Source organism: Episyrphus balteatus, chromosome 1, assembly GCF_945859705.1.
Source record: "Episyrphus balteatus chromosome 1, idEpiBalt1.1, whole genome shotgun sequence".
Classification (NCBI taxonomy): Eukaryota; Metazoa; Arthropoda; class Insecta; order Diptera; family Syrphidae; genus Episyrphus; species Episyrphus balteatus.
Genome location: NC_079134.1, coordinates 104,593,966 through 104,666,054, shown reverse-complemented (window position 1 = coordinate 104,666,054; position 72,089 = coordinate 104,593,966). Strand labels below are relative to the sequence as shown.

The following is a 72,089-nucleotide window of genomic DNA, read 5'->3' as shown; positions in this document are numbered from 1 at the left end:
ACTCAAACTACAAGTTACATATATTACTCATAAAATGTTGGTAGGTATTATGAATTTAAACCACAAACCATAAGACATGGATTTAGTCGTTTCTCCACCTTTTTTTGTTCTAAAAACACAAACATTTAAAATACCCTTGAATATATTTTTGAACATAAAATGCACCACTGCACCTTCAACGAGATAGAGTTTATTGTCTATTCAAAGAAATATCAGTAACTTTTATTTGATGTATGTAATTTTCAATGTGTTACATTTATCTTTGAACATAAAATGCACCAATGCACTTTTTCTGCACGAAGTATAGACTTTTGTCCATACAAAGAACAAATGCGCTCATTGAGATCTTCCATCTGATGTTTGTCTCAATGTGTTACACCAATGAGCCACGTCCCATACAAAAGTGCTCTAGAAACCGAAAAATGCATTGCGTCATGGGTGAAAACTGGTGATGGATTAGCCCAATTGAACTTCCAACACAGTTATGTTATGTTTTTGAATCAATTTAATCAAGCATCAAGTCAAAATGTATACTTTTCTGAATTTTATTACATACATTTTTGAGCATAAAATGCATCACTGCACTTTCCCTGCACGAGATACAGACTTTTGCCCATATAAACAAATAATACACTCATCGAGACCTTTCATTTGACGTATGTCACAATGTGTTACACCGATGGGCCACGTCCCATACAAAAGTGCCCAGTCTCCTTTACAAATTATAAAATTATAAGTACAAAAAATCCAACAAATATAATTTATTAAAAATTTGATTGACAATCACGATTGTGGAGCACTGGTTCTAAACAATGTTTTTAAACCCATTTTCGTCAAATGGTGGTTCATAAAAAATGTGTTTGCAATTTGGTTAGTAAGGTTAGTTTAGGTAAACAATTTTTCTGTGTTAAAAATTTCAATTAATTGTTCTCGAAACAAATAATTTCAAAATCTCAATTTGGGAAAAAAAAAGTCAAAAAACACATTAAATACTATTTTTACCAAACTGTTAATTTAAATATGAAAGGACAATGGTTATTTATGTATGGGAGCTGGCCCTGATACCAATAACGATGAGTCATATGTCATTAAAAAGGTATTTTAGAGTACATCAATTGGTTTTATTGCGACAAACTTCAATAGGCTGTGTGAGAAAAGTTATAGACATAAATGTAGAGTTGGGTAAGAAAAGGCAATAATCAGAGAAACGGCCGTAGAGTTACTAAGCTCACGAGGTTAGGGGTTGAAATTGGTGTCAAAAGAGAGAGAAAACGAAAAAATAGGGTTACCGCTTTTGAAATTCGAACTTCTAGGTGACAATCCTATTTTAGAAGAAAAATGGCATAAATAACAAATCTTTGTAGTATGATCAAATAAAATCTTTTTTGAAATGTCACAACCTCATTTAAATTTGTAATATTGCAACCCCCTGTTTGGGCTCACTATTATAGGATTTGGGGTGGGTTTGAGTCTGGGTGTAAGCAAATTTTCTTCAAAATTAAAAAGTTGTTTCGAATCTAAAAGAACCATTGTACATACCCAACCTTGACCCCACCCCAAATCCTATAGTGTGCCCATGTGCCCAAGCAGAGGGGCTCACTTTGATACGCCTTGAATTTTCATATCTTTACCATTTTTATTTTCTTTTAAGTATTCAGAGAAACCAAAAAAGGAGTTTAAGTCCTGAGAACCCGCGAAGCGAGCCAGGCATAATACTTTTAAGTTAAAAAGCTGTTAATATTTGGGAAAATAGCCAAGAAATTTTCTCGGAAACTAGAAGGCATAGAAGCATATGGTTTTCAGTATTTGATAAGAAATTGATTGAGGCAGTTAATTTCATCGACTTGGTATTTTAGGTATTTAATGTGTTTTTTTTTTTAACTTTTTTTTTCCCAAATTTTGACTTTGAAGTAAATAATTTCGAGAATAATAAATTTAAAAACTAGAATTAAGTGTACAATTCTGGTTTCTGAAAAAGGGATCATTCATAATTGTAAGTGTTGCCGGTTGGAGATAGATCCCGCCTCCCATAGTAAAAATGATTGTATTGAACTCCTCTATAAAATACCGTTATCAATTCTTGTCGCCTAAGTTATTGTACTTGTGCCCAATAATGTTTTTTTTTCTCCTACTGCTGTTTTCATATTTTTTGTTAAAAAAATTAAAATGAAAACAAAAATGTTATTAACAAAGGGCTAAAAATGTGATTTTTACTTAAATCCTAAAAATATTGCTTGGTTTTTTGTTTTGTGTTTTTTTTTCCTACCTTTATTAACCATTTTGTCGAACTGGTACCCCTGGCAGTATTTTTAAAAAAAACTTCCAGAACTCAGCATTTATTTTTTTAGAATCTTTTCAACACTTTAAAAAAATGGGAATTGAGTATATAGTACGAGAGCTAGTGGCACATTTGACTAAGGTAGCTCTTGTAAGGCTGAAAATTCGTACAGTGGTAGTTTTTAGCATTCTAAGTAAGAAAATCTTGGTCTGGCAGGCCTCAGCGGTGCACATCATATATATATATGACCTTGAAAGTTTAATTTTCAACTTTTTTTGCCCAAAATTTGACTTTGAAATCCATTATTTCAAAAAGTATTGATTAAAATAACTTGATTTAAAAACTAATATTAAGTGTAATATTCTGCCTTTTGAAAAATGTATCACTCATACCTGTAGGTGTTGCCGTCGTTTTTAAATATTTTTTTTTTTATTTTGAGTTACTTTTTTAGAAAATTGCCCCTCCCTCCTTAACGGGGGGAGATAGACCCCCCTTTCCATAGTAAAAAATGCTTGTATTTAACTCCTCTACAAGAATCCGTTACTAATTTTCCCCGCCTAAGTTATCGTAAATTCCTCAAAAAATATAAATTCAAAAATAAAAATCTAAACCAAAAATGGTTTTCAAAAACAACCCTCCATGAAGTCGTTCGAACAATTGAGAACTCGATACACTTTAAAGAATATACCCTAGCTACCTTCTTAGATGTAGAGGGAGCTTTTAACAATGTCCTAACCGAATCTATTCTCGAAGCCCTAGTGACTTTTGAAGTAGAAGACTAGAGCAGAAGTTGGATTATTTTAATGCTAAAAGAGAGAAGAATTCAAGCAAGTTTAGGAAATTCAAACTGTTATAAGTGCGTTAACAAGGGTACGCCTCAGGGTGGCGTTCTTTCCCCCTTTTATGGTTCCTGGTCATGAACAATATCCTCGTGACGCTTGAGAGAAGTGGAGTGAAGGCAGTGGCATATGCGGATGATCTGGTTGTACTTGTATCAGGAAAGTTTTTACCCGTGATCAGTGAATCACTGACGCGGCTTTGAGAAAAGTTAGCAACTGGGCCACGAGCTGTGGCCTAGGAGTTAATCAAAGTAAAACGGAACTGATGCTTTTTACAACTAAAACCAAAATCCCTGCCTTCCCTCTACCTCAGCTTAACGGCCAAATCTTATCACTTTCTTCTAGCACAAAATATTTAGGTGTAATTTTGGACACTAAACTGTGCTGGAAGCTAAGTATAGAAGAGCGGGTTAAGAAGGCGAGCATTGATTTCTATGCCTGCAGTAAAACCTCTGGGAAAAAATGGGGTCTTAAATCAAAAATGATTCTATCATTGAATAATTACAAACAGAAGTGGACACCCAGGGAAACTTCCGCTGTAAAATTGTCGTCGCTAGTATCGTGCGTTGAATTAAAAAAGCAAATCCAACAATCCAAAAGCAAATCCAATAATCCAAAAGCAAATCCAGCAACCCAAAATCAAATCCTAAACCGCTTATACATATAGATAAAAGTTTACCTATTTCAAAAAGTGGAGATAGCCTAGAGGATAAGGTAAATGTCTGGTAAGTTTACCTGCCTAGGTTCGAATCTGACGGGAAGTTAAAATTGTTTTTTTTTTTACATTACTAGAATAAAAATTAATTAAATTTGTCAAAAAAAAATCTCCACAAAAAAAAAAACAATTTCAATTTTTACCGGTATTCGAACCTAGGCCACTAGGAGTAAAAGGGATCGTCCCTGTTCTCTAGACTAATATGACTTTTCAATATACGACACTTATATCAATATAAGCTCTTTGAAATGTATAATAATAATTATTAATTTTTTTATGAAGGTTTAAAAAAAAATTATTAGTTAAGACTCAACTCGAAAATACATGATAGTTGAGGCGCAAACATGTAGTTCATCTATCTTCCGGTACGTTGTGGTCGCATGAGTAATCTGCGGTGTCACTTCTATTTGTAATTATTCAATGATTCTATCTTCTATGGACTTACACAGCGGTTGTACGATCCATTCTTACCTACGGCGCCATTGTTTGGTGGCCTGCACTTAGTAAAGCATATAACATCAACAAACTTAAGAAAATCCAGAGAACAGCAAGTGTAGGGACGACTGGAGCCCTCCGGTCGTGCCCCACTGAGGCTCTAAACGTTCTCTTGCACCTTTTACCCATCTCTTGTAGCGTTTTAAGGCTAAAAGAAACAGGTTGTTCGAAGGCAAAACCTTTTGGTCACAGTGACACAGCAAATTTAATACCATCGGATATGCTTCTGACACCTACGGACTACTGCACCCCTATTTTGAATACTGTAATGAATTGCAAGGTCAGCTTCCCGTCGAGATCAGGGTTTTATTTATTTAATATGTTAAATGCTAACATTACAAATAAGCTTAAAAATACTAACAATGGAATCATTAAACTTAAACTCAATATATGAGTAATAATTGTCAATTAATCAAAATAAAATATACATATGTGCCCATGATTATGAACGTGGACTAAGTCACTTACGTAATACTTTTCTTATAACGATTTAATTATATTTCTTTTATGAAATCACTAGAAGAGCAATAAAGAAGTTTATTTACTGCAATTTCGCTTTCAAATAAACTTTACTCCTTAAATAATTATTATTTTTAGGCTAGATTTCATGCCATTTTTAGGAGTGACTTAGTCCACTTTCATAATCAAGGGCACATAATATTAACATTGAAACTTAATGTATTAATATAAATAACAACAGAAGAAACAATAAATTAATTAAATTGATTAAAGAAGCTATTTTTGAATTTATGGGATTTAACATTATCATTAATAGAATCGATTATATGAAAGTTTTTGTTAAAAATATTAATTAGTTGATTCATAGAGCTATTGACGCCATAGTTAGATCTACTAAAAACTACACAAATTGGTAACCTATTTCTTAAACCAGCACACCCAACATTAAAATTCAGTCGATCCAACACTGAAGAAGATATTGAGCCTCTTATTATCCCAATTATAAAACATAATTGCAAATACTCTCTGTGAACTGAAAGTGATGGTAAATTAATAAGTTTAAGTCTATCCGAGTATGGAGGTAGAACAATTCTATCGGACCATGAAAGAAAACGCAACGAAAATCTCATGAACCTTCTCTGAACACTTTCAATTCTGTTTATATGAATCATATAGTAAGGTGCCCACACTATACATCCGTATTCAAGAATTGGCCTAACAAATGAAATATATAGAACCTTCAAAACATATGGATCCTCGAACTCCCCTGCAAATCTTTTGATGAAGCCAAGTGTTACATTGGCTCTTTTAATAATGTGGTTATAATGATCAGTAAAAGTTAGTTTCGGATCTAAATTGATTCCTAGGTCAGAAAAATTTGATAATTTACATAATTGCGACGAATTTATCTCATAAGCAATTAAATTTTGTTTTCGTGTAAAGCTCATTGATTTACACTTGTCAATATTTAATATAAGGCGATTTGTGCAACACCATTCCCAAAATCTTTTTAAGTCTTCTTGCAAGAGCTTACAATCGGATAGGGAATTTATTATTCGAAATATTTTCACGTCGTCAGCATAAAATAAAGTTTTTGAGTTTTGGAAAAAAGAAGGAAGGTCATTTATAAATAACACAAAGAACAATGGGCCTAGGTGACTTCCTTGAGGTACACCAGAATTTACTCTAAAGTTCTCAGAACAGTCGTTGTTAAACATTACGCAGTAATACCTGTCTACAAGGTATGAAGATATCCATGAAAGAAAGTTCTCATTTAGTCCAATTCTTGATAGCTTTTTCAAAAGTACTTCATGGCTTAGTTTGTCGAATGCCTTACTGAAATCAGTAAATATGCAATCAACTTGTTGCTTTTTCTCAAAAGCATCAACGCAAAATGTTGTGAACTCTAGTAAGTTTGTTATCGTCGATTTTTTCTTCACAAATCCATGTTGATTTTCACATAAAACAGAGGAACAATTAAAGGAAAGAGTGTCACATACTAAGGATTCAAAAAGTTTTGGAATAACGGACAGTTTGGCTATGGGACGATAAAGTGACCAAATTCTTAGGGCCCTTTTTATGAACCGGTCTGAGGTAAGCATATTTCCATAGAGCAGGATATTTTGAACACTTTAAGGATTCATTGAACAAGAGATATAATGGGTAAGACAAATAAGATGAACATTTTATTAACATAAAAACAGGTAAGCCATCTGGACCAGGACTTATATTATCTTCTAGTTTTAATATTTTATTTATGATTGAGTCTTCAGAGATTGAAAAATTAATTAAGGCCAGATGGGAATACTCTTCCGTTGAAGAATAATTATCTGTTGCATCAGACGACAAAGTATCGGCGAAGGCACTTTAAAAATAGTTGGCAAACATTTTAGATATAACTTCTGGAATATGACTGTTTGCATTTTCATAGCTCATATTTAATGGATAACCGTCGAATTTTCTTTTAGTATCAACATGTTTCCAGAAATTTCTTGGACTAGATTTAAGTTCACTTTGAGTTTTTTCAATAAATTCTGAATAGATAAAATTAGTGTAGTTTTCAAATTCATTTTTATGCTCCATATATACATTGTAATCTTCATCAGTCCTAGACTTACTAAACTTTACCCAGGCTTTGTTTCTCTTGTTTTTTAAAGTTTTTACATGCTTATCGAACCATGGCGGATTAGTTTGTTTTTCTCTTATTTTTCGTATAGGAATAGCTTCGATAAAACAATCAAATAAAACATTATAAAATTTTATAGTCATGTCGTCTGAGTTTGAGTTTAAAAATATGGTATTCCAATTTATACTATCAAGTAAGTTAAAAAGTTGATTGAAATTACATTCTTTAAAGTTAAATTCTAATTTATCATTACAATTACTAGGTAGATTATAAACACTGAAGCTCAGGGAAATTGATAATGCGGGGTGTTGTCGGTCCTCTTCAATAAGTTTTGAGCCACAAAGTTCAACATAGCTGTCCGATGTTAAACATCCAGAAAAGTAAACAAGGTCCAGAATTTTATTAAATTGATTGCTGACTCCATTCAATTGTTTTAAACCTAATGATGCCATATTATCCATTATGCTGAATTCGTTTGCAGTCGAAGCATTGACAGGAAGTAGCTCTTGGAATTCATCTATCCAAGACCAATGTAAACCTCCTAAGTTAAAATCTCCAATTACTATAATTTCATCATTTGACTCAGTTTTCTCTGAAATGCAATTGCATAGTCCTTCGTATGTCTCGGATTTGGAATTAGGTGGTACATAAATAGCCACTACATATAAGTAACCAGATGACATCTTTAATTTAGTGCAGAGAATTTCAATTGTAGATTCTAGGAAATCATCGACTAGAGTGCTAACGAGAGAGTTTTTGACAGCTATCAGCAATCCTCCACCAACTTTAGCAGATTCATTAAAAGAATGACGATCACGACGATAAATTTGAAAACTTGTGTCCAATAGCTCGGTATCAGCGATAGATGAGTTTAACCAGGTTTCAGTTAAGACAATAACTTCGTGCGAAACGTTATTTGCATTTTTGTAGACCTTATTGGTCTTTGTCCGTAATCCATTCACATTTTGATAGTATATTAGTACTTGTTGAAGTTGCTGCAGTTGGATGTTTGCATTGTCAGTTGTTTGTGAAAATGGTTTGGCTGCTTTTTCAATGTTCTATTTACAAACTCGTGCATAACAATTCCAGAAGGCCAAAAAGATTCATTATTTAAAAGATAAAAAACTGAATCTGAGCACCTTATTTTGAAAGATGAGTACTTCGAATAATTCCGTTGAAGCATTTTTTCTACAATAATGCTTTGCAGCGTACCAATCTTGTTTTTTATGAAATTTTTTATGTCTAAGGCATTAGTAGATGGGAAAAGAATTTTTTGTCCTTCAACAATTTTTAAACGTGATTCAAAAGGCATTTTTGAGTTGTTCTGCTCTTGAACATGACAAGCTTGAAGTGGAAAGTTACTTGTATCAATATTATTTACGCCCAAGAAGGGTCGGGGGGTTTGGTGCATCATAATTGAAGTTGAAGTTTTGTAGTGGACGAGAAGGTGTAACAGAATCAAATATTGATGTTGCTGTTTTTTTTAACTAATGGATTTTGAAGAGAGTTCTCTGCGTCGAGTTCATTGCTTTTGCGTTTAGATGAGCTTTTAGGTCTAGAGATAATATTTTTAACTTTTGTCTTACTTCTCGTTTGACGTTTGTCGGTATTGGGTGCAGTATCACATGAAGAAGGATTATTTTTATTTGAAATATGGGAGCGGCTAGAAGCGATATTATTTGTAACTTGCTTGTTAAATTGGAGCAATTGGTTATGTAGATTTTCGATATGCAGCTTATTTTGTAATACATCACGAACAATATTGTTGTAAGCAAATTGATCGCAATCGTCACAAAAGAAATAAAAAGATTTCCTTTCTTTAAAAAGTTTTATACTGCTGAACGGAGCATTAATACATCTATTATGTAATAATTGACGACAGTTACCATGACAAATAATTGCATCAATAAGGTAATCCGCAATATTATCACATACAGCGCACGCAGACATATTTTTGATTTTGGTTTAGTTTTTAAATTTTGGATTTATGAAAAAATCAATATTTTTAAATTTTACTTGCCAAAAAAAGTTTTGATACACCGTGTACCCATAAACCAAAAATACCAAGACTGGAAACTTTCGTACGTCTTTCCCCCCAAAACCCTTTTGTGAACAGTGCTGTCTGTGAATATATGTGAAAGCCACCACGTTGGTAAATGACGTTAGCACGCACACATTTATAGATTCACGACATTCACCACACTTCGGACACGAACACAACGATAATTTCACGGCATTCAACACACCTCGCAGCTTGTAGGCAAACGTCAGTTGACCGCCGAGTTTCCAGTCTTGGTATTTTTTGTTTATGCGTGTACCATTCAATTTATTTCCTATCTAGTTCATGCACGAACCATGAATTTGAGGTTGAAGTGTTGGTTATGGTATGAGATGATAGGTGGCAGTAAAAACAGATGCAGATATTATGAGTGATGACTGATGACAGATAACAGCTGATGAGTAGAGTATATTGTTAAATTGTTATTGTTGCTGATGAGTTGATCGATGAAAACAATTAATTCCAGCAGGCAGGCTGGTACTGTTATGCGAAATGCGATGCAGGATGTAGCCAGCAGCAGGTTATGTTCAAAGCTCAGTTGGTAGCAAGCAGCAACATGAAAATGTAGGCAAGAAGTTCGGATACAATGTAGTCTCAATAATGCTTCAATAGGCAGAACATATGCTAAAAATTTCACTCACCGGGAGAAAGAAACAAAAAATCATCAACGGGAGCAAAAAATGTTGAGAGCGGCAAAGTATATTTTCTTTTCACACAAGAAAATAAATGAAATCAGTTATATGCACATATATAACTATGGGTCAATTTAAGCATGAATTTGCTGTTTAATTTTGATTAATTTTTAGTATTTAACACTATTAACAAAAATGAATTGCCAGGTTATAGTGAAAAAAATTTACAAAATTGAATGGCAAATAAAAGACCACAACTTGAATTAAAAGTCTGGGTTAAAAATTGATTTAATAAATTAATAAAGCGGAGCGAACTAAAAACACTTCTGAATAGGCTGAAAATTACTCGGAGAGTGGGGGAAGAGGGCAAAACTAAAATTGAACCATGTTTAAAAAGTGTGTTCTTAATAATGAAGGCACTTATTGTACAAAAAAGGGAAACATACCTACAACATTTCCAAAAAACGTGGTTCCCCCTTTTGCATAATATTTCTTATCCCAATGTGTACATTTTTATTTTTTTTAGTTAATTCGTATTTACGTAATAAGATAAGTTAATAAAACTAAAAAAATTTAAGCTACTTCGATAAAAACCTCAAAAATCGAGCAAAATAAACTAAAAATATGTATTCTTTCGTATGTGAGTGCAATCTAGTCACCTTCTCTGCGCTCTACTCGCGAAACGGTTCATCTTACAAAAAAATGTGCTGGGCATATGATGTAAATAATTTCACGACCATCAATTTTTATATGACCTCTGATGACCTCCGATCAATAGGTCGCGAGATATTTGCGAAAAACTTTTCGTGACCTTTTGACCCCTATAACTCTTAACGCGGACACGATATCAATGTCGATTTTTCACATCTTCATAACAAAGCCGTCATTAAGCTGTATATCAAAATTCAGCCCAGTAGGAATTTTTCCGCAGATAAAACCTAAAATTACTGGACTAATAGTCAGGCAGCTATAAAAGCAATTGCTTCGGTCGAGACATCCTCCAAATTGGTTCAGCAGTGCAGAGAGGAACTCTCATTGCTAAGTGGAAGCCTCACAATCACTTTCATCTGGATCCCAGGTCACAGTGGTTTTTGAAGGCAATGAAAAGGCGGATGAACTGGCCAGGCAAGGATCGGCCCTTCATGAGTCACTAGCAGAAATAGTTAACATTCCGATAGGAGTCATGAAGGGCGATATCTTCTTAAAATACCTAACAAAAGCTAACAATAGGTGGCACAACTTGAGTAGCTGCGTCATATCCAGACCCAGAAAAGACATTAGCAGAATCGTTGCGGTGTGCACAGGACATTGGCCGATAGGGGAACATGCAGCAAAGTATACCGCACAATACTTACTGTCGCAGCTGCTAGGACCAGCAAGAAAAAGAAACGGTCTTCCATTTCCTATGCCAATGTCCCGCCCTTGCTAGGAATGCTAGGAATAGAGCACTCTCTTTGGGGAGTGAATTCTTCAATGTCATAGATAACATCTCAGAACCAAAAATCAAAGATTTGATCTCGTTCCTAAATGCAACAAAGTGGATTTAGGACCGCCTAACACTAGTTCTTTGTATATAAAATCTATAGTACCATCATGAAAAAAAAAACAGCGCCACCAAAATAGTAAGCTAGCGAACGAACTAAAAAATATGTAAAATTTCAAACAGAAATGTATATATCATCTCCTTACTTCCATTATTAATTCGATCTAAGCGCCCTCACGACCACTCAGGTAACGAACAAACTAAAAAAATTCACTTCATGGTAGTACTATAGATTTTATATACAAAGCACTTGTTTTTCCCTTTTTTTTAAACCAATTTAAAATTTATTTCAAATAAATCCAATTATCACTCACAGGTTTCATAAGTTTTGGTATCAAAATTTTGCTTTGACCGCCATCTCTACCTACCTACCTACCTACCAGAAATCAGTTATCAACACCTAAAACCAAAATTTCAAAAAAATTCAATGTCCGGTTTTTGAATTTTTATTTAAATCCAAAACTTAATTTTTTCAAAATTTTATTTCTGGCTTATATTAAAATTATATGAAAGCTTTTTGACAAAAAGTTTCGTTGAAGTCGAATAAGTAGATTCGGAACAAATTGGATTTAAAAAAAAATGGTTCTATGGCAGGTACCGTTAATAATGATTTAAAAAAAGGTATTTTTCATTAAAAATAGACCTTGTCTTAAAACTTACATTTGAATTTTTTTAACAAAATCGTTGGAGCCATTTTCGAGCAAACTCAACTTTACTAAAGTTGATATACAGGTACCGTTATTTTTGGTTCAAAGAAAATAATTTAAAAAAACCCCTCTGGAGAGTCGCCAAATAACGCTATGTACCAAGTTTGACATTAATCAGTCCATCCGTTTAGGCTGTAGCTTCGTAAACAGACTGACAACCCGGACTTCCGGGACCCACTTTTTTGGCATTCTCTATCATCGTAGTGTCATGTTATCTCAACTTTTTTTTTTGTTCGAATGCATAATGAATGATATATGTAACTATGTATCGCAAGTAAAAATAAGTTTTTGGAAAAAAAAAACCTGTTACAACTCTGAATTTTAAAGCAATATAAACAATATAAGAAATGTTAAGTATACATTTAACACTGATATTTTTAAGAAAAAATATAAGGCCATTAAGATTGTTCAAAATTAGGGTCACCCTAGCCTTTAAGTTTAGATACCCCTGGAAAAGTAGGTAAGCGCGACATTATTTAAAATTTTACGCACCCCTATTTTACTTCTACCAGATGATCTTGATGTGTTTTTGTATGTATGTAGGTAAGGTATGACTGTTCATAAACATAGTGAATGTATTGCCCCCTATCAAATGTTTTCCTTCCTTTTGAGTGAGGTGTATAGGTACATATATCCTTCTGAGTGTAAATAGAAATACATTTTTTTGAGTAGTTTGCATGCTTTATAGTATTGAAAACAAACATTATGGATTAAATCAATCCGTGTCGGTCGACAAGTAAGAGTTTTTAGCTCAATTTGAGTTTATTTTTAAGAAATTAACCTTACCGTTTTGTGTCTCAGTCAGTATTTTCTCGACATTTGTTTGGATGTGTTGTTTATATTTATTTTTTTTTTAACCTTCATTCAATTTAGTAGTAAGCGGTGTTGACATCTAAACAAATATTAAAAACAAGGAAGTGCTACTCATCGAAATTAAAAAATCTCATAATTCGATATAACTAATTGTAAGTGTCAGAATAAAATTAATTTATTTCAGCCTTATTCTACTTTTCATTGCTAGCAAAACCGTTCACTATTTTTACCAATATCATAAATAATTAATCTGGTGTACCAAACTAATAGAGTAGACGCCTAACAAAAGAAACTTATTTTTGATCTCAATCTATCAAATCACAAATTTCCCCTGTTTTTACATTCCATGATGCAAAATAATTTGATTTATTTTTAATTTACGATTAATCGGTCGATCTGGATTTTTTTTTGCAGATTTACAGTTCCTTGCACTAGTATTAATATAACTTCCTTCTGCAGCTTGACAGAAACAATTTTTTTTTCTAACGTTTGCTTGTTTTTTATGCTATTAATTTAATTTATTAATAAATTTTAATTTAATTTATTAATAAATTAATTTTACCAACTAATTTTATATGAAATGTAAGAATGTTTTTAAAATAACGAGAATATACCCTTTAAAAAATGAGTACCTTTGTCTTTTAATTTCTTGTACCTAAAAAAATGTGTGTAATTTTTTTTTCGAAAGTTGTAGGAACCGTTTAAAAAAAGTTTTTTTTTTAAATAAAAAATTTCAAAAATTTTTCAAAAAAAATTGGTATAATATTCTGAAGAAAAAATAATTACACTGTGCTTGAAAATGCAACTGTTTTTTACCGACAGATGGCACTCATATCTACTAAATATAATTCGAGTATGCTGAACACGATGGCGTCCTTAGTTTTTCACAGTTGGCTCAGTTAAGAAAGATTTTGGCCTTTGAAATTTTCTGTTTTAGGCCCAAAATCATCGAAAAGCCATATGTATTTGGCATTTATTGGTTTTTTATTGACGTTTATAGACCGAATATTGGATCTTTTAGTAGAATTACAGTTTGTAGAAGATATTTAATCAGTAAAATTACTATTTTGAAACATTTAAACATACATGTTTAACAAAAAACTCTTTTCTCTTTGTAAAACAAACTTCATATTTTACTCAGTTTTTTGCTTCAAATTTTATTATTTCACTTTTATATCTTATGGATGGCCAGTAAAATGACACTTTTTTGATGTTATTTCCTACAAAAAATCATTAAAATTTCATATACCTAATCTATATAAATTTGAGTGCATTATTTTTTTTTTTTTTTCATTTAATGGGGTTAGGCCATTCAAGGTGTTGAAAAAAATTCGCTTAATGCTGTCAGGCCAGGTATTTGAGTGTAACTACAAAAACTATATACACAAATATCACAAAATAATGTATCTACAGAGAATCTCTGTACGTGTGCATTGTACAAAACGGCACGTAGCATAATTTTTGAATATGATCACTTTAAATTTATGATTAATCTTTAAAAAACTAGATATCCCGCGCAGAAAAATGTAGGTACGAATTTTTTGATTCATTAAATAGATCAAACTTTATAAGCAATTGAAGGTTCCAATTTTTGGGAAAAAAAAGTACTTGTGAACTCAAACGCTTCCCAAATTCCCAAATTTGAATATTCCAAAAATCACGTACCTACGTATTTCAATGAGAAGTAATGTTTAAATATTTGTACTAATTTTTAAGTGAAAATGTTCAAAACCGCTTGTGCTGCGCTGTTTGCCGTTGAGCTAGATACTTTTTTTTTTACACAGAAGCTTACTCAGATTCAATGTAAAGACGCTATTTTGTTATTTTCTTATGATTCTTTAAAATTACACCCAATACCTGAATAACAATATATCATTATGCACTTCAGAACTTTTTTGCTACCACATTTCGTTTAATAAAAAAATGCCTATTTTTTTCAGCACTTTTAGTGTCCTAACCCCTTAAAAAAAGTTTTGGCAAGAAAATTGATATAGCTATGTATGTACATTAAATGAAATTTTAATGTTTTTTTTGTAGGAAATAACATCAAAATAGTGTCATTTTATTGGCCATAAGGAAATAATAAAATTTGAAGAAAAACTGAGTAAAATATGAAGTTTTTTTACAAAGAGTGAAGAGTTTTTTGTCAAACATGTATGTTTAAAAGTTTCAAAATAGTAATTTTACTGATTAAATATCTTCTACAAACTGTAATTCTACTAAAAGATCCAATATTCGGTCTATAAACGTCAAAAAAAAACCAATAAATGCAAAATACATATGGGGCTTTTCGATGATTTTGGGCTTAAAACAGAAAATTTCAAAGGCCAAAATCTTTCTTAACTGAGCCAACTTTGAAAAACTAAGGACGCCATCGTGTCCAGCATACTCGAATTATCTTTAGTAGATAGGAGCGCCATCTGTCGGGTTTTTGAACTAGCACATTGGTTTTGGACACATATGTATATAAAAACAAATTTTTAAAACAAATTATCGACCCGTTTTCAAAAAAATGATTAAAAAAATTCTAAAACCTAAAACTGAGGGTTTTGAAAATTTTAGGATATTAATATTTTGGCTTCTGTGTAAAAATTTTAGTTGAAATCGGTCTTTTGGTTTATGTGAAAGTCAGAAATCAAGAAAACAGTTCAGGTACCGTTAATAACGGTTCAATTTTTTTTTCATTTCAAAAGTAACTTAATTTGCCCTAGTACACGTATTTTTCAAATCAAAAAATTAACACGGCTGTTCTGATTTCGGTTCAAATTCTCTTTCCTCTTGTTTTCAAATTTTAGCTGTTCCGAATTCGGTATTCGAACACATTTTGCGAATTCATAGGTGTTTCGAAAAACGAACTAGCTTTCAATACGACAAATTTTTGCCGTTTTCAATCCGGATAGCAATTTGCTACCGGAAAATAATATTCTCCAACAAAAAATTCGAATGGAAATCAGACCAACCGTAAGAGCTGTTTTTGAGAAAAACAAGCTTTTCCATTATAGTCATGTGCAGGGCTGTCGAAGTACTACAATTGCAGTATTTGTACTTGTACATACTGCGTTTTAAAACTACGTACTGCTTAAACAGGCAAAGTACTGCTTTTTTTCAAACTACATATTTCAAAGAACTTCCATTTTCCTATAAGAGGTATATAATGATTGAAACTAAAATTTTCGCGTTCGCTAAAGCTCGCAATGTTATTAGATATTGTGACCTTTTACGTATAAATTCAAATGAGTTGTTTTTTACACTTTAATGAAAACAGTACCAAATTGTTTATTAAAAAAAACATATCGTCGGCGCACTGTTGTCCAAAAAGGGAAAAGTCGTGGCAATAATACAAAATCTGATGTTTTATTTTTATTGTTTTGTTTATTATTTCTAAGGGCCAATTTTTCAATACTCAGATAAACCTTAGTTAGAGCTTATTCATAGGAATAAAAGTTTTTTTATATTGACATTTGGCAGTTTTTATTCTTCTGATAGTCTAACTGACGATTGAAAAATCAGGGCTAAGAGAAATATAAACAGAGCTTCAAAAACAGCAAACAAAATAATTTTTTGATTACTAGTTTATTTTATAGACCCCTTCAAAGTTGGTTAATTTTTTCGAGAAAAAAAAAGAAAAAACAAAATTCTTTATTTTCATTTTTGCAATCATGGCATATTCAAAGAAAAATATTATTTTTTGTTAATAGTTCCTGGTAGCCCAGTAATTTTAGACATTTTTTACCCCAATCTGCGGAAAAATTCCTACTGGGCTCGATTTTGGTATAGACCTTCGTTACGGCGTTGTAATGAAGATGTGAAAAATCGACATTGATATCGAGGTCAAAAGGTCACGAAAATCATTTTTTCGCATATATCTCGTGACCTGTTGCTCGGTGGTCAATAGAGGGCTATAGAAAAACTGTTCGTCATAAAATTATCTACAAATACTGCCTTATGCATTTTTCTGTAAAACCAACCGTTTCCGGAATAGAGCGATTTCAAGCGTAGGCATAATACATGATACGTAATAATAGGTTTGTTTCATTTAAGAGTGAATAATTTTGTATTTGAATACTGAAAAATACATGTGTAAGCTTTTTTATTATATATATATGCGTTTTTATAAATTTCACTTGTAATTGACATTCAAACTAACTTACTAAACTTGCTAGCTAACATACTAACTAACTATGTAGTTAAATCTTAGCAGTACGTTTTGACCTTCTTCCAACCATCGCGTCGAACTGAAACTTTATATATTTATGCAGTTTGGATGACAACATATAATTTTGTTGGTTTGGTCTCAGGGTAGGGGCATTTGAGGGTCAAAACACCCCAAATCAATCTTAGACTACTTATAAGAAGAGTCATATCGAAACTTTGAAAAACGCATATATATAAAATAAAAAAGCTTACACATGTATTTTTCAGTATTCAAATACAAAATTATTCACTCTTAAATGAAACAAACCTATTATTACCTATCATGTATTATGCCTACGCTTGAAATCGCTCTATTCCGGAAACGGTTGGTTTTACAGAAAAATGCATAAGGCAGTATTTGTAGATAATTTTATGACGAACAGTTTTTCTACAGACCTCTATTGACCTCCGAGCAACAGGTCACGAGATATATGCGAAAAAATGATTTTCGTGACCTTTTGACCTCTATAACTTTAAACGCGGACGCGATATCAATGTCGATTTTTCACATCTTCATTACAACGCCGTAACGAAGGTCTGTACCAAAATTCAGCCCAGTAGGAGTTTTTCCGCAGATAAAACCTAAAATTACTGGACTATGGTTGTATTATTTATAAGTAAACTTTTATTTGAAATCTATAAAAACCGAATTTATTTTTAAAGTTTTAATAAATGAAACAAAAAAACACCATTTTTTTTTACAGTTTATGTAGAAGAAGATAACATTTATTGAAAATAAAGAGGTTTTTTAGAGAAAAGTAGTTTTGGTTTTTTGTTAATATCTTAATTAGTACTTAATTACATAAAATTTTGAAACAAATTAGTTTGAATTTTTGTTTCCAATTTTTTGTCAAAATTTTGATTAATTTTTCAAAAACTGTGCCATAAAATTTTTGTAAAAGACTAGGGTATTGGGTTTACAAAAAGGTATAGCACGTTATTGTAGGTGTAACCGTTGATTTTTAATAATTTTTTTTTAAATTGCCCCTCCCCGCTAAAAGAAGGGGAATATACCCCCCCCCCCTCCCATACGATTTTTTTCTTGTCTCGACGTAACCTACATGCTCTAGTTTTTTGGCACATTACTCCTAATATAGTTTCTGATAGAAGATAATTATACCTTTTCAAAAATTTATAAAACATGTGATTCAGTTAAACCACCTAGAATTTATAAGCTGTCAAAGTTCAAAAATTCCATTTTTTTGTCATTTTCCCAACTTCGACATCAGTTTAAAGTATATGTTTTCAAAACAACTGCTGTTTTAAAAATGTATTCTTAAAAAAATTCATTTCCAAATGAAACGAGGTATTTTTAATGAAAATCAGTTCAAAACTGGCTTAAAAAAAAAAATATACGATTTCAACCCGGGCACAGAAATTCGAACGTTTGAGCACCGAACAAAATTGTTATTTTGGCACGTAGTCAGGGAGTGTAAGGGACTTTTTAAATACCGTTTCGTAATCAGTGTGATTAGCTCGACAAAACGTGATAGGTCTCCGCCCGTGTGTTTTTTTTGCAATCTGATTTTTGTAAAACAGTGTAATCTGTAATTATTAATAATTATAGTTTAATAATTTCTTGAGTCAAAAAAATTCTCAAAAGAAAGTTACGAGCTTCTAAAAAAAGTGTGCACCGGTAAGCGATTTTGCTTGACGTTTTTTTTGGTTGGATTCCTTTTATTTAAAAAATTTCATTTGATTTTTCAGGTCTAGCAATTCCAACAAGAGTAAAGGATAGTGTCAGTGTGTTAAAAGTTTGTTTGAGTAGATTCGAAGATAAAACCGAAAACTAAATACAAGTCTTGTACAAAATCTTAACGTCTATAGCGACTTTAAGATGAAGAGCAGCAGTATGTTAATCAACATTTTCAACTTTAACTGCCCTCAATTAAAATAGGCCTCAGCCCTCAGGGAATGTCAATGGGACGTGAGAGAATGGATGGCTTTGTATTTCTGGCGTAAAAAAAATCGATGTTGCAATTAAAATTGCAGTTGAATCTTTTCTATTAAACCAATTTTAATTAAAAAGAAAATCCGATATTTTTCCTGAAGATTCTATCGTTTTTAAACCTCTTTTTCGAGACGGATTTAGGTAAACAGATTTTCACATATAACACAATTTTTACAAATGCAAAACTTCAAATAAAACTAAAAATTTTCTGAAAAAAAATTTGCAACCCAGCAAGTTTTTGTTTCTTCTGGAATTATAAAACATTTGGTGGGTACACAAACAAATTGTGTGATTTACAAAAAAAAAAAGTGTTTTGATCTTATGTCTATAATTCATCTAAGGTTTTGTTTTTCCAGTAGTTTTAAGAAATTCGATAAAAGTTCGTAGATCTCGAATGTTACATAAAATTAGCAATCGAAAAATTCAATTATTTTAAAGAATATTAGAAATATCTAGGTAATTGTATAAACTTTTTGTACGTTGTAAGGTTGTAAGTACCGAAAATTTATTTGGAGAAACCATAATACATTTATGTTTTGCACTTAACAATTTTGAATTTTTCCATTATCAGATAAAAAAAAAAACAATTTACCAATGCCCTTCCTGATATGACCATTGCCCTACCTCAAATTCAACTCTGGCTAGGGCTACGGGCCTGATACTGCATGATATTTACATGTCTTACTTTCTGAGCTGTAGAAATTGAGTTACTCAACAATAGAATCGACAGTAAAATAGAAAAATCTAACAAAAAACATTGGGCAAGAGAAACTAGACAACGTAACAAAAACAATGATTTTGCAAATAAAAAAAAAAAAACAAACACATACAATTCCCACCAGAACTGATATCTCGCGTCCCCTATTCGTTAGGTTAGGTATATATGCATGTTTTCGATTTGATTCAGCTCCAAAAGTCCAGGTATATATCCAGGTATATATAAAATCTAAATCTTGATTAAATTCGGATTCAGTGCGAAAAGGAAAACACTATATGATAGAGACAAGTGCAACCCCATTTTACAAAAGAACAAATCGTCGAAATTAATAAAACAATAAAAAAAATTATGTAAGCGAGTGGAAGCGAAAGTAATAATTCAAAGAAATTTTATATAAAAATATAAAAAAAACTATCATCTCATCTCTAAAAAAAAGAGCATACCATACTAATTTCAGCCGCCGTGGGACCCGTTTCGAAGTGGAGGTTGGACTCATGTCGGAGCCGATTCGGATCGAGGTTTGAAGGGATGGTAGAGTAAAAAATAAAAGATCATTTCGAAGGCTTGCTCCCATCAAGCAAACAAGTCCGACGTCGGTCCGAATCCGCTCCGCCTCAGACGGAGCTGAGTCCGACTTCGGCTCAGAAATGGGTCCGGAGGCGGCTCAAATTAGTATGGAAATTATAATCACCGCGGAGCCGTTTTTATATGTATTGGTTTTTTCACCACGATTTCTCCTTCGACATTGTGTTCACAATCACCCAATCACGACTTGGGTCGATATTTATTATTGGGAATTTTTTAAACGGTGCAATAATACTGACACTGAAATTACGGTTTGAAGTATCTTCTAATAAAATTGACTTAAATACATATTGCAGACAAAATTCTTCTGAAAATCAGAAACTTTTCAAAAATCCTAAATTTATTTGAAAAAAGTTCACGCTAAAGCGTGTAGGCTGGGTCAAGACAAGAAAAAAAATCGTATAGGAGTCTATTCCCCCTCGTTTAGCGGGGAGGGGAAATTAAAAAATAACGTGCTATACCTTTTTGTAAAACCAAAACCCCAGTCTTTTACAAAAATTTCAAACAAAGCCATTTTATGACACAGTTTTTGAAAAATCAATTTTTAAAATCAAAATTTTGAAATAAAATTGAAAAAAAAAATGCCAAACAATTTTTTTTTCAAAATTTTATGTAATTATGTATGTTCTAATTTAGTTTTCGATGCACAGAGAAAAATAGACCACATAAAATAGAACAAAAACAATAAGATTTCTCTATGGTTTTCATCCAAGAAGGAAACCTTATTAAAACAATCGGGTTTTCCTTATTGTTTTAAAATCTGCAAAAAAATAAAAAAAACGATGACCAGGCTGGGAATCGAACTGGAGACTTCAAATCATAAGTCGCCCACCTTACCACCTGAACCAAACTGCCATGAAAATATTGATCGCGATTTTTGTTCTAGTGCTAAGTTAGAAAAAAAAATCAACTTTTCAGTAAAATTTTAATAAGATTTTCTCTATAAAAATAATAAGAAATCTCCTTAAAAAAACCTTATTAATCGTTGATTTTAATAAGATTTCCTTATGAAATGTAGGGACGGTAAAACAATATGGCAATCTGTTAGTTTTTAGCGGGTCATATTTTTCTCTGTGTGCTCTTATTTATTTTTAAACAAAAACAGAAAACCGGATTCAAAAATATCTTGTCATTTTTGTGAAATAAACAAATCCAAAACTAAAAAACCTCTTTATTTTCTGTTTTTACGTGGCTAGACTTATTTATAAATTAATTTATGAAACTTTTACCATTCGTCAATTATTTTTTAAACATTCAGACTTAAATAAGGATACAACAAAGTGACACAGTATTGGATTAACCCTGAATTGATCAACTTTTTTCATTGATAACACCTGAAAACATACCTGAGAATTTTTCTAACTATGTCTGGGGTGCTTGCCAGACATAAATTCGCGCGCGCGAATTGATAAATATTTCATTTCAATGCGAGATTGTAAATTTCGGGATTTAAGTTTGCGAGATTTTAATGTTGCGATTGCGAGCTTCGGATAAACGAGATTTCGATATAAAAGATTTCATAATGCGAGATTTTATGTTGTGAGATTTTAAGAACGAGATTTTGAAATGCGGTTAATCGTACCCAACCCAAATTTTTGAATATTTTTAAGAAAAGTTTCTTAGATTTTAAGAAAAATTCATACAATTTAAGAATTATTTCTTAAATATTTTTTTTTTTTCTTCTACAATTTAGATCAAAGTTTAAGAAAAGTCTCTTACATTTTGAGATTATTTCTTAAATTTTATAATTTTTTTCTGAATTTCGTAAAAATTTAAATGAAATGTTGCTTACATTTTATTAAAAAAATCATAAAAACTATGAAAAATTTTCTTAACGTTTTATGATAATTTTCATAAAATATAATACACTTTTCATTAAAATCTATGCATTTATTTATACAGATGCATATATTACCATATTGCAAGCCTTTAATACGTTCCTGAAAAAATGTTTTCAAAACCAACAAACAAAAAAACAGCAAAAGAAAACATCCCAAAATCTAAAAAAAAAAACAAATGAAATAAAAGAAATGATTACTAACGCCATAAATTTCACTATAAATATAATTTTTAATTTAATTTTTCTTTTTTAATGGATAAGGGAAGTGGGGGCAATACCGCCCCTTTATTGTTTAATTAAAATAATGTCTTTATTCATTAAGTTAATTGTTTTTTGTAGAAACTTTCATTATTATAAGAAAATAAAAAATATTGAAAAAAAGATAATAAGTTTTGAAAAAACATCTAAAAAAAAACGGTCCTGCCCCCACATGGATGTTAGACCGTCCTATCAAGTTTTTTGGTAGAAAGACCGTTTCTACTTGCGATACTATCAAAATTATGCTATATTTTCATTAGTTTTCACTCTAGCACAAGCTTTGTGGGACCCTTTGGTACACAATTTGCACTTAATCCAACAATATTTTGGATTGCATCTAGAAAACAGTTGCAGGTACAAGGTACAAATACAGTCTTCAAAGTCCTCTTCTTCAGAATCATCCCTCATAGTATTATTTAGCGCCTGTCGCTTAGCTTTCTGGAAGATTTAACGGTGAACTTCTTTTTTAACTTTTGGTAAGCTACCAGAGCTTTAGATTTCGCCCATGGGCGGTCTTGCCCCAGTCATATCATATCTGATATTGTGGATTATTTTTTATTAATTTATCTTTATGACTCCTTCTTTCGCAGAAAATACTTTTGAATATTCACTTTCTATTAAAAAAAAAGAAACAATAACAAATTTTTTTTCAGTTTTAAAAATGCAACTGACTTTTCACATGAATGCCGATAACGATTTGAAGAAAAATCACAAAATTTACCGTAAAGGCCCCAGCCCATAGAATCCGTTGCGTCCGTTCCGTCAATCCATCCGTTGAAGTTGAAGTTTGGGACAGAAAGGGGTGACCCATAGAATACGTCGTACGACGGATTGCTTTTTGACAGCTCACTTCAAATTCCGAGGTGTGTTCGATATTTTATCGCTGAATGTGCACTAAGGAAGTTCTGATGCAAGAAATTTTTAACTATTATTGTTGTTCTTTTTTTTAATAAAATAAAATGCGCGACTAGATTTCATGTAGGTACTTGCTCTTCAGTTAAAAACAATTTTTAATAACAGATTATCATTTGTAGATGTGACTTTGGCATAGTAAAATTGAACTCTACAACAGAATTTTAGTATTTAATTGATATAATTTATTAGATATATCATTAAATGTTATTTTTATTACAATTAATTCACTAAAGAATACTGAAAGTTCACAACTCATAAAATCGGAGAAGAAAAGAACGCAGTTCATTTAGTTCTGAAATTCCCCGGTGTGCACTCTCAAACAGAAAAATGAACAGATCTATTGTTGACAACCAATGTCAAACCATACGACGGATGAAAAAGTAGAAAGTTGGGCAACTTCTTCCGTCGAAACCGTCCGTCTCCGTCCGATCCGTCGCTTATGGGTCGCTTCCCATAAGAACGTGTGTATTTTATCGAGCTGTCAGTCAAAAACTTCGACGGAACGGACGCAACGGATTCTATGGGCTGGGGCCTTAACTCTTCGGCGTCTCAACTGAACTTGCCTAAACTTACAGACGTGATCGATCATACCAAAAGCCACATATTTTATGTTGCAAGTGTTGCCAATTTTACTTTTTTTCGTACAAAAACAGTCTTGCCCTCATAGGTGGTCTTGGCCCCACTTCCCCTACATCCTCTGGAAATATATAAAAAGGTTTGTATTAGTTCAATGAATATGTTATGTTATATTTGGTTTAAAAAATCGAAATAGAAGGTAGAATTATCTTTTATCTACCTTATTGTTATCTTGTTGAAACAAGGTTTTCCTGTTAAATTTAAAGTCTATATTATTTGGCAATTCAAGCACCTTTCCTTTCAATTTTGAAATTGTCTTCTTTGTATACAATACCAGCTCTACTATTCCAGTGGCGGATCTAGGGGGGGGGGGTCGTGGGGGTCATGACCCCCCCCCCCCCCAAAACCTCAGATGAAAAATAGAAAATTATAAGGCAAAAAGGTGGAAACGAGCTTTTAAACTATAAGAAGGGTTTCTTTACTGTTATGACTATGCTTTAGGAAATGATTCATGGGCATATTAGCAAGAAGTGGTTTTTAGTTGTAAATATAATGAGACCATGAAAAAAAAATTTTTGATTACTTACACATTTTTTTAATGAAAACTTTTAAAACCTGAATAATCATATAATTTTCCATGATATAATAACTATTACATGATTACATGTATTCCGATCCACGAACGCTATATCATAACCAGGGCCCGGATTTTTATGCAAATGCATATTTTTTTTTGGACAGCCTTAAAAACAAATGAAACAGATAGTTTTTCGAATCAAGAGATTTGCTTTAAAGTGGCATTCAACTGCATATTTTTGCATATTTTGGTATAAATGTATATTCTGGCTTAGTGACCATATTTTCACAATAAATGCATATTTTTCGAGCATATTTTAAGAAAAATAAATTTTAAGGACCTTAAACTAATTTCTCCGATAAAACATTTCTATCTTCATCTGGAAATGAATACTGTTGAGAACTTGGCAGTACTAAACACAATTCCAGCTGACTTTCATAAGTTTAAACTATGGGTTTCTCAGTGAGGCTATAGTAAAACTAGAGGGTTGGAACTCGCTAAGTAACGTCTGTGGATTTGGAGAGGTCATTTTCCATGTATAAAAGTTTATTAAAACCAAATCCCAACGGTTTAGTTTTGAAAACTTCAGGAAGCATTTCATGATTCATGCTAACAAAACCTTTTTACGAAACTAATGTACTAAGATATTATATAAATGATATATATTTTTTATTAAACCTACCTGAATTTAATGTCAATTTTATTTACTATTTGCTGTGAAAACTTTCCATTAATAAAAGACTGAATTATTTTTTATTTTATTTAATTTTTTTTTTGTTTACTTTTGTATTGTACTGAGTATTTTTGCAGCATATTTTTGGATTTATTAAGGCATATTTTAGATTTTTGATGGCATATTAAGTAATTTCAAGCGCATATTTCGTGTTTTTTAGGGCATAAAAATGCGGGCCCTAATCATAACTAATCGCAATAACTTAATTTGATATTTTGGTTTAAGAAGATATACACTTTTCTTTGTAACAAATCTGTGTGGAGGAAATTTATTTCATCCTCAAAATACCTATGTAGTTTTCAATTTGTACATTTTTTTCTTTTTAAAGCTAACTTTTTCTTTCAGAGATCACATTTCTTAAAATGCGTATTAAACATAAAAATTATGTTATAATTATAATAATTATACTATTTTTACTCGGTACTTTTTCATAGAAAAAAAATATTTATGGTTTGATGTTTCCGCAAAAAAATAATGATGCTGAAAACATCGCTCTTTCAAACATCGATGTAATCGAAACTTCAGTTTTTTTTTTAAGTGAAGCGCACCAGGCGAGTTCTACCTAAAACACGAATGTGGAAGAAAAACATTTCTGAATTTTTTCGTACTTTTAGTATAGTTGAACCATAAATTAAGGTACCTTTCACTTAAGAATTTTGTAAAAATATAGGTAATTTTCTCCAAACCGGTCCCTGCGATTTTGATAAAAACATTCAACTGCAATCGCAATGTAAAATGTGGTATGGTCAACATTGATTCAATTTTGAAAAAACAAAAAATCATTCCGAAAAACAGTTTAATCAAAGTGGTTTAACTAGGTTCAAGATACACACAGTGTAGAACGGTAATTAACTTCTAAATTTGTTTAAAATGACAACCTCATTAACTTCAACAGATTTTTTTAAACAAAAGCTTTGATTGAACTAATTAAAAATTAAATATAGAAAAATTAATTTTTTGGATTAAGAAAAATATAAACATATATTTTTTAAATATCAATTTTTCGAAAACGGGACATATATTTCAAGTCTTAGTTTTAGGTAGTGTGTAACATCTATGTCTGTTGAATAAAGAATTTTCTTAGCTTTATTTAGTTGTGAGAATTGGGATACATTTTTGAAGTGGCTAAATACTCTCTTAGTTGCAAAACAAAAGAATTAATGGTGTATGAAACATTTATAAATATTAACAATTTACAAACAAGCGTTGACCTATGAATTTCATTTTTGCGTTTACATTACCTTAAAATTTTTTTTCATCATCAATAAAAGCTGTGTTTTATTTTTCTTGTGATACAGATCAGATCATTATATTTATTTGCGAAACAATAACAAAACAAAATCCAGCTTTTATTGTAATCTATCGTGCGGCTTAAATTGACTCGTGAAAAGTCGGAATTACTTTCCCAATTTTCTTTCTTTATTTTCAGTTTTTGATTATTTTTATTAAAAAAATACATCAATCCTTCTTCAAACAAGTTTTACTCTGAAGATAAAAGTTTAACCGGGTCCCAGAGCAAGGTACCTAAATGTTTGACAGCTGAAAACTTTTTTCTAAAAAAAATGTAGGTATTGTCAAAAATTTAGCTTAATTTAAGCTGCGAAACAAAATCCTTTCGAAAATGAATTTGATATAAGATTTTGGAAAGAATTTTTTATGTTAGCTAATATTTAGCATATATTTTGAGCACTTGACCATTTTTTAAAAATTATTTTGGAAGTAAGTTTTTTTAATCCTGTGACCCCCCCCAAACCAATTTTCTAGATCCGCGCCTGTACTATTCTACCAAGTTTTAAGATCCTATTAAAATCAAGAGTGATTTATAATATTTGATGAAAATTTAGCGAAAATGGACGGTTACCACGCCCCTTGGTTAAAGTTCTAAAATTTTGAATTTTTTCCTTTGTATAAACTACTACAGGAATCGTTCTATAATATTTGATGAAAATTCAGCGAAAATGGGCGGTTACGTATAAAATTCAAAAGTTTAAAATATTTTCCTTTGTATAAACTACTAGCTCTACCATTTTACTAAGTTTCAAGATTCTACGATAGTCAGAAGTGCTCTTCTATAACACTTGAAAAAATGGGAGTTGACACGCCCGTCCCCTGAATTGAAAAACTCAAATTTTCGATTTTTTTCTTTGTATACACTACAAGACCCAAATTACAAGTTTCTACGATAGCGGGAAGTTCTTCATAATTTTGATGATCTGTCAGTTACGGTGGTGTTTGCAATTTTCGAAGCTCTAAAATTATCGTAAGAAACTGATATTTTGTGAAAATTTTGGTTTTGATTAGTTCAACAAATGAAGCGATTTTTAAATTTCTGGCATCTTTCTTTAGTATAGCAGTTAAGAGGGGGTGAAATGGCCTGAGTTGTTTCCTGTGAATAAGTGTGTATAGTGCCAAACTTGCTAGAGAATGGCTGGGCACTACTGTGCACCTTGATTTATTTTTTTTTGTTAAACTTAGCTGAGTCTTATTTACTTTATGCTGTGGAAACTTTCTATTAATAGTTCAGTCAAGGCGAAAAAAAGGGTAAACCTCGTAATGAATGCTAATGAAATTTTGTTTTTTTGTTCAATATCTTCATTTTGCCTCTACATAAAACTTACCTACCTCAAAAGTCTAAAAAAAATTTCATGCCCGCAAGTCGCGATTTTCAAAATCAAACCGCGAAGTTTAGATTTTCGAAATAAGCAATAATAGACAATGGTATTATACAGAGATATTCAGGAGTAATGTGCCAAAAAGCTATCGTATGGTCTATTCCCCCTCGTTTAGCAGGGAGGGGCAATTTAAAAAAAATTTACTTAATTTTCTTTTTTCTTGTCTCGACCAAAACCACACACTCTAGCTTTTTGGCACATTACTCCTGAATCACCCTGTGTATACGTACACATATGATATACATGATTTCGAGGTATTTTTAAATGCTGATGCTGATTCCAAAATCAAGGCAATCTGTTGTCTCTGAAAGAAGTAATGCCTCTTTATCATCTGTCAGCCCATATTTTTATAGCAGTTGCAAACTTACTACCGAAAAGCCTTTAAAAGGTATAGTAGCGTAGCCAAATTTTGTATGAAGGTTTTTATCATTTTATGTCCATTTCATTATTCATTAGGAATGAGAAAGGGGGAAATTTTAGGATATGCACAAGAAACATCCTGGTGAAGTCTCGGAATCGCAGGTATACATGGAAGTGTGAAATATTATGCAGATTCCCAAAAGCAGAATGTTCTTAATAAAAAGAATATTTATAATAATATAAACAGGAACAATGTTTTTTAAGCAAAAGTATTTGATTGAATGAAAAATATTAATTACAAAATTAATAAAACATAATTATCAGAAACACTTAGGGATAAACAAAAATTTTTTATTTAATGGTTTACAGAGAAAATTTTTTTTTTAACTTATACATTTTTGACTCTTCAACATTGTGTCTGAGTTTTGCTTGGAAGATACCACAACACGACAACCGACTTAACAAGCTGTTACAAATATGTGTATCGTGTATGACTAAACGTTCAAATTCAAAATTCATATACATTAAGAGTAAGAGCTCATTTTTGATTAATTTCAACGAAGCCCTATTCCTCTCCTCTCGCCATTTCATATTCAAGACCGAAGATACTCTCTCAGTGAATGCTGAAGTGGCAAGAACAGATAGAATATGGCTTAGAATTTTTGCAGTTATCAATATAATTCATCGAAATAAAAATATATAAGAAGGTTAACTCAATTTTAGATACCTTGATATTTTACAAGAAAAAAATCTAATATTTTGAGGTCTTAAACAAAACAAAGTAAAATAGAGAACAAAATTAAAATTTTAGTAAAAAAATTAAATTTTAAGTTTGACTAAACACAAAACAAATAGGTCTTACTAAAACAACGAAAAAAAATTAAAGTGTTTTGTACTCTCTAAATTACAATTGTTAAAATTTGGAAATTATAAGGTCGAATATTTTAAGCCTCGTTTTTTTTCATTCAATTCTATCTTTAGAAATATGAAAGTTATCCATCCACCAATTTGTAAACGTTAAGATGCTTATGTTTATGTGGTGGTACACTATGCCTTAATTTAAAAAAAGAGTATTTTGACTTACTCTATCAGAGTTATAGATTATAGAGTACACATACGTGAAATAGAGTACAATACTCTTTTTTAGAGTACGGTTGGCAACCCTAGAAACACTATACATAAATTTAGTACAGTAAATATATCAAAGTAAATAATTATTGTAAACGTATTGTTAAAGACCAATATTTAACACGCCCTCTCAATACAAACGTTAACAATAATGAAATTAATTTAGTTTTCTTAACCCAAGTGCTTCAGTACATTTCGAGTGAACTTCACGACTCAACGGCTTGGTAAGAATATCTGCAGTCATCTGATCAGTTGGTATATGTTGCAGCACAAACATCCCAGCAACAACAGATTCTCGAACAAAGTGATGTTTAGTGCGTGCATGAAAAACATGATCATTTGCCAAACACAGTGCACCACGATTATCAACAAAAATTTTAGTTTTAGCAAAGTCCAAATATCCAAGCTCCAGCAATAAACTTCTCAAGTAAATTGCTTCCTTCAAAGCAAGAATATTTATAATAATATAAACAGGAACAATGTTTATTAAGCAAAAGTATTTGATTGAATGAAAAATATTAATTACAAAATTAGTAAAACATAATTATCAGAAACAGTATACATAAATTTAGTACAGTAAATATATCAAAGTAAATAATTATTATTGTAAACGTATATATTTTTAAAGACCAATATTTAACAGGAAGTTTATCTTTTAGTTCATTAATTTATTTTATCTTAATCCAATCACATCAAATAAAAAAAATTAACTTTCAAAAATAGTAACTATCTTAGGTATATTAAATTGATAAAAAAATATATACCTACCTCTAGGTAGGTACTAAAAATAGCGCTGAATAACTTTCAATTTAAAAAAAAAGTTTTAAATATTTTGTTGCCTTTAATTATTTCTGTTGTAGGTATACAAAACATTTTATGAATTACATACCAATATGAATATTTTTTTTATATCTTTATAGATGCTACCACTCACTTCAGAAAATCTGAAAACTGCATTTGATATGGGTGCAAATGAAATGAAAATTCTTTATTATCACCCTTATATAGAATCGAGTTTGTGTTCTCAACCGCAGCTGGCATGGAAAATTTACGACCGGCTGCGTCGCATTGGCAACAACAACAACAATAATGAAAAACAATATCTTTCCCTAGAGGATGACAAACTAGACAACAAACGAATGTGGCTGGCTGCATTTACAGGACCTAGTTTGTATTATAGTTCAGGAACGGCAGCAGGTGCAGCAGTACCTATTTAAAAACATATATGTATAACATTTGTATACTGTATAAGCCTAGTGAATAAAAGCATATAGTCCAGTGCATTTATGATGTTCAAGTTCATATATGGGCGATCCAGTAGTTTGTACCACCCCCAAATTTTTTTTGCCCATTCGATAGAGCATTGACTATAATATAGTTTTTGTTATTCCTTGTTACCACAGATATATCATTACCCTGATTTATCGCACTTGCGAAATTCACCTTTCGGCCCCCATCTTGGATTTTAGTTTTTGTTGAATATCTCGATTTCTATTTATCCTACATAAAAGTTGTGTATACAAAAAGGTAGGCAATCTTTTATGTTAAGAATACTTTTTCGATATTCTGAATATTAAAAAAGTTTTCTTAACATAAAAGACGCGATATTTAATTGCCTACGTTTTTTTTATATTTAACTTTTATGTAGGATAAATAGAAATCGAGATATTCAACAAAAACTAAAATCCAAGATGGCGGCCGAAAGGTGAATTTCCCGAGTGCGAAAAATCAGGGTAGTGATATTCAGCCAATGCTCTACCGAATGAGCAAAAAAAATTTGGGGGTGGTACATACTGCTGGGTCAAATTATAATTGCACTGGACTAATAAAAGTGCAGCGTAGGAAGAAAACAAAAATGCCTATACCTATTTGTTTTCAAAAATATATAAACCTATAATAATAATTGAAGCACTCAGTTTAAGTAGCAAATAACTTCATTGTATTGATATATTTCTAAAATTAAGACCCCTTTTTTCATTTGGTAGTGATAAAGTAAAAATAAATAGTTAAATTATTAAATCTATTTTAAGTTAAAATTGTAATCTTTCGTTTTTGACGTGGTCTAGTTCTTGCACCGTTTTTCATACAAATTGAAAAGACTCCAACGTAATTAGAGTTTCAAGTAGTTTTAAGGCATTACTGGGATACCAAATGGTTATTTCAATTCATATCTTTTAAAAAACAAAACTTTTATTTCAAAATAATGACATTATTAAATATCTTAAATTTTGGAGAATACTGTTTATGGTGCAAGAACCGGATAACCCCAATACAAAATTAATTGCGTTTTTCTAGAATGACTTATAAACCCAAAATGAAGTGGTTTTTATCTTGTAATTCCTGCTTAAAAAAAGTATATTTCGTCAAAAATTAGTACTACTAGGTACTGCTCTTATTTTAAATAAACCTGTTTCACCGATTTCTGATGAAATCACTTGAAAAAAAATTTATCAGAATAAACCAAAATAATATGTATTTTATTTTTAAAAATGCTAGTCAACTAAAATTGAACAGAGGATTATATTCTTTTTCAATTTTTTTTTTAGTTTTAATATCTTTGTACGCAATAAAAAATAATTAAAACAAATGTTTTGCACATCTAATCTTCATTTATTTGGTTTGTTAGCATTTTATTTACAGAAAAAACTTCTTAATCCACTTAATGTCTATGACTAGAATTTGTTTCAGAGACAAGGAAGGTGATCTCTTATTGAAGCCGTGTTTTATTGGTCACTGTGTACGCAGGTTAGTTAAAAAGAACAAACGATTGATTTTATTTAATTTTCTTGTTTTTTTTTTATAAGAAATGTAAAAATTTGTCAAGAAATATACTCAGCGAACCGCAACAAACGAATAGCTTAGTTTATCGTTTAATGTTGTTTATCGTGTAAAATTTAAGTAAACTTAGTTAGTATGCAGTTACCAATAAAAGAAGCCTTGTATTTTGTGTGCGTGTGTTTTTTTTTTTAAATGGAGACGCCGTTTGTGACATGCCCGAACAATTTATCCCGTAATGATCTGTACACCGGGCTGTCATGCGAGATACCTTCTTGTTGCAGAAACATTAACGCTTCACGTGTACAGACGGCAAATCCTATAGATTCTGCTTTATTCGATTGCCATTGTTTCTCGACTTCCTGGTGATGCTCATTTATGTATGAAAAACATTCAGAGTCTTCGATGTCATTTAATTTATGGTCCTCACTATAGTCGAAATCCTTTTCAAAATCATCAAGTTCTTTTTGGAGCTCTAAGATCTTTCTTAAGGCTTCTAAATCGATTTTATTTTTTGTTGAGACAGAGTGATGAGTTCCGATTTTGTTCCGTTTCCTTTTAATTGATGATGCTCTTTGCTGATTCTGATATGGCTTATCATTCCCTTCGCAATTTGTGTTCTTACATCTGGATAGTTGTTCCGCACGTTTTTTATATAAATTTAATTTAGAGTTCATTTTCATCGTTATTTTAATAATCTCGAAATTAAAAAAAAAAACTTTTAAAAATTTTAACTAGGAACAAATTCTCTACGATTCGACGATACTATCACGACGAATGCCGAAAAAGATGTGCTGAAACCAGTGGTGAACTTATACCTTGTACGTTACACCATCGAAACGACCCCGACCCTTTAAAATAAAACAGATTGACATGCATACATACCCAGTTTTGTTTGTTTTTTGATCGTGTGTGGCTGCTGCCACCTTTATATGTGCATTGCAACCACCATATCAGACCTAAGGCTAAGCCCGTAGCCCCGAATAAGAAAGTGTGCTTTCTATTTTCGATCAAGTGATTACAAAATTACAATACGCTTGCCTTAAACTTGAACATTAATGACATGAAGCAGGGAAACAATTTATATATAGGGGAACTGAAATATCACATCTGCCAGGGCTGAACCACAGACAAGAGATATAGTATGTATAATATTTCTCTTGTCTGTGGCTGATCTAACGAAACAAGAACAAATCAATGCTATGAACAGAAAGGCATTATTTTTAAGGAAACTGAAAAAAAAACGTGTGTCAGGCAAGGTGTGGAATAAATTTACACTTGGCTTCAGTGTAAAAAGTAGGGAAAGTATTATTTAATAATTTGATAGAATTATTGTTGGAATTTTTGTACGAGTTTTATAATTATTAAATGAAACAAATTGTTTTTTATCCTCGTACAACTGTTGTTTTTATTTTCACAAACGTTTTCGAAAAGATTACTTTTCATCTTCAGGTGATAAGAAATTATAATTTTTAAAAAAATTTGATAAGCTTACAAATAAATCAGTCTAGAAACCGAAAAATGCAGTGCGTCTTGTGTGAAAACTGGTGATGGATTAGCCCAATTGAACTTCCAACACAGTTATGTTATGTTTTTGAATCAATTTAATCGAGCATCAAGTCAAAATGTATACTTTTCTGAATTTTATTACATACATTTTTGAGCATAAAATGCATCACTGCACGTTCCCTGCACGAAATACAGACTTTTGCCCATATAAAAAAATAATACACTCATCGAGACCTTTCATTTGATGTATATCACAATGTGTTACACCGATGGGCCACGTCCCATACAAAAGTGCCCAGTCTCCTTTTAATAATTTTGTTATTTTAATAATGCCTAATAATGATAATTTTATTACAACAATAATCTTTTTTATCAAAAAACAAAACCGACTTCCATGGATCAAAACAGGGTTTTATGGTTTTTCTAATAGTTCCCATGGCTAAAACTGCACGAAATTTAAATGGGACCACACTGCAGCCACCAGCTTTCCACTACAAAAAGAATTATCGAAATTGGTTCACTCTGTCCAAAGTTATGCGGTAACAAACATAAAAAAAAAAAAAAAAAAAAATACAGACGAATTGAATACCTTCTCCTTTTTGGAAGTCGGTAAAAAAGAAAATGGAAAGTGAATAAATGCGTTTAAAATTTTAACTCAAATATTTACTTGGATGATAGTGATTTTAAGAATTAATGCAATGAAGATCGTTCAAAAGTTTTGTTTTTATTCATGTTTTTTGTACGATTTATGAACATTTCTTCATAAGCATTCAATAAATTTGGGTTGTTAATTTGTTTCAACAAACGAAAACCTGCTATTTTATGATTTTTATCAATCATATGATCTGCTGGTGTTGATTCGTGTAATGTTTTGGAGTGTATCGCATTATAGTGTTCTGCTGACCATCTAATTTTAGTTTTTCTTCTTGTTTGGCCTATATACATTTATGGGTGGTACATTTATTGTGGGATTAACTTAAGCGGCCCATATTCACCACACTTGAGTGCCCACCGGTCGGTCTCATGTAGGTTTGCCAACTTTTTTAAGAAGGAATAGAATATAATTGATTTCAGAGACGAAAAAAGAGTAAAAAAGAAATAAAAATTAAAAGAAAGGTAGGCCTAAAAACTCCTGGTACAAGCAAATGCAAGAACACCAGCATTCAGTTGGCCTTAGAAATGGAACAATACAAAACCGGGAGCATAAACAAAAAATACCAAGACTGGAAACTCGGCGGTCAACTGACGTTTGCCTACAAGCTACGAGGTGTGGTGAATGTCGTGAACCTATCGTTGTGTTCGTGTCAAATGTGTGGTGAATGTCGTGAATCTATAAATGTGTGCGTGTTAACGTCATTTACCAACGTGGTGGCTTTCACATATATTCACAGACAGCACTGTACACAAAAGGGTTTCGGGGGGAAAGACGTACGAAAGTTTCCAGTCTTGGTATTTTTTGTTTATGACCGGGAGGCTTGCCGCCGATTTCTGAGGTCAACCCGGCGAACCCCACAAGCGGATCACTAGTGTGAAGCAGTAACGTGGGATAGTTATGATCCCCTCGACATCGAGATCATAACAGCGCCGAGAAAAAGGAAGAAGAAGAAGAGACGAAAAAAGAGTAGGTACCTACATATGAGAAAAGAAGATTACAATTCATTTCAAGTCTTGAAAATGTATTTTTTGGTACTTCTTGCAGTATATAACAATATTTTTGTTATTTTTAAAATATGTGTATAACTCTAAACGGTCAAATTCAAAATTCATATAAACTAAGAGCTCATTTTTGATCAATTTCAATGCAGCCCTATTCCTTTCGTCTCACCACTTCATATTCATGACCCAAAATACTCTCTCAGTGAATGCTGAAGTTGTAAGAACAGATAGTATATAGCTCACAATTTTTGCAGTGCATAATTCATCGAAATAAAAAGAAATAAGAAGCTTAACTCGAACAAAAATACCTTAATTTTTTACAAGAAAAAATCTTATGTTTTGAGGTTAAACAAAACAAAGTAAAATAGAGAACAAAATTTGAATTAAAAATAAATTAAACTAATATTTCTGAAAAAGTAAAAAATCCTTTTTAAACATTTTTCTTTAATTAATATTTAAAACCATTTTTTGTTAAAAAAAAAATAAAGGTGTTAATATTCTATAAACTTTTTTATTTCGATGAATTATATTGAAAACGGCAAAAGTTACACCAGTTCAAACATTGAAAAATCAAGAAAAATAGCATCAGTTGCGTATTATATCAAACAAAGTTATATCATAACAAATTTTAATTTTTTGAAAAAAGCTTACTCCTTCCTTTGATTCCATTTCATTCCAAAACAGAATTAAAAAACTACATCATACTACAACAACGACCAAAATTATAGTGTTTTGTACTCTCTAAATCATAATTGTTCATATTTAGAAATTATGAGGTCGAATATTTTAAGCCTCTTTTTTTCATTCAATTATTTTTAGAAATTTAAAAGTTATCCACTAATTTGTAAACGTTAAAATGTTTATGTGGTGGTACACTTAGCCTTAAGTAAAAAAAGAGTATTTTGACGTACTCTATCAGAGTTATAGATTATAGAGTACAAACACGTGAAATAGAGTACAATACTCTTTTTTAGAGTACGGTTGGCAACCCTATCTCATGATCAGTGTGCCGTCTGTGGTGCGGTGTACACACAAATGTGCGCACAAGTGTGCACACAAGTGTCTTGTCTATGGGCCGCTTTACTCTTTAAAAAGAGTACTAAATGATTATTCAATAAAACTATCAACAAATAGCAATGGTAATAAAGTCAAACATCTAATTGGGACCATAAAAGATAAAACAGACATTCTTGAGAAATCCGGAATTTATTCCGTGATTTGTCAAGACTGTGATGAGGTGTATAAAGGCCAAACAAGAAGAATGGTTCTTAAAACCATTATCATCTCAGGACATACATATTTGAGTTAAAATTACGCATTTATTCACTTTCTATTATCTATTTGTTGTAATTAAATTATCATTATTAGGCATTATTAAAATAACTTTAAATTTAAATAAGTTAACAAAATTATTAAAATTTCAATATAAAAATTTTTTTGATTTATTTGTAAACTTATCAAATTTTTTTTTAAATTATAATTTCTTATCACTCATGGCAACTCGACTCATGTAAAATTTTTGAGGAGAGTAAAGAGTATATATACACGCCTACCTGAGTCGAGTTGCGATGAGTCGGGCTATCTTAAGTCGGGCTATGGGTTGAGTCGGGCTGCCTCAATCGGGGTGTACAAACACTTTTTAACAAGGTATATCTAATATTTTTCAATTTAGTGAGGTGGAAACGTATGGAATGCAATTTATTTTGAAAAAACTTTCCGATAAGGCCTCTACTGACAATTTTTATTTAACAGATAATGAATAATTATTAATTATTTAAAAATATTTTTTCAAGGTGTTGTATAATAAATAAAACTGGTTGCATAAACATGTAATGCATGTTTATCTATGTCTCTTTTTATTTCGTCTTAAAGCAAAGAGCTGTTAAATTACAGTATCGATTTCTCATCTTTTTTTTTCTTCTTAAAACTAAATACAACAATTATATTTAAACTAAGACATTTGTACTTAAAGTATATCATCTCGTTCTTTGTTTTAATAAATATCAATCAATTCATTTAATAAAATTCATTCTTGGCATATGGCTCAAATTTTTGGTATGTGATAAAAGCATAACAAGTTTAAATTTTATAACAGAATTTTCAGAATTAAGCAATTATAATAGTAAGCCATCACAGTTTGTGAATAAATAAACCATTGAAATTGTCTTTTAATAAAATCCCATTCTGGACAATATCAATTGGAAATATGTTGCTTTTGTTGATTAATGAGCTACAATAATAAACGTACAAACATACAAAATTTAGTTTGTTTTTTTACTTAAGTTAGTTTTTTGTGCTTTGATCTGAAAATAATAACCTTTAATTATTCAGTAAAGTTTTGAAATATTTCTCGTGCGAGAGAAGGTTTGACATCAAAAGTGACACCAGTACTAACGAAACAAAACCGGATACTTCAGGGGCACATCCACCAGGCGTTGTCTGAGTAACTTGTTCTTCGACTTTTGTATGGTCAGATGCACTTTCTATAGCCTGGGAAGTTTCATTGCTGACTTTTAGAATAGTTTGCATTCGAATTTTCTGAGGTGCAATTTCACAGTAGTAGTTTCCTTCAATAAGAACAGTAGCGTTTTTAATAATTAAACTAAAATTCTGTTTTGCAACGTCGTAAGCATTGTCCAAGACGTTCAAATTGTTTGTGATAGTATTTTCTTCTCTAAACCATAAAATCACGTTGGTATCTGTAAAATAAATCAATAATTTTTATTTCCATAATCACCAAATTTTATGAAGTATTACCTGATAAATTCTTTACAGGACATTCAAGAGTAATATTGCCACCAGGTTTTACAAATTTATGTACAATTTTAGTATCAAAATAAGGTAACATTGTTGTTTTGAGACTAGAGGCTGTAGGTTTGACTTGATCTGCTTGCAAATTTCGATCTTCATACTCGTAATCATCATTTTGGTCATTTTGTAAAATGTCAGCATCTGTTGTGGCTGGTTTTGAATAAGCTAAAATAAAAACAAATATGGATTAGCTTTTGTATTAGCGATTTATCTTTGAAACAAACATAAGAATAATATACTAGACACTACATAGTTATATGTATCTTTCAAGGGAAATTGAAATTAAAAAAACTTTCCCGCACAATTTTGTGTGGACAAGTTTGCCATCTGAATCTGGTTAATGTGTTAAACTTTTGACGTTTAATTTTGATATATAATAGAAGAATATTTTCTTATACTCATATAAATGTTGTTTATTTATTTAACAAACGTTTTCGAGAATTTTTCTCATCTTCAGGTATATATGTAGCAAATTGAAAATATTATTTTAAATTTAAATTTACACAAAAACTAATTTATACAAATTTCTTAAATTTAAAAAATTAGATAAATTTTAAAGTACAATGTATGAATTTTGGTATAGTTTAATACAATACAAAATAAGATAAATGAATAAATGCGTTTTAGAATTTTGTCTCAAATATGTCCTTAGTTGTTAATGGTTTCAAAAATGTATGTAATAAAGACACTGTGCAAGTCGAAATTCTTGACAGGCACGCGAATAACTGTTTCGCCCTATTTCGGACTCGAGAAATCGAATGGCATCATTTGTTTTTCGATTTATCGGTACGACTTCGAACAATTTTTTTTTTTTTAAGTTTTTTTTTCAATTATTTTGAGAGTTTTCCACTGATTTAGTCATTTTTCAATCAAAAACAATATTTGTATTGCTAATAATTCTGCTCAAACGTTATTTGCTACCAGTAGAAAGACATTATAAACAATTTTGAACAATTTATTTGAAAGTTTAGTGATTTTTTTTGAAAAAAATTAAAAAAAAATCAAATTTTTTTACATTGTTTATCGTTTTTCCGCTGTTTTTGTTCTCTTTTGAACAAATACATTGCATGTTTTCCATAAAAAAATAATTTAACTGATAATTTAGTGTTGGTTTAACTTCGAAAGTCTATCGATAGCATCAATAACAAACAAATATCGAGTATATGGTTACTTCACAAAACTATCGATAGTTTCAATACTTCCAAATTATTTTACCTCAAGGCTACCGATATTAACGATAATGGAAACTATCGATATCTACCAAACACTTTATTAATTCGTTGTTTACATCCAATGTCAAACGAAAACTAAACTTGTAGTTCAAATTGTGTTTAATTAATTTCAAAGCAATTTTTTTTTTAATGAGAATTTGTACGAGTGGTTTTAATACTTTTTGTATTTTTTTTTGTTATCGATGCTATCGATAGACTGTCGAAGTTTAACCAACACTAAATTAACAGTTAAATTAATTTTTAATGGAAAACATGCAATGTATTTGTGCAAAAGAGAACAAAAACAGCGAAAAAACGATAAACAATGTAAACAATTTCGATTTTTTTCAAATTTTTTCAAAAAAAATCACTAAACTTTCAAATAAATTGTTCAAAATTGTTTATAATGTCTTTCTACTGGTAGCAAATAACATTTGAGCAGAATAATTAACTTAGCTTAATAATTAACTTAAATAATGTTTTTGGTTGAAGAATGACTAAAATCAGTGGAAAATTCTCAAAATAATTGAAAAAACTTTCAAAAAATTATTTTGTTCGAGGTCGTACCGATAAATCGAAAAACAAATGATGCCAATCGATTTCTCGGGTCCGAAATAGGGCGAAACAGTTAATCGCCTGTCTCAAAAATTTTTTTTCAAAAAACTTGCACAGTGAGATCATTCAAATAATTTGTTTTTATTCATAAATATTATTTGAACGATGAATACATATACATTTCTTCGTATGCAGTTTACAACTTTGGGTTATTTATTTGTTTTACTAAGGTGGTTAGAACATTATAAATCTATCCACTCTTAAACAGTTAATCAATCAACAAAAGCAATAACCATAACCTAGATTGCTTCTGCGATATGATGGTTACTCATTTTATAAATGATTAAAAGTGCTATAATTCATTCTTAAAGAATTTCCCAAACAAATCAAAAGTTCGTCAGATATTTGAAAAAATGTCATTTTGAATTTAATTAAATCACGGAAATCATTTGATACAATTTTCAGATAATTTTATTATGAATAAGTCTGTCCTTGTCATTTTTGTTTAAAATAAGTAAAAACGGAGCTATTAAATAAAAACGGAACCAACCTCTTTTCCAAGATGGCGGCTGCTCCCAACGTCCTATCATCCCAACAAATTGACTTTTATGATGAGGACGAACACATTAAATCATTAAAGTAATGGTTCAAATTTTGTTATCAAAAAATAAGTATTTTATAGGAAATTGAACAAATAAAATCTATAAACATTTAAATTCATATTAATCAATGCCGATATTTTGAAATAAAGGAATCAAATTGAAAAAAATTCACTGTACCAAATCGGAAGGTTCAGTCCTTCGCAAACGTCGTACTTAGTTTGTCTCGTCGAGAATTTCTAGAATTATTCTATTAGTATGTTCGACTAACCGTTTTCTATGCTTTCGGGCAAAAGTTTTTATTTCTTCGCGAACCGTGGGGATTCCAAGATCCCTGTGAAGATCTTCGTTTCTTATATACCGCGGCACATTTACAAATGATCTTAATAATTTATTTTCAAAAGTTTGTAATCTATTTAAATTTGTATCGCGCGTACAACCCCAGAGTTGAATACCACATGTCCAGACAGACTTAAGTACTGGCTTGTAAACTAATAATTTGTTTTCAATACTAAGTCTAAAATGTTTTCCGAGCAACCAGTATATTTCTCTTAATTTCATATTTAACTGATCACATTTACTTTTAACATGCGGTTTCCATTTTAATCTCGCGTCTAGAGTCATCCCGAGATATTTTGCCTCATTTGCAAATGGGACTTGAGTAGTATTAATAAAAACAGGTAGTTAAGCGCTTTTCACCATGTTTGTGTCCGTTCATTCATTGACATTATTAAGAGCATTTTACTTGTTGATTCGTAATTGTTTTGCCTAATGCAAGTATTGCGGTATCGTCAGCAAAAGTAGATACAATTGTGTTTAAGGGGTAATAACACCTTGTAAACCATGAAATCGAGCGTCATATTCATCAGCGTATAAAACAAAGAAGAAATATTATTTTCTTTTGGTGTTTGTTTAGTTTGATTAAGTATATTAATAGGTAACAGAATAGGCTAATGTTAGGTTTTTTAATGATGTGCAATTTTTTAAATGGCGGTGTAGTTCAGGATGATAGTAAAATCCTGTGCTCCCATCGGGCGACCAACTAACTCCTACAGTTTTTAACCGATTGGGCTGAAATTTTGTGTGGAGCTTACAAATACTATTCTCTAGTGAAGTACTTTTGAAATATTAATTTTTAAGAAAATGGCATTAGTTTAAAAAAATTATTTCATTCCAAAAACAAAATTCGTTGAAAAAAAGACCATAAAATCGTTAAATTTTAATATTTCAAAAAAATCAAATTCACTAGAGAATAGTATTTGTAAGCTCCACACAAAATTTCAGCCCAATCGGTTAAAAACTGTAGGAGTTAGTTGGTCGCCCGATGGGAGCACAGGATTTTACTATCATCCTGAACTACACCGTCATTTAAAAAATTGCACATCATTAAAAAACTTAACATTAGCCTATTCTGTTACCTATTCATATACTTAATTAAACTAAACAAACACCAAAAGAAAATAATATTTCTTCTTTGTTTTATACGCTGATGAATATGACGCTCGATTTCATGGTTTACAAGGTGTTATTACCCCTTAAGGTATATCGCGTGTGAATAGAAGGTACAGAATTGGGCAGAAAACACTACCTTGTGTAACCCCAGCCACTATTTCCCTAAAGTCTGAGTAATCATTTCCGTGTCTAACGCGGAAAATTCTGTTCTCTAGATATTCTCTAAGAATGGTAAAGAGTCCTTCAGGTAGGACTTGTCTTAATTTGAATTTGAGACCCTCTTGCCATACTTTATCAAAAGCTTGAGACACATCTAAAAAGACCGTTGACAAATTTTCTTTTCTTTAAAAGCTTTCTCAATGACATCGGTTATTCTATGCACTTGATCAATCGTCGAGTGCTTGCTTCTTAAACCGAACTGGAAAAAAAAGAAGAAAAAATACTTTTGCAAGTTACTTGAGGTGGGTAGGTATGTATATGTGTAAGCAGAAGCAGGTTGATAAGTTAATTTTGGGTTTAGAATTTTTTTTTATAAAACTTTCGAGGGTAGTTAGGTATTTGGGTATTTTTTTTCTAGACGAGAATGGTCAGGGTCGGAGTGGCCATATAGCCCGGGTGGCGATTTCTACCCGGTCCTCAGCTATCCCACAGTAACAAAATAAAAATAAATAAAGATCATTTAAAAAAGAAGTCAAAATAAATATTTCAAACATTAAAAAATAGTTTCACGAAGAAGGGCCCGTTTAACAAGTGCAGGCCCTAAATTGGACTATTTGAAAGCTATGTTTTTATTTGTATTAGAAGTGAAAAGGTTTGGGGTATAAATTGTACAATGTACATACCCTTGGGGCAGTTGGGGCAGTGCCCCGGGACCCCCACATATGTCAAGGCCCCACGTTAAATTGAAACATGATCCAAGAAATAAGGAACGAAACAGACAGACACCTTATATGTGCAGTTCGTTTTTCACTTTAAGTATCTATCTTAAGGACTTGAATCAACAGAAACAGAATAGATAGTTTTTTTTATAAAATTTTCAAAAAAGTTTAGTGTATTTTAATTTTCGTGGAGCAAGCAGCGGCAGCGGGCCCCTTTTATCATTTTGCCATCCGGGCCAGTTTGCCCCAGTCCGACCCTGAGAATGGTTTTCTTTATTTGTTTCTCTTTTTAAATAACCACAAGGCACTGGCGCATTGCTTCTAGGTGTACACACATATTATGTAGGTAGGTAGGATTTTTTTAACCTTTGCGACAGCAATCGTCCTTGAAAAATAAGAAATTCAAACAAGTTGTAGTGATCATTCTTGGTTTGTAGTTATTTTCTCTAGTGAGGTAGGTAATGTACCTATTGATATTGGAAGATTTATTTAGTGTGGATGTAGATAATGTAGGTATTAAAGACTATGTATTTAATATAACTTTTAAGGTTTTCGCGGTTGTTAACACATGACATTATTAGGGTTTTTCGGATTATCCGCGTTATATATATATAAATATAAAGTGAGTTCACTACTGTACTCACCCCGAACGTTTCGCTTCAAATTGCAATGAGCGTGGTCACCGGGAAACCAGTTTCCCTATTAAATTTAAACCAGTTTCCCGGTGACCACGCTCATTGCAATTTGAAGCGAAACGTTCGGGGTGAGTACAGTAGTAAACTCACTCACCAGTTTCAACTAACATCTCGGTTCTTCGCACTTAAGAAGTGTATTTAAAATTAACTCTCTCTTTCCCACTCTTTATAAGAACTTTCTGAAATGTTGCAAAGGATTTCTTCGTTGTTATGTTTTGGAGTGGACCCATCGACAATTTGAGGGTTGAAATTCATTTTCACACAATTTTGTTCATATATTTGTCACATATAGCTAAAACTGTTTCTACTTCAATTTTTAAACTTGGGATTGAATAGCCACACTTTATCCCCTTCCACGAAACGTACACCTCGAGCTGATAAGTCGTAGCGATCTTTCATCTTTCTGCTAACAGCATCCAGCTGACTTCTATTAAATTTATAAATGCTTTCCAATCGATTTCTTAAGCCTTGTATGTAGATGGAAGTTGGAAGATGCTCGTCCGGAGAAACTCCAGTAACTAAAGTTCTCTTCCAAATGTGAGCATTGCTGGTGTTTCTCTCGTACTGTTATGTACCACAGTTCGATAGGCAAGAAGAAGGAGTGAAAGATGTTCGTCCTAATCTCTTTGGTTCTGGTCCACATATTTCGCTAGATAATCCAGCACTGTTCGGTTGAACCTTTCAACCATTCCATCGGGCTGAGGGTGTAGATGTGTTGTTCGAGTTTTTTTACTCAAAGTTTCGCCCTTGATCAGAATGTAATACTAGTGGCGCTCCGAAGCGAGACAAAACCTGTTGAACTAAAGCGTCTGCCACTACTTCTGCCGTTTGATTAGGTACTGCCAAAGCCTCCGGCCATTTTGTAATCGGCCAATACCAAAATGTACCTGTTGCCTTTTGTTATAAGTGGAAGCGGGCCCAAGATGTCTACAGCCACTCGTTCAAATGGAGCACCCACATTGCAAATCTGTAGACGAGCTTCGTTGCGAGGGAGCGGGACTTTTGGGGATTGGCATACGTTGCAGCTTTGACACCATTGTTCTACATCGGTGTAACAGTCAATCCAATAATACCTGCTTTTTATTTCATTTAACGTTTTTTCTGGAGAAAAATGACCACTTGCCAGACTGTCGTGCATTTCTTTTAACACGTATTCCTCATGAGATGATGGGGCTAAAATTTGCATGCGCGTTACAAATCTGTCCTCAAATTTTCGCACTAAAGTGCCATTTTTTAACTATAATAAAGCCCATATAGCTACATAAGCTTTTAAGTGTGGATGCGGTGACGTGAAATAGCGCCCTACGAAATAGGGCCGCATCGGCCATTATTTCCATTTGTAATGGAAAATAGGCCCTGACAATGCTTGGGTCTCATTTCCATTTCAGCAACAAAATTAAGGCCCGTCGGGCCTTATTTCGTTTTTTCTACTTGGAAGTAGAAAACAAGAACATCCGAACTTCATTTTTAAAAAAAAATGTATATGTTATTTGAAGTTCAGAGCGTATAAACGTCAGATGAATATGCGAGGATGCAGCCCCCTACAATCCCTTGTCACCTTCCTAGGGCATATTATAGGATTTGGGGTAGAGGCAAAGTTGAGTGAATTCAATATTTCTTTTGGTTTCCTAGAAACTTTAAAATTTTGAAGAAAATATGCTCACACCCAACTTAACACCTACCTTGAATCGGTGCAGGGAACTAACTTGCAAATTTCATCTGTTGTGCGTAATAAATCTACTTTTCCGTTATATTCCATCATTTTATGGTGGAAAATAAGTTTATCCAAATGTAAGTCAAAATATTTCTCCCTTCAACTCGAAGAACAAAAATACATTTAAGAAATTCAAAATAAATAAAATTGAGTTATATACTTACTCGTAGTAGTAGATTCAATTTAATTTCGATTCCGACGTTTGAAAAAAACGATCATCAAAATCTAAGCTGTTCGGCCGGGTTCCCTAATATTGCCAAATTTTGAGCTTTATTTACTCCACTATTAGTTAATGTTGAATTTCATAACTTAAAAATTTTGTTCGTTACTTAATGAAAACTTTGATAAAGTAAACACAAAAAATGAGTATGAAATTTTGGATTTTTTGGTACTAAAAAGCAAGAAAAAGTGTATGAAACGTTTACATTTATTGATGAAGGTTTTCATATTAAGAAAAATTACATATTTTCGTTGAGCCAACGAAATGTAGTGCAAGAAACGATTTTCGTAATTTTACGAAATTTATTATTTTCAGTGTACAATCCAGCTTTTAAGATTCCGTTCATCAAATTCCCGCTTTTGATATCAACACAGTTGTGTGTTAAGATGAAACATCTTGTGTTGAATCCAAAAACGGGGTTATAAAAACGGGAGTTTAATAAACTTGAAGGAACTTTTACATGAACATTCGACACTTAACCATAGTCAAAAATATTTCTCTTGCTCAAACAACCAATATTTCCAAAAATCCAACTTAAAAAAGAGTTAGCCGTTATCTATTCAAAGATTTATGTCAGCTTCTCTATACTATATATTAAATTATTTTTGTTTAATGTTCGACGATTTTTGTACAATTTTGACTATTTGACATTACATTAGCTTTATTATTATATATATATGTACGAATATTAAAAAATATATTTACCACATTTTACATTGAATTTTTTTTAATGCAACTTTTTTTTATTTGCAAAACTTTATGTTCACTGCATTTTTTCACATTGGCGTGGCAAAATCGCATTGTCACCTCATCGCGGTGCCCGCTGGATATCCAACTAACGACGAGCGTTGGATCCATTGGATCCATGAGCTGAGTCACCTGAGTTATCTTTTCAGGAACTAGGAGCAAAAGAACATAAATATCGCTCTGAATGCACCAGCTCACGATTAAATCCAAGAGCGTCTGACACATATTGTGCGGCACACTGGTCAGCGTCTGTACCCTGTGGGTCGGCTGAATATAAACTATGGATAGAAGAAACTGACCTATTTATGGTACGAAAACTAAGTTAGAAAAATTATGGCAATGAACAAAACGAATAGATTTAATACCCCAGGTGGCAATCCAGTTAAACTGGTAAATCCACTCTCTTTAGAGGTCGGTCCTATGGATTCTGGGGAGGACCAATTATTGCTTGAAAATATTGAGAGACGGAGTTCAAAGATGCAAAGAACTCCCCCAAACAAATTTACTTCAGGGGTTTCATCATCGATAACCTCAAACAATACTAAAGATGTTAAACACATCAGCGAAAAAGGAACCAAGACCAATGAAAAGATCGACATCACAGATCAACAGAGTTCCATCGAAGACAAAGAGATAGACCAATCAAAATCAAAAAACTACTTTGATGAATGGCAAATTGAAATAGCGGCAAGAAAACAACTTGAAGTTCTAGTTCAAAGTCTTCAGCTGCAAGTGAAAAAACTCGAAGAGAAAGTTTCCTTGCTTGACAAGAAAAATTCAGAGCCCACGCTTCAGTTAAGTCCAAAATATATTGAGCGTGAATATCAAACTGATGAAGAAGAACTCTTGTTTGAAACTGAGAAAAAGCAAAATAAGCGTATCACAAAGAAACGTAAACCAAACGGGAGTCCTGAGATTTGTCCAAGAAATCAGAAAAGCTCTAAAGTCGGAAAGGATAAAAAGTTGATTACAGAAACTAAAGAAGCGAACAAAATGGTAGCTGATACAAAATCAAAATCTCACGCTAAAGGTAGCAAAAAAATTACACCACCATAAATTATGATCTCAGGATTTTCAATTTTTGGAGATCTTAAGAAAATAATAGAAAAATGTACTAAAAAAGCTTGCAAATACACATCGTATAACAAAGACAACTGGAAATTCACAGTTGAAGAAGCCGACGAGTATAGATCTGTCACCGAAGAACTGTGCAAACACCAAATACAATGGCTCTCATATGAGAACAAAGCTACAAGGCCAATAAAAGTAGTAGCCAGAGGTCTTCATTTCTCGTGCTCTCAAGAGGAAGTAGTGGAAGATCTAGTACAAAAAGGCTTCCAAGCTCTTGATGCAGTCAATCTATTTAAGAATGAGACAATTAAAAACTCCTCTGGAGAATCGACAACAAGTAAGAGGTTACTACCTTTATTCATGCTAACTTTTGACAGTAAACAAAGTGTCGAGGAGATTTATAAAGTAAGATCTATCTTGGGCATAGCTGTTAAAATTGAACCACTCCGAAAATCTAAAGTTGTTCCGCAGTGCAAAAGTTGCCAAGCTTTTGGTCATACCCAAAAATATTGCAACCGCGAGTTTGCTTGTGTAAAGTGCGAAGGAAAACATGCAACTAAAAATTGTCCGATGAGCAAAGATCAGAAAGCAAAATGTGTGAACTGCCAGGGTAATCACCCGGCAAGCTATAGAGGCTGCCCAGTTGCCAAAAAATTCCAAGAGTTCAAAAGCAAAAATACATCTGCTAGAGACAAACCCAGAAACACAGTAAATACCGATTTAACTGCTGAAAACAATACTAAGAATGAACCGCCTAAAAAAGCTGTTCAAAGTAAAAGCGATGAAAATAAAGCCTATTCTCAGATTCTAAAAAATGTGCGGAAGAATGAAGAGACTTCCATAAAAGAAATGCTACACCTCATTCTTCAAAGAATTGATAAACAGGATTTGAATATCAAACAGTTAAGCGAAAAAGTCGCTCTTAAAAAACAATGATGGACAGAACACTTAAAATCGCTACATGGAATGCAAACGGTCTTTTACAACACTTATCCGAATTAAAAATCTTTTTAGATCTAGAACATATAGATATTTGCCTGGTGTCCGAAACTCACTTCTCCAATGGGCAAAGTCTAGATAATGTAATAGAACACTATTCATGTTACCACGCTCCACATTCAGCTGTCAAGGCAAGAGGTGGATCGGCGATTCTTATAAAAGAAAGCTTAAAACATTATAAAGAAACCAAGCTTACTAATGAAAATATGCAAGTAACAACTATTAGTATTGGTATGAAAAAGAAAGAGTTTAAGATAGCAGCTATATACTGCCCACCAAGGCGCTCCCCGACAGAAAATGACTATACAGATCTATTAAATCTTCTTGGGCATAACTTTCTTGTTGGTGGAGACTTCAATGCGAAACACACTCATTGGGGTTCAAGACTTATATCAACAAAAGGCAAAAGACTTTTCCAAGCAGACCGTAAATACAATTGCGAATTCTATTCCTCCAGGTCGCCTACTTACTGGCCTTCCGATACTAACAAAATACCAGACCTTATTGACTTTTTCGTAGCTAAAGGAATTAAACGAAATCACATTAGTGTCGAAGGTAATTATGACTTGTCATCAGATCATACTCCAGTGATTCTATCACTAAGTGAATCGGAAGTAATAGAAAAAAGTAATCCAAAGCTTGTAAATAAGAAAACAAACTGGAGTGATTTTAGAGAAAGGCTTTTAAGTTTTATAAATTTAAGATCTCCCATGGATACAATCGAGCAAATTGACCATGAAGTGGAACAATTTATTGCTGATGTGCAACAGGTCGCTGAAGAAAGTACTCCAACATTTTCTAATAGAAGACAAATTGAAATAAAATATCCTTTAGAGATAAGAGAGTTGATAATAGAGAAAAGAAGAGCTCGAAGAAAATGGCAAAATACTAGATTTCCAGATGATAAAACAAAGTTTAACCGTATAAGCAACAATCTTAAAAAACAAATTTATAAATTCAAAAATGATTCACTCAGTACATTCCTAAAGAATTTAACGACTGATGCTTCAACCGATTTTTCGCTATGGAAAGCAGCCAAGCGCCTGAAAAGACCGCAGTTACTAAACTCTCCCTTGAAATCTCAAGATGGGAAATGGATCGGTAACCCAAAAGAAAAAGCTAACCTTTTCGCGGAGCATCTTGCGAATGTTTTTAAGCCATACCCAACAAACGCGGCTGAAAATAGCTTACAGTTAGTTGATAAGATAGATGAAAGTGAAATGCCAATTGTAAGATTAAAAGAAATAAAAAGTATGTGTTTACATCAACTATCAAATAAAAAATCACCAGGTTACGATCTAATTACTGCTCAGGTTATGAAAGAAATGCCTTTGAAAGCCTTCATAAAACTCCAATATATAATAAATGCATGCCTTAAGCAACGGTATGTCCCATACCATTGGAAAATTGCTGAAGTTATTGTCATACCAAAGCAAGGTAAGCCACCTACAGAAGTGACGTCTTACAGACCAATATCGCTTATACCAATTATGGCAAAAGTTTTTGAAAATCTGCTTCTGAAGAGACTTAGCAAAATTATAGAAGAAAGAAGGTTAATCCCAAATCATCAGTTTGGCTTTAGAAATAAACATTCCACGATAGACCAAGTTCATAGAATAACGGATGTAATGGAAAAAGCATTAGAAGAAAAACAAGTATGTTCAGCTATTTTCTTAGATGTTGCTCAAGCCTTTGACAAGGTTTGGCATGAGGGACTTGAGTACAAACTGCAAAGGGATCTTCCCAGACAGTACTATGAAATATTAAAATCGTAAATCTCAGACCGATTGTTTAGAGTAAGGTACGATCAAGAATATTCGGAATTGAAGAAAATAGAAGCCGGTGTACCACAAGGAAGTGTACTAGGTCCTACCCTGTATTTACTATACACAAGGGATATCCCAGTTGGGAATCACACCATAATGGCTACTTTTGCAGATGATACCGCAATTTTGGTACCCGACAAATGTGTCTCTAGGGGAGCAGTAAAGCTGCAATATGCCGTCGACACAGTCAGAGATTGGACCGAAAAATGGCGTATCAAACTCAATGAAACAAAATCTTCAAATATAAACTTTACAAATAAAAAGATAAACAATATTCCAATATTCATTAATAATCAAGCTGTACCTTACGCCAATACGACCAAATACCTTGGAATGACTTTGGATGCAAAGCTAAAGTGGAAAGAGCACATCAAAAAGAAAAGAGAAGAACTAAATTTGAAATATAGAAAAATGTACTGGTTACTTGGTAACAACTCTGATTTATCAACCCAAAACAAAATAATGCTGTATAATCAAGTACTAAAGCCTGTTTGGACCTATGGTATCCAATTATGGGGCTGTACAAAGAAAACAAATACCGAAATCATCCAAAAATTCCAAAACAAAGTCCTTCGTGGAATAGTTAATGCACCTTGGTACATAAGAAATAGCGATCTACATCGTGACTTACAAATAGAAACGGTTACAGAAGTTGTTAAAAAATACGCTGTATCCCATAATCAGAGACTGCAAAGTCATACCAATTCTGAAATGGTGCCCGTCTTGAATACCAGAAACCATGTTCGGAGATTAAGAAGAACCAAGCCTCATGAGCTTATGGTCTAAAAAAACATGGGAAAGTATTAAAAGTTTAAACTTCCCCCAAAGTGATTTTACAAAGTTAAGAAAGAAAAATCTGATGTCGATCTCTCAAGATTGGTCCTGATAAAGAGGTGGTTTTAGTGTTTAAGAGTCCCACACTACTTGGTGTCGAATACTGCCAAGTGTCTTTTGAAGATTTCCTCCCGTCAAAAAAAAAAAAAAACATTGAGGAACTGCTAGGTAATTTAAGTGTACCATATTGAGTAGCAGTTATGAAAGTACGAAACGGGATTCGCGGGATAAATGGGGTTTTGAAAAGCGGGCTTTACAGCGACGGGATTTTGCTTAAACATGATTATTATAAGCGGGATTTAAAAAAAAAAAACAGTACTTTAGAAACCAGGTTATATTTAGTTGTAAGTGCGAAAGCGCGGTCTTTTTGAGAATTTTTTGTGAAGAGACATTTAATTATATAAACATAAAGAATACATGTACATATAATAAATTTAATGTTTTAAAAGAATTGGCTATGTATTTAAAAAATATTGGGTTCGGTTATTTTTGTAGTAGATCTCCTAGACGACCTCCAAAATAAGGTGTCTGGCGGTTAGCAAGATATCTCTGAACCAAATCACCTAAAATTAAAAAAACAAAAAGATTCATTTCCAGGATAAACGAATGCAGGTAATGAACGAAGGAATAGTCAAAATTTTGATTTTTGACAAAATGACGGCTTAAAAAAGAAAAAATCGTTTTTTTTTCACGAAATTTACACTTTAAAGTGGCTTAAATAATCGAATTTATATCAAAAACCTTATAGGCCAGTCATTATATACATTTGGAAATGCAAAATGACCGAGAAAGCTAAATTTTGGATATGTTGTAGAGGATGCTTAAAAAAGCTTAACTTGAAGTTTTCGACCAAGATTTCCTATGAGCTTTTTCCGCCATTTTGAAAAAAAGGATAAAATTGGTTTTTTGACAATAACTCGGCTATCTGACGAGATGCGAAAATTTTACAAGAAGCTTTTTTGTAGCTTTTAACGAGTTCTACAATTCATGCATACACACATGTATCATGAACCGTTTTCGAGATATCGATTAAAAAAGTCAAAAATTTAGGACATGCCATTTGTTTTTTGACAAAATCTATTTTTGGGTGATGAATATCGAAAAAATTATTAATATAAAATTTGTAGACCACATTCAGACCTACAATGTCGTATTTTTATATTTTTTTTTGGACAAAAATTACGGCCGCAAAGTCGTTTAGGCCGCGCCCACCGCCAAGCAAGCCGCCCGTTCGGTTGTAAAAAAACAATCATTCATGTTTTTTTTAATGTTTATATTATTATATCAGTAACACATGCATACAAATGTATGTATTTATTTAATAAATAATGAGAAGAAGATGGCAATGGTTTTTTTGTAACCGCAATTTTATTAACCAAAATTTTGTAAATACAGTATACCGGCTTTTTGTGTTGATTGTGCATTTTGTAATTTGCTTCAATCTCTATATTATTTAGTTCATCAAAATTGCAATTAGAGCAGTGCCAAAAATTTTTGAAAATAAAAAAATTATTAGCAGCATATGGGTGGTTGGAAAATTTAGGATAAATGGTATATCAAAGCGGAAAAATAAATTGCCCACAAACTAATTGGGCTAAAGGGAGTGGGTGAATGCCTTGTTCGATTTCACTAGTCAAAAAGTTTTTTTTTATAGAAATCAAAGTATATTTTTTTAATGATTTTTTGTATGCTGAGCTTGAATCTTTAGTCAGAAAAATTCTATCACATCACGTTGAGATATTACCATGACAATACATCACAAAAATAGTGTTTTGAACGTTCAAAATTCAATATCTCATAAACTTTGCACGTTAGAGCTATTCTAATGCTAGATTGAAATTAAGAAGGTCAAAGGCCATTAGAAAAGTACGATTTGGTTTCTATGGCAAATTATTTCTCGCCAATATTACTGTCATTTACGGAAAAATCGATCTTAAAAATAGTTTTTTTTTTTCAATTTTTCTCAATATTTTCTAAATCAAAAGTAAAGTTTTTCCATACAATCTTAAATAAAAGGTTTTAATCTAAGTAACTGCATTCCAAGCTTTTCAAAAATCAAAAACTTTTTGGATTGAAAAACATGTTTTTTTTTTAAATTAAATTCGTCAAAAATTCAAAAATTCAAACATTAAATTTTTGCTCAAAAAAACATTTACAAAAGATAGAAAACATAACAAAGTAATTTTTAACCAAGATTTATTAAAATCAAACCATTTTGGTAAAAGATAAAAATAAAAATAAAAAAATTTTTTTGCATTTTTTCAATATTTTTGAGATTATATAAAAAAATGGTTTGAGTAAAAGTTATTATACTTTTATTATCCACAACTTTTGCATTTAACTTTTTTCGATAGGAGGTCTACTTTTGATACAAATCGTAAAAAACCACGATTTTTGACACCAACCGCACTTTTTCGCCCACCCAACCTTTTCCACCAATTAGTTTGTGGGCAATTTATTTTTCCGCTTTCATATACCATTTATCCTAAATTTTCCTACCACTCATATGCTGCTAATAATTTTTTTATTTTCAAAAATTATTGGCACTGATCTAATTGCAATTTTGATGAACTAAAGAATATAGAGATTGAAGCAAATTACAAAATGCACAACCAACACAAAAAGCCGGCATACTGTATTTAGAAAATTCTGGTTAATAAAATTGCGGTTACAAAAAAACCATTACCATCTTCTTCTCATTATTTATTAAATAAATACATACATTTGTATGCATGTGTTACTGATATAATAATATAAACATTAAAAAAAACATGAATGATTGTTTTTTTACAACCGAACGGGCGGCTTGCTTGGCGGTGGGTGCGGCCTAAACGACTTTGCGGCCGTAATTTTTGTCCAAAAAAAAATATAAAAATACGACATTGTAGGTCTGAATGTGGTCTACAAATTTTATATTAATAATTTTTTCGATATTCATCACCCAAAAATAGATTTTCTCAAAAAACAAATGGCATGTCCTAAATTTTTGACTTTTTTAATCGATATCTCGAAAACGGTTCATGATACACAAAAAATGTGTATGCATGAATTGTAGAACTCGTTAAAAGCTACAAAAAAGCTTCTTGTAAAATTTTCGCATCTCGTCAGATAGCCGAGTTATTGTCAAAAAACCAATTTTATCCTTTTTTTCAAAATGGCGGAAAAAGCTCATAGGAAATCTTGGTCGAAAACTTCAAGTTAAGCTTTTTTAAGCATCCTCTACAACATATCCAAAATTTAGCTTTCTCGGTCATTTTGCATTTCCAAATGTATATAATGACTGGCCTATAAGGTTTTTGATATAAATTCGATTATTTAAGCCACTTTAAAGTGTAAATTTCGTGAAAAAAAAACGATTTTTTCTTTTTTAAGCCGTCATTTTGTCAAAAATCAAAATTTTGACTATTCCTTCGTTCATTACCTGCATTCGTTTATCCTGGAAATGAATCTTTTTGTTTTTTTAATTTTAGGTGATTTGGTTCAGAGATATCTTGCTAACCGCCAGACACCTTATTTTGGAGGTCGTCTAGGAGATCTACTACAAAAATAACCGAACCCAATATTTTTTAAATACATAGCCAATTCTTTTAAAACATTAAATTTATTATATGTACATGTATTCTTTATGTTTATATAATTAAATGTCTCTTCACAAAAAATTCTCAAAAAGACCGCGCTTTCGCACTTACAACTAAATATAACCTGGTTTCTAAAGTACTGTTTTTTTTTTTTAAATCCCGCTTATAATAATCATGTTTAAGCAAAATCCCGTCGCTGTAAAGCCCGCTTTTTAAAACCCCATTTATCCCGCGAATCCCGTTTCGTACTTTCATAACTGCTACTCAGTATGGTACACTTAAATTACCTTCCTCAATGTGAAAAAATGCAGTGAACATAAAGTTTTTATTGCAAATAAAAAAAAATTCAATGTAAAATGTGGTAAATATATTTTTTAATATTCGTACATTTCTTACAATTTTGACATTTGCTATTTCAACTATAATAATAAAGCTAATGTAATGTCAAATAGTCAAAATTGTACACCAGCCCAAAAAATTAAGGGAACAAAAAAAAAATCGTGATTTTTTTTAGTGATTTTCGATAGGCTGTATCTCATCATGACAAAATAAAAAGCATGTGAAAGCTCTATTCTTCTAGTTTAAGGATTAAATGTTTATTTTTGAAGATCGTCTAGGAGATCTACTACAAAAATAACGAAACCCAATATTTTTTTAAATACACAGCGAATTATTTTTATTCATTAAATTTGCTATATGGGTATGTATACTTTATGTTTATATAATTAAATGCCTCTTCACAAAAAATAAACAAAAAAGAAGGTTTTTTTGCACTTACAACTAGATATAACCCCTTAAACATTTTCAGTCGTATTTATTAGATTTCTGTCTACTTATACACTGTATTACTTTTTTCAAATTGTTGGAAATGTGCTTTATTTAATAAAAATAATAATCACATTATTCGCGGTTAAGACAATCTACTCTTGTGTATAAGTTTTACAGCTATAAGACAACAATAGACAGGGTTTTTGATCACATTTTCCAAATTTAAACAGTTGTATAATGTTATACAACGTTTATAAATACGGGGGTTTCTTTCTAACGGTAAAATAGCTAAATTGTTGGAACTGTTCAAAAACCAAAATTTTCCAATTTTTTTTTTTGTTTTTACTTTTCTCCTAAGAAAGTGGGAAAATTTTTTCTGATAAAATGATTATTATTTTTAGAAAGGCTATGTATTTGGCTTTAATATTCATTTTGTTTCAAGCTTCTACGATTTTTTTTAGACTATCAGTCATCAAACCAAAAACCATACTTTTGACTTTGACTATCAATATCTCAACAACGGATCATTGTACAAAATATTCAAGGACACATTTAAAAATTTCATTCAATTCTCTATAAAGAAATTAAGTTTGCTTTGTTAAACAAAATGGTTTCTTATTTTTGAGATTTATTTAGAAAAGCTATCAAATTAGGCATTTTTACGGTTTTTTAGAAAATGTACCGCTATTTTATTTCTATGGGTGATAACATTAAACTGAGGCTTAATTATTGAAGTTTAATATACCTGGAATTAGTATGCAAAGTTTCAGATTTATTCATCAAGCAGTTTTTCTGTGAGGGTTGGAACTTTTGAGATGAAATAAAATACCATATATCTGCAGGTCTAAATGACTTACTTCATGTTACTTTTTTATGAGCAAAATCAAATCCTTGTGAGTTTATTTGAATATTTTATTGATAAATATCGTTTAAATGTAAGATAACCCAAGGAAAAATTAAAAGTTTAAAAAAAAAATTAAATTTTGAAAAAAAAGCTTTTTATACCATTTTTGGATACTTTTCCTAATTTTGAAAATTTTTTGTTTTTCCTTGGCTTATCTTAAATTAAAACGATTATTTTCTATTTCTTTGTAGAGAATTGAATGAAGTTTTTAAATGTGTCCTTGAATATTTTGTACAATGATCCGTTGTTGAGATATTGATAGTCAAAGTCAAAAGTATGGTTTTTGGTTTGATGGCTGATATTGCAGTCTAAAAAAAAATCTTAGAAGCTTGAAATAAAATGAATATAAAAGCCAAATAAATAGCCTTTCTAAAAACAATTATCATTTTATCATATGCTGCTAATAATTTTTGTATTTTCAAAAATTATTGGCACTGATCTAATAGCAATTTTGATGAACTAAATAATATAGAGATTGAAGCAAATTACAAAATGCACAATCAACACAAAAAGACGGTATACTGTATTTACAGAATTTTGGTTAGTAAAATTGGGGTTACAAAAAAACCATTACCATCTTCTTCTCATTATTTATTAAATAAATACATACATTTGTATGTATGTGTTACTGATATAATAATATAAACATTAAAAAAAAAAAACATGAATGATTGTTTTTTTACAACCGAACGGGCGTTTTGCTTGGCGGTGGGCGCGGACTAAACGACTTTGCGGCCGGTTGGTAGTCGTAATTTTTGTCCCAAAAAAAATATAAAAATACGACATTGTAGGTCTGAATGTGGTCTACAAATTTTATATTAATAATTTTTTCGATATTCATCACCCAAAAATAGATTATGTCAAAAAACAAATGGCATGTCCTAAATTTTTTACTTTTTTAATCGATATCTCGAAAATGGTTCATGATACACAAAAAATGTGTACGCATGAATTGTAGAACTCGTTAAAAGCTACAAAAAAGCTTTTTGTAAAATTTTCGCATCTCGTCAGATAGCCGAGTTATTGTCAAAAAATCAATTTTATTCTTTTTTTCAAAATGGCGGAAAAAGCTCATAGGAAATCTTGGTCGAAAACTTCAAGTTAAGCTTTTTTAAGCATCCTCTACAACATATCCAAAATTAAGCTTTCTCGTCATTTTGCATTTCCAAATGTATATAATGACTGGCCTATAGGGAACCCGGCCGAACAGCTTAGATTTTGATGATCTTTTTTTCAGACGTCGGTAATTCAAAATACTTTAAAGTCTATAGATTAAAACTTGCCGGTGTTGCCATTTTGATTAAATTTTATTAAAGATTTTTGTGAACAAAATAAATTTTTTTTCAAAAATTTTTCTTAAATGTCATAAATTAATTGATGCCAAAAGATTGTCATCGTTCAAGCGATAGATGCAATTTTCTTATTAATTGACTTCAAACACAAAAAAATATTTGAACACAACGGCAACACCTACAATATTTAAATATACATTTTTAAAAAGCTAGAAGCCTAGTCATATTTGTAAAATTAAAATTAAGTTTATTGAATTAAGGGCTTTTGAAAGAATGGTATCTGAACTCAGATTTTTGAAAAAAAAAAAAATTATTGAAAAAATTTTAAGATTTCGTTTTTTAAACTTTTTCGTAATATGAAATGCATTTATTTTCAAATTTTTTTGGCCGAAATGTCAATATGTATTACAGTTTATGAAAAAAAGTAAAAAGTATTTCATTTTCGAAGAACTTTTTTAATAAAAGTTTTGAAAAAAAATTGATCTTATTTTTTTTTCAAAGTTCAACATCTAAACATAAAATTATTTTTTATTTATTTAATAACCCTTACTGTTGAAAGTTAAAAAGCAAAAATTTAAAGTTCTTATTTACCAAAGTCTTTGAGAAAATTAATTATTTCGATGCAAAAATTCAGTTTTTATCAAAAAAACCCATTGAATTGAAGTAATTTTTAATTTTTTTCAAAAGTGTGATATATATTACCTTTTCTGATTCGGAATTCAACAGATAATATTTATGGCCAAAAATTTTTGATAAATAAATTTATATTTTATTAGAAAAAGTTTGGAAACGTTGGAAGATTGTTCTCTATTCCCTTATATTTTTTTTTCCTTAAATTACCTAGAGAATCTTTTGCTATCATTTGTTTTTTGAAATTTAAGCAAAAAAAATGGTTTTGTTCAAAAAAATTTTAAAATTTTAAAAAAATAATTTTTAATCTATAGACTTTAAAGTGTTTTTAATTACCTACGTTTGAAAAAAAAATCGTCAAAATCCTTAATAATTTGCTTTAGTTACTTTAATATGGCTTTGTATGGTGAGGCCATTACTTTACAGCTGGCAAAAACAGAAAGTCTTAATATTGGAATGTACTTTGTCGTACGTGTATAGGAGGGAAAAAAAAGTTGATTTTGGTGGCGTTTACGACAAACTGATTTTGGCTAAAAACCTTGATACTTTGAAAACCTAACCAGATAAGACAATTCTGTGGCCACAACCAATAACCGCTTAAGTGAGTTAAGATAAAATTTTTTGAGAGGTCTTATGATGCTACCCAATGCTAAATCTACATCTTTTTAATTTTTTAACTATTAAAAACGATAGATTAAACTATCTAGATCGAGTTAAGAAAAGATTGAGTTGTTTTTGAGGCAAATTAAAAAATGCGGAGCATTATTGTAAAACTAAATTTTGTTTTTTTTTCGACTTAAGCGGTTATTGATTGAGGCCACAGAATTTTAACAACATACATAAATAAGAAAAGAAGATATCGCACAAAATATTCCTTAAAAAATTGAAAAAATTCTATCGGCCGGTTTTTTTTATAGAAGCTCAAACCTTAAAATGCGATTTCTCGAAATTCCAAAATTGGCGTTTACGACAAAACAATTCTCGGGCGACGAATTCTCGATCAAAAATTTTTATGAAAAATTTGATTAAAATATGACAGTTTTCGTTAATTGATGAAGTTCGTTGAGCCAATTAAATTTTTCATCGGCTGAAAATTAATCAAATTTTCGTTGGCAGTGTAAAAAACAGGGGCGTACACACCATTTCGGCAAGCGGGACGGTGCCCCGGGGCCCCCATCACGTCCCAGGGCACAGTGCGTTGACCAGTGGACAAAAATAAAAAAATCAAGTCCATTATATGACGAAAAACCGGTGCTTAACATGAAGGGCTCATATTCTACAATAATAAAACACAGTTTTTTACTGTTTAAATTCAAGATTCAAAAAGATTAGTGGTGTTTTTCATGGTGTTTTAATTATTCAAGCTTAGGTTCAAATTGAAGTTTATCATTTTTTTTAAAGCAAAAACAAATGTTCTTGACTTTTTTTTTGTTAATTATCAAAATGAATATCTGCTGATTTATTAACCTAATTTAACCTAAAAAAGCTGTAGCAGAATCTTGTATGCCCCTAGGTTCCCTTATATTTCTACTTTAAACACATGGTCACCTTTTTTGCTCATACTTGCTCATATTCAAAATATTTACATTTTTGTAGACTCATTTTTAGCACTTAAAAACAAGGATTTTTTCGAAAAATAGGTTTAATTTGCAAAATTTTCAAAGATTAAGGTGATTTACGTGTTTGTTTCAAGTAAAACAAAAAACTGTGGATGTTCCAAATATTTTGTTCCAAAATATCGAGGAATTTTTGGACAATACGACTGTATTTACGACGTTTTATGAAATCGTTAATTGTCACGTAAAGAAAAACTTACATTTTTGTGGATATGGAACTCGTCCGTTTGTGTAAAATTAGTCAAATTTTCTTTTGATCAGGAATAGATCTTCAAGATCACTTATCACTATCGTCGCTTGATGTCAAATACTTTTTTTTAGGGATTTCACCTACAGAGTTGTCTCTAATTCGATATTAACTAAAAATGTATTATTTTTTTGTGAAAGGAACACAAATCATTTATATTCTGATTTTTGTCCACATCCCCCATACACTCGACGCACTGTGCAGGGCCCCGAATAGAGACAATGCAGAGTAGGCAACTTTTTATACATGAACGAAGCAAAAAAGTAAGATGTTTAACATGAATCACTTCGGACACAAGAGAGACAAATTATATTCTGCAGTTTAATGTAGCCAACTACATATTTACAAAAAAAAAATATTTCCTCAGTTAATAGATTTTTTGAAAGAAAATTTATATACCTATTAACTTAGCGCTCCAAAAAATATTTCTTGAATAATCTTAGCGACCAACGATACATTAGGGACCCAAAAAAAAAATTGCGTATATACGTACTATTTTATTTGTTCTTAACTTCTAAATGGGACCCAAATATCAAAGGGGGCTCCAAAATTGAGTCTTGCCCCTGGGCCCAAAGTACGCGACTGGCAAAAAAGCAGGATTTTAAGAAAAACGGTATTTATTAAAAAATAAAACGGGATTTTAATGGCACAAATTTGAAAAAAGAGGATTATGAAAATCGGGATATCGAACTCAATCCGAGCTGTCAATTTTTCAAGAATTGGAAAATGAGCTCGGGAATATAGTTCTCGCATCTAGTTTGAAATAAATGAAAATTGTGGAGAATAAGATTAATACATACCGAAAGTTTTAGAGTGCAACGTAAATGATGCAACTATTTAAATCATCATCTAAGACTAAGTAATTCTTTAAAGTGACTGTACAGCTGATTTGTATTCTTTTCTTTCCAGTTCTGTTTTTTTATTCATTACAGTCTGGATATTCTCCATAAACTATTTTGTCTCGTCGGTCTATTCTTTTCCATATCCAGAAAAAATAAAGAAACACTTTCCATCTCCATATTACAAGCTATGATGATTTAGTGATAAATATTAGGGGCGCCTTTGCAAAAATTAAATTGTTTGGAGGAATATTAGGATTGCTTTAGTCTTTCAAAATTTTTTCGCAGATGATAGTACCCTCAGCTTTTCATATTCGTTTGAAGATTCACACCCATGTCCTTCGGATGTGGAACTCCAAAGGCAAAATATGATAAGCTCATTAAATTCTGATCTTGAATGCATTGTTCAATGGGGAATAAGAAACCGCGTAGAATTTAATGCTTCTAAGACACAATGCTGCTTACTATCATTAAAACGAAACCTTCCCCCTTTGCCACTATCCATGAGTGGTACTTGCATAGAGGAAACTGACCAGCTTTCGATTCTAGGTATGTCCATTACAAACCACCTTTTGTGAAATTAGCACATATTCGATGTAGCCAAAAACTCTGCGAAATGCTTAGGTTTCCTCCGAAGATGTAAGAAATATTTCACCCCTTCTGATCTGGCTATAATCTATAAAGCATATATTCGTCCAAAGCTCGAGTATAATTCCCATATCTGGGTAGGTGCTCCTAAGACCCACTTGAGTTATTTGGATAGAATTCAAAATAGAGCTTTTAAAATGATAGGTGATAGGTCCATTACTGATACAATCCCATCTCTTGAGCACCGCCGGAATGTATCATGCCTGTCCTTATTTTATAGGTACTTTTTTAAAAAATGTTCTAATGAAATAGCTAGCTGCATTCCTCCCTTAAACAATTCAACCGTAATACTCGTACTTCAAGGAATGCCCATCAGTTTACACTTGAGCCCAACTTCGGACGTACCTAGAATGTGGAATGCATTACCCGCCTCAGTTTTTCCCTCCCATTTTAATGTTCAGAACTTTAAAACCAATGTGCATCGGTATCCCTTCCTCTTTTCCTAAAGCTCGTACTGTGTATATATACATATTAAGGGTACCCAAAACCCCTTTAGTGCACGCTCATTATAAAAAAAAAATAAATCCTTCAAGATCATGTTATTATTTAGCTGGTTTTATCATAATGTACATGATTAACTGAAACTTGTTCGTAAATCTTAATCTTAAAGATTTAAAGCTCCGATTGCTTGTTGCTTGTTTTTGTTTGAATAAGAGCCTAAGCTGACGTTGATGGTTGGCGTAAATTAAAAATTTTAGTCCAATTCGGAATTCTTCAAATAATTTTTTTAGTATTTTGACGTAGAATTACATCACCGTTAAATTTTGCAAAATTGCTTATGCAACCTCAAAACTCCGTATTTTATCGTCTTAAATACTTAATACAAAGTGTTTGGGGCATCTAATATTTATTTGCTTTTAATAGCAAATATCGAAAAGTTCTGTACCAATCGCTTTCAAATTTTGACACAATTCTTTTAGAAACTGTTACAAATTTAATTTAAAGAAAAAAATAAGTAAACGCTAAAAAATAACTTTGAAAACTGGTAAAAATAGGCATTTTGATTTTCTAACGGGAATATCTCCAAAACGTGATGTGATAGAATTTTTCTGACTTCGGATTCGAGCTCAGCCTATAGAAAAGTATACCCTGGTTTCTGTAACAAAAACCTTGTTGACCAGTGTAATTAGCTCATGTCAAACAACTTGGATTATTTAAAATTTTGGTTTTTAAGTATTGCTAATTTCATTTAGAACTCAATAGATAGAATGTACCTGTCAATTTTCTGCTACAAAATTTCAGTGCAAGAAAAAGTCCATTTTTCAATGTTTTATATATTAAATCTTACGAAATAATTTTTTTTATAAAGCCTTAGAATGGTTAAAATTTGTTTCTTAAAAAAAATTTTCTTTATCGCTAACGCTCGCAATTTATATCAACCAGCTTATCACTCTTTGTACCTACAAAACTAGAGATGCCGCTGAATATTCGGCCATTTTTAAATTACCGTAAGCAGGGCTTTTTTAAACTTTTAACTACGAATTCCTCTCCTAAAAAATACTTAAAGAATCGACTGCAGTTATTTAGAATCGACTGCAGTTTCATATAGTTGATACAAAGTATTGTGATTTCTAAAAAAAAATTTTGTTTGGTCTGAGAAATTTAGAAATTATGCCCAAGATCGTCTCTAGCGGAATGGCCCTACACTGTAGAGTTGGGCACTTTAGTTCATTTGAGATACTGAACTAGTTCATTTTAGTTCAATTTATTTTATTATTATTATTATTATTATATTCATAGTACTTCGTACATGAATGTACGAACTACTGACACTTATCAGCGCGGCAACTGAGGCCATTTGGCTGAGACAACACCAGACAATGACAAAGAGAAGGACAGATAGACAGCAGAGTATTTAATTTGGGGAAAAATTGACAAGTTCATTCAAACTTATTAATTTGTTATGTAGGAAAAAAATAGCTTAAAAAACTATATTAGACTAATTTATAAAAAATCAAGTGGAACTTGAGAATACGTTTAAAAACAAAAAGATAACTAGAAAAAAGATAAAATCGATTGAAGAAATACTTTTTTTAATTTACTCAAAATCGGGTTTTATATAATATTTGTACCTACATAAATATATGTTTGTATAAAATATTCATGTTGTTTTGTGCTAATTTTTAAATCATGGAAATTCATTTAAAATTACATTATTATTTTCCAGTTGTTTTACTTTTTGTTCTTGTCGATTCACTTATTCATTTATATTCTTTAAAACTACGAGTCAATTTATGCTTAAATGAGCAGTTACAACAAAATTTCTTAATTTATGTCCATTGTTCAACTATTAAACACACGCTTTCACATATCTCACCCCACAGAAAAAAACAGAATAGGTACCTACTTATTTACCCCTTTTCATATACATACACAAAAATAGAGCAAAAATGAAACTATTTCATTTTACATTTCTTTGAGCAAAAGTAGTTGAATAATACCTACATTACTGATGAAGTGATGATACCGATATCGAACCGATACGAGATGCGATAGATGCTGTTCAATTCAGAATGTTTTACCGAGGGGAACCGCAAACGAATACGTAAAAAGCGTACTCAGTTTTAGGGAAAATTGCGGAACGCAAATTATCCTCATTCCCGAACACACCCATGTTTCGTTTCCTCCCGGTCCAAACTTAAAAATTGTCATTGCAGCCAACCTAAAATAAAAAACCATTCAATCATTTCATTCAGTCACATTCATTCCATATTCTCATTCAAAGTTGTCGTCACTCATGTCAGACACCACCTCACCACACACAAGCAAGAAAGTAGTACCTACTTGAAATCAAAAGAAAAAAAACAAAAACTTAAAACCACGAATAAAACCAAAATTGTTATTATTTGTTTGAATCAAACTAAAGAATAAAATAAATTAAACAAATCAAACAAAGGAAAAGAAAAATTCTTTTTATTAATTACAAAAGGAGAAAACAGAATACAAGTACGGCTACGCCCCAACAGATGCAGTGTACCATTTTGTTTTTGTTTCACATTTCGTATACCTATCCAAATTGGTATTCTAATTGGAATGTATCTACACTACACTCAAACACACTTTCACATATCTCACTCCCACATGTCCATAAAAAACAGGTACGAAAGAGAAAGAAACAGAATTCTTATTTACCCCTTTTGATATACATACACAAAAACAGAACAACAAAATCGTAAAATACATAAATGATGATACCGAACCGATACGAGATGCGAAATAATGCGCACACGACAAATAGAGTGTACCATTTTGTTTTCGTTTCGCATTTCGTCCAAATTGGTATTGGAATTGGAGTATCGTCGTTACTCGTATGTTCCGTATTTTTCGTATGTTTCGCACGTTTCGCACGTTTCGTATGTTTCGCATGTTTCGTTACTTGTTCAGTACTAGTAACGAAACATACGAGTAACGAAATTATTTGGGCAGTAACGTTTCGTTACTCGTTACTGAAGTGAATACCCGCATTTAAGTAACGAATACATACGGTTTCCTACAGCTCTACTAAACATACCTTCCTTCGGGTGTTGTCTGGCCAGAATAGCGAAGCCACGAAGAATTGTGTACATTGAAATCGCCCGTAATGACGATTTCAGTGTGAGGATACAGGGAAACAATCCTTTGGATGGAGTCGGACAGAGCATCAAATTCGTTAGAAGTTGAATTACTGTCCAGGTTGGGGCTTCGATAAATGAAACATGTATGAATGATGCGCTTATTAACCGTGAATTTTAACCACATGAAATTAAAATTTGTGTTTACACACAGACCGTATTGTGGTTGAAGTTGATAAGCTACATCATTTCTAATATAAATGGCGAGACCGTGGTGAGAAAAGAATAGTGGCACCAAGCAATACCCATTTAGATTAAATTCAGAACAATCTGAATTTTCACTTATTTGAGTCTCACCTAATGCCAAAACAGCTGGCCTGTTTTTTATACAGTGTAAATGTACACATCGCAGAAGTTCGATCTAAGCCCACGAATGTTGGCATAATCGACCCTGAATGTACCTACCATTTAAATAAACCAAAACTTTTAAAAACTTGTGTAGTTCGCGAACGAACTAGTTCAATGAACTAGCTCATCTTGGTGAACTAGTGAACTTAGTTCACTTACTTAGTTCAATTTAGTTCGCGAATAGAGAAAAAGATTTTTTTCAACAAACTAAACAGCAACCTGTAGCAGTCGTAATATGACATTACAAAATTTGGTCCTTGTCTTATACGCCGACAGCGCCCTTTTAACCCGACAGACGTTTGAAGAATAGGGGTTCAGAAACCAAAGTGCATATGAAATTGCATCCAATTCTTTGTGGAGCGAAATCAGTGCTCAAGATTTAGATGTAAAACAAAAGACACAAGGTCGCGTTTCTTATGTTAAACTCAAATTGCATCCATATTAAAGGCTTTGAAAGTCAAAAAAATAAAAAAAAACATGAAAAAGTGAAGTTTTTGTTTAAAAAATGCTTTGTAAGCGACCGAAACATAACAATCTAGTTTGGAATAGTGTTAAACATATAGCTATATACAGGAATAGCTTTTCTCTAAACTAAAAACTGCTTAAAAAAAACATAATTATTCGAAATTATCAGTATTTTAATAGTCCCGACCTAAGATTTTATTTTCGAAATATCTCGAAAACCTGAGCCAATTTTTTAAAACGGTTGCCACCACTGAATTCAGCACACTCGAATTAACTAGAATCGATGTGTCTCCGCTCTGTTGCAATATCGAACTATCACAGTGTAATTGTTTTTGTTTTCTTTCAGCTTTGACAAATTATTTTTGTTGAGATTATTCCTTAGAATAATTTTTATTTGTCTCTGAAAGAAGCAGATAGTTTTATTCCTAGGTATAAGTTATATCTGACTGTTGAAAAATAGATTTTTTCTCTATCTAGGGAATAAGTACTCACTGACTGTTTATATCTGACTATTAAAAATTGGCCCTTAAAGTAATGAATGCTTTTTGAACCAAATTCCAGTTTGCGTATTCTGATTTGGACTTAAAAAAACAAATATATGTATATTATATATAAACAGTCTAGTTTTTGAGCTAAATCACTATTTTCTCTATAAACTCCCAAAAACTAATTTTCAATTAAGTTCTTTTTGATCTCTAGTCAAAAATATTTATTTTTCAGTAGGTAATACATAATATCGATAGATACCTTCCCGTAAGAATGTATTAAGCGACATTTTTTTCGAAAATGACTTTTTGATGTGGAAATATACTACGAGTTAAGCGCCACGTTTTGGTACCATTTTGGTTGTTCTATCATACATACAAATGAAACTAGAGCGAAAATAAAACTGTGCAGCCTATACATTTCCTCACAGAATAATTTTGTTTTCTGCGTTTCCTGAACAATTTGAGAAATGTCGCTTTATACATTCTTACGGGAAGGTATCGATATTATGTATTCCTGAAAAATAAATATTTTTGACTAGACATCAAAAAGAACTTAATAGAAAATTAGTTTTTGAGATTTTATAGCGAAAATAGCGATGTAGCTCAAAAACTAGACGTGATAGAATAAATCTGTAAACAGTTTTGATTTCAGCTCACTTAAGTCAAATAAAATCACCTAACAAAGTTCTTGCTAACGACTATTTTTTTGTTTTTATGTAGACCAGTGTAATCAGAGAAATCTTAATAATTTCATTTACATAGGGCCTTACCAATAATCAAATTTAAAGCTCAGTTAAATATTTAACTGAGCTTTAAATATTTCTCCATACCAATAACCAATTTAATAGTCAGGTTCAGGGTTAACGCCACGTTAATTTTATAGTTGGGAAACTGAACTATAATGCACGGTTAAATGTAAACGCACGGTTTGCACTGTCATTTGACAGCAAAAAAAAAACATTTGTCAAGTCACGAGTTGTTGAGAAAAATTAATAACATTGGCGGCAATTTATTAAATAAGAAAATGGAAAAATGTATTGTTTATAAATATTTATATTTTTATTAATAAATATTCATTACTTTCAGAAAAGGCTGAAAAAGAAAACTAACCCCCCGAATACAATGGTGTAGCTGTGGCTGTAGCTTGTAGCGCAAGTTCAAGAATTCTCAACTTTTTGCTCAGCTGACGCCATGTTGTTTCCCTCAGTAAAATTTTGGCAGTACTACAAGCCACAGCTACACTATTGTATTCAGCAAGTTAAAAAGAAATAGAACTGCAAATTTTCATCGTCGTACTTCACGACACGATAGAAGAACTTTTTTTAAGCACTTTTGGCTTCCTTGCTTGGGCTCCATTTTTTAACTTTTACAACCAAAATAAAAATATATGAAGATATGTAGGTATTTTGTAGTTATGTTTGTGTTCATTATTACATTACATGCATAAAATGTCACTTTAATGATGTCATTTTGACAACAAATCAAATAGATCTGGTAATAGAAGCACAATTAGTTAAACGCGTGTTTATTTTGATTATTAGTATACACCCAATTTAACGCGACGGTAAAATTTAACCCGACGATACTTAAACGTGTGTTTAGCGATTCATTATTGGTAAGGCCCATATTTTGGCTCGGGATCCAACTCAAGGATTATATTAAATTTACTTTAGGGTAGAGTTTCCTATTTGCGGCCGTCTCCAGTTACCAGCCACCTTTCGGAAAATCGTTATAACTAGTGACTTCAAAGGGGTTTATTCCAAATGTTCACTCGTATGCTGTTCTAACATAGCTATAAGAGAACAGCATAAGAGCAAAATTTTGGAATAAACCCCACGAAATCCCTAATTATAACGATTTTCCGAAAGGTGGCCGGAAACTGGAGACGGCCGAAAATAGGCAACTCTTCCCTATTTAAATTCGCCGTTTTGACTTCGTTTCTGCAATTGAATTGCCATGATCAGAAAATTAAAAAAAAAATACATAAATGCACGGTTCCTCTACCTACACTACATTACAACGCGACTTGGAGATGGTTCACCGTTCTTGTGCAACGTCTCCATGTCGCGTCGCGTCGTACATTCATTTATGTATATATGTAAAATTTTTCAATTTTCTGATGATGGCAATTCAATTGCCGAAACGCGTAAAATAAATAAATAAAAACCAAGTCAAAAATAATATAATTATTTCATTTAGCTTGAAAAGATTGATAATATTTTGTTAAATTTAGCAGCAAACACAAATAAAATTTGCAATATTTTTTCTCATCTTCACACCGTTTTCCGAAATTCACTTCCTAAATTATGTGCAAATTACCCTGTGCTTGTACTCTTGTATCTATGCATTATTCCGTATTTTTTTAAATCTTTATTTTATATCTTAAATCTATAGGTATGTATGTTAAGAATAACAATAATTTTTGAATATTCCAGGATGTTTCAAACCCTCTTCCAAATAATAAATTTTACTTACCTGTAGCAATTATTCCAAAAACAAATAATCCACATAGAATGTAAAAATTTTTGCAATCCATTTTTTTTCCTCAACTCTGTAACACGTCACTTCTAGAAAAAAAGTTATCGGTACCGTGTTCGCAAATCAACTTTTTATTATTTATCACAAGATATAATTTGAATATTACAAGTCTAATTGCTGTTTTTTTTTATTATAACGAGTATATTATTATATTCATTGAAAACGCACATCAGCTGTACTACATAGATATTCTTGATATACACAAAGTACGATATGCCAACCGTCCCTGAAAGCAAAAGGAGCTTGAATGAATTTGCTAGAAAATTAAATTAAATAAAATGCATTGGACATTGACTTCGAAATCGGCGGCGGCACCGTAGAGCATGCCAAGAACACTAAGTTTCTCCAATTCCACTCCAGATACAGGAACTTCATTTTATTTTGGAAAAAAGAACTGTTCTCCGGTTTGGGAGAGAGCAAACAGCAATAAAGGCACATTGAATGAATATGAATGAACTAAATATTTTCATCACATAGAGGATAGAGCATTGCGAATGAATATATGGAATTTGGGATGAAACATGGATTTGTTGTTCATGTATTGTACGGTTTGGGTGACATGACATCAGGGCTACCTTCGAAGATTTTCAAAAAGAGCACAAAAAAGAGGATTTTGATAAAAAGAGGTTGTCTGTAAAGCCGGTTTACGGACGTAATAACGTCGTCAGAAAATAGGTTGTGTGCTTTTGTTTAAAATGAGTCAATTGAAGCAATTACTTTTTTCAAACAATCATAATTTACAAGAAAAAGCTAAAAAAAAAGTATAAAAATAATTTATTGAAAAAAATCATTTTCATCAAAAAAAGCAAAGAAAATATGAATTTTTATCTTCTCACGTCATTAATTCCATTTTTTCCCTAACAACCTATACAAAATTTTATACCATCTGAAAGCTTATTGTCTTAGCTCAAAATATATATAACGATCAGGTCTATGAGACATCTACAAAAAGAGCTAGAATTTTTTGAACTCGATCAAATTTCATTAAAAAAGGCAAAAAACATTTATTTTTATGTTCTCAGGCTATGGAATCAATTTTTTTGTTTGACAACCTATACAAAATATATACCATGTGAAAGCTTATTATTTCACCTTTCATATGATGTATCAATCCCTTTTTAAAGATGCCTACAAGAGAAGTTAGAATTTTTTAAGGTCAAGCATGTCGAATTTCCAGACTGAGATTACGGTACTTCCCACACTGGTGGCTGTTCGGGGGGCAACAGATCTCCACTGGTGTTTTGAGGTTTTTCGCAAGTTACTTGATTTAACATTGTGTAGCTTGCAGTAAGTCTACCGTTATGTGTGATATACCAAATGAAAGGTAATTGTATCCTGACTAAACTCTAGTCCTAGAAAAATAGTTTATACCTTTTTAAAAAGGGTGTTTAATATAGATAAGAACCTCATCAAAAATGTTTACACTAAGGCTTTATCTAAAAAATGGCCTCATAAGTCTTCATATACCTTTTTAAAACGAGAAAAAACTTTAACCTACTTGGGGCGCCATCTAGCGTCAAAATACAAATCTGGAAAAATTAGTGGATTTTTTTTTATTATTTAGAAACAGTTTTTCCACATGGGAACAGAGGCTGCGCTAGGCCAAAATAAGGCGTGAGTGAATTTGCGAGGCCCCTAGGAAAATGATTTTGGACTATCCTTTTGAAAGATGAAAACAAAATGCACGACTCTATCTCACGAACTTGTTCTTGCTTTGCTTTTTAAAATTTTTTTATATAAATAAGATTTGTTAAATGTACGTACATATACAGGGTGTCCCAAAAGTAATGGATCAAACGAAATATGCTGATAGGCCAACTTAAGGGCTCTCAGAATTTGGTAACTTGTTCATCCCAAATCCTTACGGATTTTGATTAAATGCATTTTTTGTGAAATTTCGAAAAATCCCTACTTGTTAACAGTATTTTGCTTCCTCTCACACCAGTTTATTTTTGTTTTTTACTATTCTGTCACTAAAGCATTGTTTAATAATAAGAAACAATTAATTGATCAAAATATTTTTTATTTCATACGCCATTTTGCTGCAAATTAATTGACAATTCCAAGTTTTTTCAAAACTCAATTTCTCACATTTTTTTCAGAGCAAAACACCGAAAAAAATTTGTATGGTGTGACACTGATTATTTTAAAAACTTGTCCTAATATTGCAGTTTTCAAAAAGGTACAAAAGTTTCCAAAGATCGAAAAATATTACAATTTGAATTCAACAAAACAGGGTTTTTCGGAGCAAAAATCAAACAAATCGCCTGCCTAACCGATGCGATGGTTCACGTATAAAGACGAAATTTTCATCAAAATGTAGTTTTTTGAATATTTAATACGTTTTCCTTCCTATTGTTTATTTTTATCCATCATCTAGTTGGAAGTTTTTCAATGAAGTTATATAACAACTAATGGGAATTGTTTCTATTGATGTTTGCTTTCCTCTGTGACCTCTGTTAGAAACTTATCATTGATAAGTTTCTAACAGAGGAAAGTTATCGATAATTTAATATTTTTTGAGCTAAATTGTTGATTTTAAACGGGAAAAGTTTGGTTGATTGTGAATCTTTCATATTTTGAAATGTTCGAATACGGGATTCGCACAGCGAAAATTTTACTGAATAAAATTGCTCTTGTTAATCATTTTAAAGGAGGTCAACAAATTGACGTTGGAAAGCAGAAATTTTCCTTAACAAAGTGTTTAAATTGGTACAATGTGTGAAAAATCAGTTTATATAAATTGCGAACGTTAGCGAGCAAACAAATTTTTTTTAGAGGAAATATACATGTCTATTACAGAAAACGCAGTGACTCAGTCCCCGGGAATCAACTCGATCCGCAACCGAATCAAATTTCAATCTGTGAACTCCCCGGGATAAACTGTATACTGTATTATCGATCCACGAAAACGCACTAAACTGCTTACCGACATATGTCATTGTTGACACTCACATAGCCAAATGTCATTCTATCACTTCCGCACCGGCGCGCGGCTTCGGTTGTACGAAATCTTGTAAAAGCCGCAGTGCGGCGGGAGTGACTCCACTTTTTTTTGAAAATGACTTTTGAATGCCATTTTTTAGAAAATATATCAAAGAAGCTACCCAGAAAATTTTAAGTCATTCCGAGCACTCTAAATAGACTACTAGACTACTATCTTCTTAACGGTTAAAGCAATTAATTTGCTGCCAGTGAACTTTTTATAGAACGTTTAAGTCTCTACAAGAAAACATCTTGCTAATTTGAAAATATTGGATTTTCAGTGAATTAGAAAATTTTGAAATTGAAAATTGATTTTTTTAATTTTTGCTCGATTTAAATCGTGAATAACTTCTTTAGAACTCAATTTAGGGAAAATTACTATGAGACCATTTTTGTAGAGAATTAAAT

The 72,089-nt window shown here is 31.6% G+C and overlaps 1 protein-coding gene across 4 annotated transcripts; it reads right to left on the bottom strand.

Moving 5' to 3' along the window:
- Window positions 1–36,934: 36,934 nt before the first annotated feature.
- On the bottom strand, window positions 36,935–69,002 carry LOC129907422 (uncharacterized). 4 transcript variants are annotated; one of them, XM_055983631.1, is made up of 4 exons: window positions 68,865–69,002; window positions 68,634–68,725; window positions 37,870–38,088; window positions 36,935–37,811 (listed from the first exon to the last, which is right to left on the bottom strand). In XM_055983631.1, exons 2-4 carry the CDS (start codon window positions 68,692–68,694, stop codon window positions 37,432–37,434), a joined length of 660 nt encoding a protein of 219 aa, XP_055839606.1. In that variant the 5' UTR covers window positions 68,695–68,725; window positions 68,865–69,002; the 3' UTR covers window positions 36,935–37,431. The 4 variants fall into 4 exon arrangements, with proteins under 4 accessions (XP_055839606.1, XP_055839604.1, XP_055839605.1 ...); XM_055983629.1 differs by having other exon boundaries at window positions 36,935–37,342; window positions 37,430–37,811; window positions 68,634–69,001; XM_055983630.1 differs by having other exon boundaries at window positions 68,803–69,001.
- Between the last annotated feature and the right edge of the window lie 3,087 nt (window positions 69,003–72,089).

Excerpts from the sequence above, each read along its gene's own strand:
- LOC129907422 (XM_055983631.1), bottom strand. The coding sequence starts at position 68,694 with ATGGATTGCAAAAATTTTTACATTCTATGTGGATTATTTGTTTTTGGA. Across the intron at positions 38,089-68,633 it reads TTTTGGAATAATTGCTACAG|CTTATTCAAAACCAGCCACA; the intron begins GTAAGTAAAATT and ends TTTTTATTTTAG. Across the intron at positions 37,812-37,869 it reads TCCTGTAAAGAATTTATCAG|ATACCAACGTGATTTTATGG; the intron begins GTAATACTTCAT and ends TTTATTTTACAG.